Below are 60,272 nucleotides of genomic sequence, written 5' to 3' on the forward strand. Positions count from 1 at the left end.
CTTTATCTCTTCCTAATCAATACAAGGATAACTATAATTATAAAAAAAAGAAAAAGGACACCCTCCTCTACTTCTGATTCTACATCCATAAGGCAGGATATTGAGCAATGCATTCAGCCTCATAAATATGACTTGATGGCCAGGCAGAGATATTCAGCAACACTGCACTACTATTACAGCTCTCACTATGCCATACAGATTCCTGGAGTACAATACAAGTCTAAATGCAAAGGCCGTCCTGACAGACTTACTGATTATTTTCAATACATTGGACAATTCTCAACAGGGGTCTTCATCTGAGGCCCCCTCTCCCTCTCACAGTGTTGTCAGAGACTCCCTCATCCCTGCACCCTCTAATAACTGAGGAGTCCATAAAGCGTTTTAGGCCATAAATGGAGGATGTCATATCCCACAAGGAACAATCCTTGCTGCCTCTTCCTCTGACCAAAGACGAATCTAAATTGCCAATATTGATGTAACGTCTCTTAAAGGACCCATGTCTGTAGACTGCTGTCCACCTGGTCCTATCCCTGGGAATGCTACTGGACTTAAAGAGGACTCTGGTAACTGACTCTACTGTGGACCTTAGCAAAGAACTCCATGAAGCCTTTATTAAAGGCCCAACAAAAAGATGCAATATTTCTGAGGAAACCATCCTTGCGGCCTCTTCATCTGTTCAGGATCTAAATTGCCTTTATTATTGTCTCATAAAGGGTCCATGTTCATCCCTCGGGCCGCTTGCTCTGGTAACTGACTCTACCCGGGGCCTTACATTCCCCTTGATTTCCTAATAAGTACTAGGATAACAATATAAGAAAAAACAGGAAAAAAGTAAGACAGCCTTTCTCTCTCACAGTATTCCAGCCGATGGAGAAGACTTCTTCATTCCTTCTCAGGAGTTCATGAAGTATCTACTCACAGCCCAACCTGGAGGATGATAAAGAAATTGTTGACTTTCAAAATGAGGAATTGCTTCAGTTAGGAGACCTTGACCAAATCACATAATGAACTGATTAATAAAAATAAGAGAATGGAGTAAAACATGGATAAAACGTCCATAACAATTATCGACATGAGAGATCAATCCCTACAACCACATTTGACTTTACGGAATTGGTCTCTAAGTCACTGATTTCTGCTTCCAGATGTGTCCACCATTCAGAAGACACTGGCCCCAAATCTTCTCCATCAGATGTGGACTTCTTTGTGACTAATCTCTTCAAGATCATTGTATTTTCTACAAATGGGCCATTCCCATGAAACTACTAAAGTGAAAAATGGCCATCATTGTGTTTAGACAACCCCTTCTGCATCTCTGAAAGCCTTGAAGAAATGGGGGCTCCTGTCCCATCACCACTGAGAAAAAAAAGGCACGACCTCGGAAACTCAATAAGGAATAGACGACAGTTGGATTGTGATGGTAAGTGTAAATACTGACTGATTTCCCTAATGATAATTTAGTATGTGCTTATACTCTTTACATAATGTGTATTAAAATTCTTCACAAACACGAGTAACGTCGGCACAAATCATAGATCACCGGTGGCAAATAGCTACGTTCTGGGATCAGTGGTTCCACATGACGTTTCCTCCGGTGGTGCTCTGTGTATAAAGTCCATACTAGGAATCATTCAATATAGAAGAGAGTCCACGGCACTCACCATTTGGTATCAAGCATATATCTTTTCTTTGCTTTAAAGTAGGTAAAATATAAGGAGCGGACACATATAATTTGGACGAATTATATGTTTCTTCTCCTCGTATTTTACCTGCTTTGATGCAAAGAAAATCTCTGATACTCTGTTTATTATTTATCCCACCTGTACAGTAAATTGCTGCACCGTGACATTTTAGGCTGTGTTCACACTTTGCAGCCATATTACGTTTATTTGCCACAAAAATGCTGTTTCTGGAAAACCCACTATTTTTACCCTGTAAGCAGCTATTCTAGTAAGGCTACAGCTACTAACCACTGACTGCACTGGGCATATCCGTCACACTGAGCAGACACATGAGAAATATCTGCTTAGTATCAGGTTTTTTTTGTTTTTTTAAATCAGCTGTTTGATGAGGGAGTGGTGCCCTGGTGAGCGCGGCGCCCCTCCGTACTCTTAGTAGTGGCTGTGCCTGGTATTACAATTTGCTATGGTTTTATCCCATTTAAGTGAATAGGACTGAGCTGTAATACCAGACACCGCGGCCTCTATCTCTATAAGAACAGACCTGAGCTGTACAGAGCAGTGTAAACAACAAAGTCGACCAGCGCTGCGGCCCCTTCAAACAGCTCATTAGTGGGGGTGCTGAGAGTCGGACCCCCACCAATCTAATATTAATGTCTTATCCTAAGAATAGACCATCGCTTTAAAGGAAATAGAAAAACCCTTTAAATATAAACCCCTGGTAAAGCTGCACATGTTCTGCACAACACACAAATCTAACTCATATGAATCGTCTGGTAAATTTGCCTGTTTGATCTGATAAACGTCTCATATAATTCATTTGCAGCTTCTTATCATCCGTGTAAATAACATCCGTCAGTGCAGTGTAGTCATTCTGCATGTAGCCTGTGCAGATCTTGTACATTGGACTCACGTGACTACAAATAATAGGCAGAAGATAACCCTCCCCGCACTGTACTATATATATATATAATTCCTACATTCCTGCTGTCAGTGTGCAGAGAAGATTGAGCTGGGAGTAACAGGGACCATCCTCCTGATATTTGATGAGAAAAAACGTACACCCTGGTCCTCCCCCGCTTCCCGTACTGGGCACTGTTCTGCATGTGAGCGCTACTGAAATACCCCGGTCTTTCATGAAGGTGAGTAGCGATGAGCTCCATCATAAAGTATCTGCTGCACTATAATCCTCATCATTCATGGTATTCAGTGAGACGGGTATCACTTAACCTATCTTCTGCCTCCTGGGATGACGCTGCAGTCCATATGACTGCTTCAGTCTTTGGCTGGATTGACACGAGGTCATTACGTCCGTAATTGACGGAAGTATTTCGGCCGCAAGTCCCGGACCGAACACAGTGCAGGGAGCCGGGCTCCTAGCATCATACTTATGTACGATGCTAGGAGTCCCTGCCTCGCTGCCGGACAACTGTCCCGTACTGAAATCATGATTACAGTACAGGACAGTTGTCCGGCAGTTGTCCGTCAATTACGGACGTAATGACCTTGTGTGAATCCAGCCTTTCATTGGCTGCAGCAGTCACATGGGATGAAACGTCATCCCAGGAGGCCGGGCTGCACTCAAAGAAGAGGGATGTATCGCTATGACAACGGAGATCGGGCACAGTGAGGCTGAAGAACATACACACCAAACAGTTGCAGTCCATAACAATACGACGGGTCATGAAATAGTCGCATGTACATGTACCTTTGCCATGGACATTTGAGGAGTGTTTCCAATGACCAAATAACAGGAACATTTGCTCCATCGCAGCTTAATTGGCTGACACACTTAGTTTTTAGAGAGTTACTTCCAGAAACTCAATGTAAAGTTTTACATTTGTGGCTTGAGGTACGGCTTAACTAGTAATGTTTTGTGTCCATCGATCCTTTGTATGTCATAATCTACAGGAGAAGGACAACCCGGACACTGAATTCCACTTGGAGAACTTGTTTGGTACAGTGATGGATCTCTTCTCTGCTGGAATTGAAACCACCAGTACAACTATGAAAAATGCCCTCCTCATCCTCCTCAAATACCCGAATGTAGCACGTAAGTAACGTCTTGTGATCGGTTACATTATATGAGGTTGGATTTGTAGGCCGGATCCGATCAGCAGTTCCAGGAGTTTGGCCTCTTTGGCGCCTCCATCCGGTGTATTAGGCCAGGTGACACTCGAGGGGGTGACGTCGATTTGGCCACCTCCTGTAATATTGTGAGGGAGCGCGGGCTCCACGTCCGAGCGGGAGTTCCTCCCGTCCCCGGGAGTAGACTCCATCAAATACAACTTATAAACATTTCCTAATATTAGGAAGTGAATGACATATTGGCCTCTTTTCACATTTAGAGCAAAAAACATGTTTGGGGGGAATACAACTTAACCTGGTGATCAAGGAATATAAATGAATGAGAACAATAATAACACTAAATCTCCTACATGCTCAACCTACATTATTTATACATCTGTGGTACAAAAATTTTATGTTTGTGTGCAGGGAAAATCCAAAAAGAGATTGACAATGTGATTGGACAGAATCGATGTCCTGCCCTGGAGGATCGCACTTTCATGTCATATACAGATGCAGCGATTCACGAGATCCAGGGATTTGCTGACATAGTCCCTCTGGGAGTTCCACATGTGGCCAGCGAGGATACAGTATTCAGAGGATACAGCATCCCAAAGGTCAGAATCGTAAAGGATCCTTACAAGAAATTCATGGAATTTACTACTTAGAGAGCAATTCCATCCAGTAAATATTCATAAACGGAATCAGTCATTATATATTCATTATATATACACATTAGATCGTTGACTGATAATACTACAATTGACGGGTCTGACTGACTTTAATCTACGGTTTATGACCAGATTTAGAATTAGATGGACGTTCAACAGATGTCGTCTTATTGCATTATTAGGATCCAGTTCTCTTGTTCATGTTGATTGGAGATCCTGCTTAAAGTATTTGGTAGCTTGGATAAAATGAAGATGCTGTGTTAGGCTCGGTTCACATCTGCGTTAAAGGAACAGTGTCATCACAAATAAATTTTTTATATGTTAAAGATGTTAGTGCTTTAATAAAAACGTTTATATTCATTTGTGTGTTTGTGTTTTACTGTTTCTTATTTTTACACTTTTTCTTCCCTATGGGGGCTGCCATTTTTTGTTCCATTTCTGTGTGTGTCGATTAACGACACACACAGACATGGAGTACGGCAGCCACAGTCCCATAGGGACTGTGAACGGCTCCCGTCCCATTCACGTCCGTGTACGGCGTCTGTGTGGGAACTGCGCATGCGCCGCTCCCACACAGTCCTATTCGAAATTGGCGCCGTCCGGCGCCATTTTCCTGTGGACCGGAAGTCGCGGCCGGACTGTAATATTACTACTTCCGGTCGCGGCTTCCGGACTTGTGCACATGGAACAGCGGCAGCAAAGGGAGCGGACGGGCCGGAGGGAGCCGCGGCGGCAGGAGCAGGTAAGAGATTTCAATGTATGTTAGTGTTTGTGTGTGTTTACTACTGTATGTAAACCTACTACACTGTGGGTTACCTCAAAAAATGGCGACACACAGTGTAGGAGGTTAAACCTTTCAAACCCCTCGTTTATCCCGGCACTAGCCAGGATAAAGGAGGGGGGGATGCTGAGAGCTCACTAGAGCGAGGGCTTTTAACCCAATGTTGCAATGCTGCAATTTTGGGAACTAGCTCCATCTAGTGACCAAAAATGGGTAGTATTATAAATTAGAAAAAATTTATAATATTTCCTGTCTCTTGAAAAAAATAAAAAAAATTTGAACAATGTTTAATCACCCACACACTAAATGTTTAATTTTTAAAAAAAAAACATGTTTTTCTGGCAACACATTCCCTTTAAGACCTCCATTATATGACAGATACCAATGGTGGCCGACAGAACGCATTAAGCTAAATCGGGGTCCATCGTGGTTCTTCATTTCACTGCATGAATAGCGCTACAATTCTTGTGCCGTCAAGTGTTATGGAACTTGTTTATTTCTGTTGCTTATATAGCACCAATATATTCCACAGGGCTGTATAGAGATTGTCATCACTCACAAGTATTTTAAGTGACCAGAAGATTTTGACCCAAGACATTTCCTGGATGAAAATGGAGCTTCAAGAATAATGAGGCTTTTCTTCCCTTCTCCACTGGTAATATGACATGAATATATGAGCAAGAGCTTTTTTTATACAATTCATAGGGGTAGAAACTTCTAGCAGCTGCTCCACACCCACACGCCACGCTGTATTGTGTCAGGGATAATGGCCTGTTCCTTTGGTTTGTACGATCCATTATATGAGGGACATGTGGCCACAAAACAGCAGCTTCCTCGTGATTCCCCGCTGGGTTGAGGTGAGCTGCTTACAATGTTGGGGTACAATGCAGTTTATAGATACAAAATGGCGACAGTCATTGACCAAACATAGCAATGGGTCTATCTCATCAACTCTAGTACATGGTAAACTGATGATATGAAATAGTGATATGCTGAATGTATATATCCCAGTGATGTAAGATAACACTGACTTGTAGCAAAGATACCAGACATCTGAAGACAATCCAACACCTTCCAGATGTGTAATATAATAATCCCCTTATGTCCCATCACTACAGTCCAGACTGAGGAGCTCTAACATTTCCCATATTATTATCCACAGGAAAGAGGAGCTGTCTAGGAGAGGGGTTAGCACGCATGGAGATCTTCCTCATATTGACCACCATACTGCAGAAGTTGAACCTGAAATCCAACAAAGCTCCAGAAGATCTTGAAATTACCCCCGAACCTGGGAAAAATTGAGTTGTAGCCAGAACATATCAGCTTTACGTGGAACCGAGATGATCATAAAAAAATAAATTCCATGCTAATAAATAATGAACCAGTCTACACAGAACACGTCCTTTACTATATTACAGTAGTTTATTACTTTGGTTTATTATACCAGTGGGCATGGGTGCAGATGATTTTTACTTGTGGAAACAACTTCCATTCTGCTATGAAGGTGTCAGTCTCACTTTGTAGTGACTGTCTCTAATGTAGAGCAGCAATTTTTTTTATGGGTTTATAGGGGCCATTCCTTTTGCATGACCCAGTTGGCCCAGGATCCGTAAACTATTCCAGCAGAGAGAATTCTAGTCAAGTCAAGGTCTTCAGCTTTCCGGGTCCAGAAGTCCAGAAGATGGTATTATGGCTCCTGGCATAGTGATGTGTAGCCTGGTTATATGGTTAGTAAGGTTAACATAGTCATATGTCCATCTAGTTCCACCTATTCACCTGCATTGTTGGTCCATAAGAAGCCAAAAAAATGGCACAAGGAAGGAGCCAATTTTCTTCATTTTAGGGAAAAAAAATTCCTTCCCGACTCCAAAATGGAGAATAAATCCTTGGATCCATGAACCATCTTCAGTAATCTGTACATAGAACTTGTAATATCATCTAAGCATCCCGGGTGGTCTTCTATTTTACGGATTTGTAACACCACATGTAGCCACATCTACTTTCAATTCCACAATTTACCTAATTTAGAAGTTAGGACCCGCACAGACACCTGCTTTAGTGTAGACTCCCCGACAAGCTCCATCTCCATCATCATCACTCTATATACACTATATATGAGAGCATTGTATCAGCATACTGCTTTTTCTGTTCATTGTAGAATGATATACAGGTAATAAGTCAAAACAAAAAGAAAACTCAACTGGATGAGTGTAAGTAAACAGCAGAGGTTTTGACATTGGATTTTCAGGGCTTAAGTACATGACAGTATGGAGCTGCACATCCTCCTTGTGCTGTCTTACAGGCTCCATCGAATGCCGCTGAGATATTCTTCCCTAGTAGCGATGCTTATGTTAGGTTTATACTGAATCTGACAGAAAATCCTTCATGTGCCTCCATAGGAAATCAGAGGTGTACAGAGGTTCAGTAAAGACCCTATATACCTCTATAGCAGCCCTATTAATATGGCCGTGTGGATGAGCCCTTATTGATATACCATCAGTATAAAAACACAACATTTACAAGCAGTTATATTTCTCATATAGACATGTTCCCATGGACAATATTGTTCCTAATGTAGCAGAAACATCTGCGCTATTGATTTAGTCAAAAACAACGGAACCCTGTCACAACGGTGACAAGCCAAAACCATTAGCGACATTTCCGTCACCATTGAGATCAATGGTGATGCAAACGGAAGCTAAGGTTTCCGTTTGTCTTTCCGTTGAGGGGTTAACCCATCGGACACCTCCGACTGTGCTATAACCTTGCAGTGAGAGGGTCTAGAAGTAACAACAGCTCACCCACGAAGTGATAGACCACGCAAGATTACAGAGTGAGGCCGCCAAGTGCTGAGGCGTGTAGCACATAAAAATCGCCAATCCTCTGTTATATCACTCATTACAGAGATCCAGGCTGCCTCTGGAAGTAAAATCAGCGCAAGAACCGAAATGGGCTTTTATGGTCCAGCAGCTGCAGACAAATGTAAGATCACCATGGAGTGGTGTAAAGCGTCCGCCACTGACTCTGGAGCAGCGGAAACGTGTTCTCTGGAGTGATGAATCACATCTCACTATCTGACCGGCTGATGGAGGATCGGGGTTTGGCGGGTGCCGGGAGAATGCTATCTACCGGAGTGCATAGTGCCTACTATATAGTTTGGAGGAGGAGGGATAATGGTCTGTGCTGTTTTTCATGGTTTGGTCCCTTATTTCCTTTAAAGAGTTAATGCTACATATACAAAGCCATTTTGGACAATTGTAACTTTCAACTTTGTGGGAACAGTTTGGGGTTCAGTCCTTTCTTGTTCCAACTTGACTGTTCGACTGTGAACAAAGCGAGGTTCATAAAGACACGGGTTGGCGAGTTTGGTGTGGAGGAACTCGAGTGGCTGCTCAGAGCCCTGACCCCAGCCCCAGCCAACACCTTTGGGATGAATTGGAACGGCGATTGCGAACCCAACTAAATGTTGTTTGGCTGAATGGGCAAAACGCTCACAGGAATGGGATGTCAAAAAGTATATATATATACACACACACACGCTGTATATACCATACTATCTGGAATACATACAGATCATATTTGTATTTTTGTGTGTTTTTATTATTGCTTCGTTCTTCATATTTCCTCACACTTCGCTATACTGCGTTGGCGCATACCATGCAGCATTATACAACATAATTTTGCCTTTGAGTGTGGTGCTTAAAACATTTCTCCTAAAAGTCTCTGTGCAGCTGTGAATCTGAGAAAGAAAAATAACGGCGCCTCATTGTGCAAGGATCTCAAAGGGAAAGGTTGGCAAAGTGTCATTGAGGGGCGAGGGGCATTAGGCTCACCTTTTAGGGCTGTGCTAGTACAACCCTGGTAGACGCGTAGTGGTGGGTTATGGTGGTCTTCAGCTGCTGCTCCTTCCTTGTTCAAGTTGTAATAAAATAAGTAAAAAGCAATGATTTCTGGCACGGCTGCAAAGAACCAAGGACGCCTATAAGTATTGCTAATAAAGTTGTTTTTTTCAATTGGTAAAGTGGCAAATCCTTGTTTTTTATTTCTTTTTTATTTCTTTTCTCTGTGCAGCAGTGATCATGATTAAAATGTTCAGATAGTAAAAATATGCAACTAATAAATGTATTGTAATTATATTACACAATTGGCAGACACATAATCTAAGGAACTAAATTAGAGGAATATAACATAATTATCAAACAAGAATTACACAGCGCTCCGGACGGAACAATACAATAGGATAAGAGATTATGTAATGCAAACAGGAACGAAGACAAATGAACAAGTAGAGTAATAAAGTAACATCCCTGATCACATGTAATTGTAGAACTGAGCAATCATGGGTTAACAAAGGGTGTGACGACTTATAGGAAATGCTGGTTTGAACCCTGCAGATTCTTATGTCCTGGCTCTTGTGTACACAGTTCTCCTCATACTGCCTGCCATTCTCCTTTACTGCAGCTCACAGACATGGAGTTGCTCCTTACGTCTTTTCTTCTTGCCCTACTCCTGCTTCTCATGGTTAAAAAGTTGTTTAGAAACAGAGGAAACCTTCCCCCAGGTCCCAGACCTCTACCTATCGTAGGAAACTTACTGCAACTGACGAGTCGAGAGATACACAAACCCATCCTGGAGGTGAGTCTCTGCAGGCAGATGTATGTATTGGGTCAGGGCCCGATGACGACCAGTGATGGTCAGTAGAACAAGACTTGACCGCGGAGGCTGACCAAACATTAGTCCACATTTATCAAGCAGTGAACGGCGGGTTTTGGCGTACAAATTTGGCAAGCAACGGGAATAGTAGTCATAGTCTAGAAAGGAGGCGTACTTCACACCACATTTATTGTGTGGAATTGGAGAAAATAGCTGTAATTTGCTGCAAAAAAATTATATGACGTTCCTGACTGTCAGGCGGTTAAAAATGCGCCAAATATATTAAGAGGATTGTTTCTTTTAATAAATTTGGTGAAAATCATTCCAACCGCCTCCTTTATTCAGACTGGCCACTCTTTGTAAATGTGGGTTATACTTTCCTCCGGTCTGATAAAGAAGAGGGGTATGAATACCTCAACCAGTAACCTCGGAAGATGCTGTTTGCTGCTTATTTCCTCTGCAGTGACCACTACAGGTAGCTACAGCCCCCATTAGACTTTCTAAGAGCTAACACACCAGCAAGGCAATTACCCTGCCACTGGCACCGCTTGAGAAATGGCCCGGATTGACTCACGGGATCCCCTTCTCCATGGTCCGCCTCTCTCCATACTAGACTACGACTAGTCTGACAGCTCACTGTCTGCTCGTGACTGCCTCCTACTGTGCATTACACAACAGCATTCCCTGTCTCTACTTTACACATCCTCCTGCATCCACCTCTATTCACAGCCTTCTACTGATTGATGTTCATGCAGCAATACAGGCCACCCTGACCTGCCAGATCCTACAACACAGCGCTCTCTTCATGTCACATGCTGTTCTTCCTCTCCCTTGGGTAGCAAATCTCCATTATTCCTTCTCCTTCAGCCCACTGACTAGTTTCTCAGCAGCTGGATCCAGGCCTAGTCTTCTTTCTCCCAGTGCAGCATTTGCCTCTGCACTCCATGTGGTTCATTCACCCACTGAAGCGCTTCCTGCAGGAACTCCCTTTTATAACACAATACAACAGAGCCACCTAGGGGCAACACCACAAACTGCAACATAACTTCTATAAATACATTTTCGGTGTCCAGCATCAGCAGCTTGGCAGCCATGGCAGCGCTGCAGGGCATTACTACCTGCCGTCCAGATAACCTGCAAAGCAAAAGGGAGGAAGACAATATATATCTACAGGGCAACTTATTTGCAAAGGATATATGGCAGTCCATAGGCTTCAAATGGAGGATTTGTAGATTTGCAGTTCACCCTCCTTACACATCCACTAGCCTGACAGACAGGGATAAATTAGGAAAGGACAATGAGGGGAGAAAGAATAATGTCTTCCTGGAATCCTCGGTCCATACTGTACCACTGTATGGCTACAACTTTTTGATACCGCACAGTGAAGGGTTCAACAAGGGGATATTAAGGAGGCCCAACCATGTGGCCTCACCACAAATGTAGTGCCACTGCTAAGTAGGCTGGGCCTCTTTGGATGCTCAGAATTTTAGTTGCCTGTCCGCTCTCACCTAATTATGTATTTTTTTGTACTAGTTTTGTTCTTTTCCATTTGAATATTCATAAAAATAAAAAAGTTGCACACGACCGTAAAAATCTTCCATAATTGCAGACCATATTTACGGTCCGCAATTACAGACATATTCACTTCTATTGACCTCGGACACCTTCCCGTATATTTTCATATTATAAAATGGTTTTTTTTTTGTTTTTTTTTACAGTTTGTTTTCTTGTTTTTGTTTTTTTGTTTTGCTTTTTTACACATATATATTATATGTTATTACATATTTTTTTTATTTAAAAAAAAAAATACACAAATAACAGTCAATAGGGAGGGAGGGACGGAGGGTGGGACAAGTGACGGCCAAAGAGGAAGATGCCCTCCCACCCTTGCCTTATAAATCCAGGCAAGGGGAGGAGGGAAAAACCGCCCCTATTCCCCCTAAAGTCACCCTGTAGGAGGGACCTTAAATCCCTATAGGCTGCCCTGTCATTTACATAGAGTAAAGAAAAGTGGGGAGGGAGAATCTAACTTCCCCTAGCCCTGCTGTACCCATATTAACCCCTACATTGCCCACAGTCATAGTCCATACGGCCAATAAGCCTGAGGGCCAGTACATTTCTGTACATCCAGCATGTCTACAGATGAGGTACGGTATCCATACGTAACATTGTGATTTCTCACTGGACGACCAGCGCTTGTGAGCATATCCTATGTTAACTTTTCAGTGTTGGGAACCAGTTGCCAACTTCCCTGGAGAAATGCCATGGTGGTGGGGAGGGGGCGGGGCAGAAGTTCAGATGTGGCATCATCAATAAGCACCACCAGCTCTTCTCCTGGTCTCCGCAGCAGCATGGACATCCAGCGTAGTCACCTGTTCACGTAATACGTGTTGCTAGGCAATAGTCTAATTTACTTGCGTGCAGTAATTGATACGTTTTAGTTCATTTTTCAGCGGGTCTGATGAATATTGTTTCACGGTAGATGTCTGCGGTGTGTTGGCCAGTACATGCACCAGTCACATGTGATTGCCAATACAAGTCCAATATTCAGTCAATTGGAGCTCTGTTTTTCGGTAGCTTTACAAGATCACAGTGCACATCACTCCTACAACCTATGTCCAGTATATATCAGTGAGAAGCAGCGGTTGGCAGCGCTATCACGTCTCTCCCATGTCCCTCACAAGAATAAATCCAACTGATTTTTTTTTATTCAGTTGCACCTGTTTACAGCACAGGTAATGTGCACTACAGATCCCAGCATGCTCCTCTATAGTCAGAAGGGAATGAGCTAGATTTAAAATTTTAGACTTTTATAACCAGAACATCTCTGCCGGCTCCTCAATGAACCCAGACGATAGAAGAAACACACATTGGATTCATTACTATTGTCCATGACAATCCATCCAAAGTTATATTTTCTGGCCTCCACTTGTACAGTGAGCGCTAGGATCTGTTTTGTTGCCGTGGGTAACACTAGTTAGAACCCTGGTGCTGTGTACAGCTTTATTACATGACAGAAGCGTTGCCCTGGAGACACGGAATACTCAGCAAGGACGGCCAGTACGAAGCAAGCATCGAGAGAGAGAGGAGCGCTGAGTACTTTCTGCAGAGCAGGCATTTGCCCGGCTGGGCTCTTATTTGTTTATTTGTTTATTGTTTGTTTTGTTACTGTTTTCTTCTCTCCACAAACACTTTATCTGAGGGTGTTGTGGAAGAGGCAGCCAAATGGCTGCAACTGGGGGAAAACTCCAGCCCCGGAGACATCTCCAACGTCTCCGGAGGTCCCCATACAGCCAAAAGCCTGAAAAACATCAAGGGCAAACTGGCTGTATTGGATTTATTACATCCGCATTAAGAGGTATCGTGCAGTGTATAAAAAACCTGCTGCCTAAAGAGGAATCTGGCCGATACCTAAGGCTGCAATCACCACCACCGAGACCTGTAGCCACCTGTGCAGCAACAAAAGAAAAACCCAAGGTCTGGACCACTGCCCCATGGGTGAGGAAACAATCTCCCATGGAGATGTATCTGGCAAGACAGTCATCAGTCTTGCCAACTCAGAGAGGGTCATCAGCAGTAACATCAAGGGTCCGCAGTGCACCTTATGTCCTACCACCACGCATTAAGGTGACTGCGAAACAGCTAAATGGGCCCCGACCAATGGTCAGTTTGAGCAATGCAGCACGTAACAACTTGAGAGCTATGCTGACCGAACCTGTGGTAGATCAGAGATTGTCCAGCTCAGAGATGTCATCTATTCTGAGCAAGATCCCCAGGGAGAGATATCCTCATATTGCTGCTGAATAATGTAGTGGTTGTGTCAACTGCAGCGTGCGAATAACATCATATTGCACTAGCTGCTCTACTGAATGATTGATTTTCCGGTTTTGACCTTGGCTTGATTATTGGACTATGCTTATTGACTGCCGCCTGCCCTGACCTTTGCCTGTTTCTGAACTATGCTTGTTTGCCGCCTGCCCTGACCTCGGTACGTTTATCGCCTTTGATTGTTTGCCGCCTGCCCTGACCTCGGCCTGTTTATCGCCTATGACTGTTTGCTGCCTGCCCTGACCTCGGCCTGCTTATCGTCTATGATTGTTTGCTGCTGACCCTGACCTTTGCTTTGATATTGACTATTCTTCTGCCTGCCGATTTGGTACCTAAAGCTGGAATCCAGCCCAATTAGCATTTCAGCATTCAATCACCCTTAAGAAAACCTTCCTTTAATGCTCCAGAGGGTCCTTAGATCAATTTGAAGGTCCTACAGAATTAATTACCCCATGACAGGATACATACCATGGCCAGTGTCAGACCGGCCCACCAAAGGACTGGGTAATCCTCCTGTGGCTTGCCCCCTGTGCACTTACTACAATGCTCCTACTGTAGAGCCGGCTGGCAGCTTTTAAGTATAGTCAGGGCTCTGTCATATGATAAAGTGTACAAAAATTGCATGAAAATCAAGACATTGCTCAGTGGATTGCTGGTAGTAACACCTACTGGGGAAAAAATGGATGCATTGGTACGGCGACACCAAAGATGAGAAAGACGGTGGCCGCTGATTAGATTCTTCAGGCTGCCTGCATGTCAGAGGTCCAAACATCAGCGATCTGCAGAAAAGGTAAATGTCTATGTAATGTGTGTATAACCACTGTATATATGTGTGTAATGTGTGTATAACTAATGTATATGTGTGTGTAATGTGTGTGTAATGTGTATATAACTACTGTATATATGTGTGTAATGTGTGTATAACTAATGTATATGTGTGTGTAATGTGTATATGTGTGTGTAATGTGTGTGTAATGTGTGTATAACTACTGTATATATGTGTGTAATGTGTCTATAACTAATGTATATGTGTGTGTAATGTGTATATGTGCATATAATGTGTGTGTAATGTGTGTATAACTACTGTATATATGTGTGTAATGTGTGTATAACTAATGTATATGTGTGTAATGTGTGTATAACTACTGTATATATGTGTGTAATGTGTGTATAACTAATATATATGTGTGTGTAATGTGTATATGTGCATATAATGTGTGTGTAATGTGTATATGTCTAATTTGTATAAATGTAATGTTTTATGCGTGTAGTGTGTAATATGTATATACATGTGTATAATGTGTATATTTGTGTGTAATGTTGAATTTGTATATATGTGTATGTTTGTGTATAATATATATATATATATATATATATATATATATATATATATATATATATATATATAATATGTGTGTGTGTATACAAATGTATGTGTATCATTATTTAGAGATACTATTTATGTGTATGGTTAGTTGTACTATTTATCTGTACATGTCAGCTGTAACTCCTTACTTGTATAGTATAGTGGCACTATTTGTTTGGTATAGTGGTGCTATTTACATTGTGTATAGTTATTGGTAATATTTATGTGTTTGATTAGTGGCACAATTTATGTGTATGGTAAGTGATACTATTTATGTGTATAGTGTAGCGGCGCTATTTATGTGTATAGTGTAGCGGCACTATTTATGTGTATAGTGTAGCGGCACTATTTATGTGTATAAAAAGGTGGCACTATTTATGTGTATAAAAAGGTGGCACTATTTATGTGTATAGTGTAGCGGCACTATTTATGTGTATAAAAAGGTGGCACTATTTATGTGTATAAAAAGGTGGCACTATTTATGTGTATAGTGTAGTGGCACTATTTATGTGTATAGTGTAGCGGCGCTTTTTATGTGTATAGTGTAGCGGCACTATTTATGTGTATAGTGTAGCGGCACTATTTATGTGTATAGTGTAGCGGCACTATTTATGTGTATAGTGTAGCGGCACTATTTATGTGTATAGTGTAGCTGCACTATTTGTGTATAGTGTAGCGGCAATATTTATGTGTATAGTGTAGTGGCACTATTTATGTGTATAGTGTAGCAGCACTATTTATGTGTATAGTGTAGCGGCACTATTTATGTGTATAGTGTAGCGGCACTATTTATGTGTATAGTGTAGCAGCGCTATTTATGTGTATAGCGTAGCGGCACTATTTATGGGTATAGTGTAGTGGCACTATTTATGTTTATAGTGTAGCTGCACTATTTATGTGTATAGTGTAACGGCACTATTTATGTGTATAGTGTAGCGGCACTATTTGTGTGTAGTGTAGCGGCACTATATATGTGTATAGTGTAACAGCACTATTTATGTGTATAGTGTAGCGGCACTATTTATGTGTATAGTGTAGCGGCACTATTTATGTGTATAGTGTAATGGCACTATTTGTGTGTATAGTGTAGCGGCACTATTTATGTATATAGTGTAGCGGCACTATTTATATGTATAGTGTAGCGGCACTATTTATGTGTATAGTGTAGCGGCACTATTTATGTGTATAGTGTAATGGCACTATTTATGTGTATAGTGTAGCGGCACTATTTATGTGTATAGTGTAAGGGCACTATTTGTGTGTATAGTGTAGCGGCCCTATTTGTGTATAGTGTAGCGGCACTATTTATGTGTATAGTGTAGCGGCACTATTTATGTGTATAGTGTAGCGGCACTATTTATGTGTATAGTGTAGCGGCGCTATTTATGTGTATAGTGTAAGGGCACTATTTGTGTGTATAGTGTAGCGGCACTATTTATGGGTATAGTGTAGCGGCGCTATTTATGTGTATAGTGTAATGGCACTCTTTATGTGTATAGTGTAGCGGCACTATTTATGAGTATAGTGTAGCGGCACTATTTATGTGTATAGTGTAGCGGCGCTATTTATGTGTATAGTGTAAGGGCACTATTTATGTGTATAGTGTAACGGCACTATTTATGTGTATAGTGTAGCGGCACTATTTATGTGTATAGTGTAGCGCCACTATTTATGTGTGTAGTGTAGCGGCACTATTTATGTGTATAGTGTAGCGGCACTATTTATGTGTATAGTGTAGCGGCACTATTTATGTGTATAGTGTAGCGGCACTATTTATGTGTATAGTGTAAGGGCACTATTTATGTGTATAGTGTAGCGGCACTATTTATGTGTATAGTGTAGCGGCACTATTTATGTGTATAGTGTAGCGGCACTATTTATGAGTATAGTGTAGCGGCACTATTTATGTGTATAGTGTAGCGGCACTATTTATGTGTATAGTGTAGCGGCACTATTTGTGTGTATAGTGTAGCGGCACTATTTATGTGTATAGTGTAGCGGCACTATTTATGTGTATAGTGTAATGGCACTATTTATGTGTATAGTGTAGCGGCACTATTTATGTGTATAGTGTAGCGGCACTATTTGTGTGTATAGTGTAGCGGCACTATTTATGTGTATAGTGTAGCGGCACTATTTATGTGTGTAGTGTAGCGGCACTATTTGTGTATAGTGTAACGGCACTATTTATGTATATAATGTAGCGGCACTATTTATGTGTATAGTGTAGCGGCACTATTTATGTGTATAGTGTAGCGGCACTATTTATGTGTATAGTGTAGCGGCACTATTTATGTGTATAGTGTAGCGGCACTATTTGTGTATAGTGTAGCGGCACTATTTGTGTATAGTGTAGCGCCACTATTTATGTGTATAGTGTAGCGGCACTATTTATGTGTATAGTGTAGCGGCACTATTTATGTATATAGTGTAACGGCACTATTTATGTGTATAAATGGTGGCATTGTCCATTTGTATTGCATGTCAGCATGTTTTATGTGCTTCATTATGAGCGCACTATTGTCTCATCTTCAGCAGGTTCGCATTCTCTTTCTGCGCTGCACATATATTTCAAAACCGGTAATCGGACTGTTCCTGTATAAGAGACATAACCGGTGTTTACATTCTGACTTACATTCTGCTCTCATTTATCAATTCTATAACATTTTCTGATTATTAAATATCTGAGCAACGCAGAAGGAAAGCGGCACTTCAGGTCGCATCAAGAACATTGATAATTGTAAACTTAACATGCATTGTTTTTATTTAGATAGACGGTGGGCGCTCAGAATCAAGGAACCTCAGTCCCACACTGGCCGTGCCCTATACAATCCAGTGTCCCCGTCATGATCATGAACTCATCATAATCATCGACACTAAGGCATCCCATAAGGAATATACCAGAAGCCTCTAGGTCCACAATCCAAATCCAAGGCACATACCTTCATTTTTGTAATACTGTGAGACGGAAGGCACCAGAGATTTTCTATTTCCACTGGACAATTCTCAACAGAGGTTTTCATCAGAGGCCTCCTCTCCCTCTACCAGTATGTTAGCTGATGTCTGAGACTCCCTCATCCCTGCACCCTCCCATAACTGAGGAGTCCATGAAGCATTTATGGAAGGCCAAACAAGGAACATGTCATATCTCACAGGGAACCATTCTTGCTGCCTCTTCATAGGACCAGAGACATGTAATTTGCCTATATTGATGTACCGTCTCTTAAAGAGCCCACACCTGCAAGCTGCTGTCCACCATGTCCTATCCCTGGGAAAGCTGCTGGACTTTAAGGGGGCTCTGGAACTGACTCTAATCAGTCCCCCTTTATCTCTTCCTAATCAATACAAGGATAACTATAATTATAAAAAAAAGAAAAAGGACACCCTCCTCTACTTCTGATTCTACATCCATAAGGCAGGATATTGAGCAATGCATTCAGCCTCATAAATATGACTTGATGGCCAGGCAGAGATATTCAGCAACACTGCACTACTATTACAGCTCTCACTATGCCATACAGATTCCTGGAGTACAATACAAATCTAAATGCAAAGGCCGTCCTGACAGACATACTGATTATTTTCAATACATTGGACAATTCTCAACAGGGGTCTTCATCTGAGGCCCCCTCTCCCTCTCACAGTGTTGTCAGAGACTCCCTCATCACTGCACCCTCTAATAACTGAGGAGTCCATAAAGCGTTTTAGGCCAAAAATGGAGGATGTCATATCCCACAAGGAACAATCCTTGCTGCCTCTTCCTCTGACCAAAGACGAATCTAAATTGCCAATATTGATGTAACGTCTCTTAAAGGACCCATGTCTGTAGACTGCTGTCCACCTGGTCCTATCCCTGGGAATGCTACTGGACTTAAAGAGGACTCTGGTAACTGACACTACTGTGGACCTTAGCAAAGAACTCCATGAAGCCTTTATTAAAGGCCCAACAAAAAGATGCAATATTTCTGAGGAAACCATCCTTGCGGCCCCTTCATCTGTTCAGGATCTAAATTGCCTTTATTATTGTCTCATAAAGGGTCCATGTTCATCCCTCGGGCCGCTTGCTCTGGTAACTGACTCTACCCGGGGCCTTACATTCCCCTTGATTTCCTAATAAGTACTAGGATAACAATATAAGAAAAAACAGGAAAAAAGTAGGACAGCCTTTCTCTCTCACAGTATTCCAGCCAATAGAGAAGACTTCTTCATTCCTGCTCAGGAGTTCATGAAGTATCTACTCACAGCCCAACCTGGAGGATGATAAAGAAATTGTTGACTTTCAAAATGAGGAATTGCTTCAGTTAGGAGACCTTGACCAAATCACATAATGAACTGATTAATAAAAATAAGAGAATGGAGTAAAACATGGATAAAACGTCCATAACAATTATCGACATGAGAGATCAATCCCTACAACCACATTTGACTTTACGGAATTGGTCTCTAAGTCACTGATTTCTGCTTCCAGATGTGTCCACCATTCAGAAGACACTGGCCCCAAATCTTCTCCATCAGATGTGGACTTCTTTGTGACTAATCTCGTCAAGATCATTGTATTTCCTACAAATGGGCCATTCCCATGAAACTACTAAAATGAAAAATGGCCATCATTATGTTTAGACAACCCCTTCTGCATCTCTGAAAGCCTTGAAGAAATGGGGGCTCCTGTCCCATCATCACTGAGAAAAAAAAGGCACGACCTCGGAAACTCAATAAGGAATAGACGACAGTTGGATTGTGATGGTAAGTGTAAATACTGACTGATTTTCCTAATGATAATTTAGTATGTGCTTATACTCTTTACATAATGTGTATTAAAATTCTTCACAAACACGAATAACGTCGGCACAAATCATAGATCGCCGGTGGCAAATAGCGACGTTCTGGGATCAGTGGTTCCACATGACGTTTCCTCCGGTGGTGTCTGCGTATAAAGTCCATACTAGGAATCATTCAATATAGAAGAGAGTCCATGGCACTCACCATTTGGTATAAAGCATATATCTTTTCTTTGCTTTAAAGTAGGTAAAATATAAGGAGCGGACACATATAATTTGGACGAATTATGTGTCTGCTCCTCGTATTTTACCTGCTTTGATGCAAAGAAAATCTCTGATACTCTGTTTATTATTTATCCCACCTGTACAGTAAATTGCTGCACTGTGACATTTTAGGCTGTGTTCACACTTTGCAGCCATATTACGTTTATTTGCCACAAAAATACTTTTTCTGGAAAACCCACTATTTTTACCCTGTAAGCAGCTATTCTAGTAAGGCTACAGCTACTAACCACTGACTGCACTGTGCATATCCGTCACACTGAGCAGACACATGAGAAATATCTGCTTAGTATCAGGTTTTTTTTGTTTTTTTAAATCAGCTGTTTGATGAGGGAGTGGTGCCCTGGTGAGCGCGGCGCCCCCTTCATTGTTTACACTGCTCTGTACAGCACAGCGCCGTACTCTTAGTAGTGGCTGTGCCTGGTATTACAATTTGCTATGGTTTTATCCCATTTAAGTGAATAGGACTGAGCTGTAATACCAGACACCGCGGCCTCTATAAGAACAGACCTGAGCTGTACAGAGCAGTGTAAACAACAAAGTCGACCAGCGCTGCGGCCCCTTCAAACAGCTCATCAGTGGGGGTGCTGAGAGTCGGACCCCCACCAATCTAATATTAATGTCTTATCCTAAGAATAGACCATCACTTTAAAGGAACCAGAAAAACCCTTTAAATATAAACCCCTGGTAAAGCTGCACATGTTCTGCACAACACCCAAATCTAACTCCTTATATGAATCGTCTGGTAAATTTGCCTCTTTGATCTGATAAACGTCTCATATAATTCATTTGCAGCTTCTTATCATCCGTGTAAATAACATCCGTCAGTGCAGTGTAGTCATTCTGCATGTAGCCTGTGCAGATCTTGTACATTGGACTCACGCGACTACAAATAATAGGCAGTAGATAACCCTCCCCGCACTGTACTGTATAGATATAATATTTCCTACATTCCTGCTGTCAGTGTGCAGAGAAGATGGAGATGGGAGTAACAGGGACCATCCTCCTGATATTTGATGAGAAAAAACGTACACCCTGGTCCTCCCCCGCTTCCCGTACTGGGCACTGTTCTACATGTGAGCGCTACTGAAATGCCCCGGCCTTTCATGAAGGTGAGTAGCGATGAGCTCCATCATAAAGTATCTGCTGCACTATAATCCTCATCATTCATAGTATTCAGCGAGACGGGTATCACTTAACCTATCTTCTGCCTCCTGGGATGACGCTGCAGTCCATGTGACTGCTTCAGTCTTTGGCTGGATTGACACGAGGTCATTACGTCCGTAGTTGACGGAAGTATTTCGGCCGCAAATCCCGGACCGAACACAGTGCAGGGAGCCGGGCTCCTAGCATCATACTTATGTACGACGCTAGGAGTCCCTGCCTCGCTGCCGGACAACTGTCCCGTACTGAAATCATGATTACAGTACAGGACAGTTGTCCGGCAGCGAGGCAGGGACTCCTAGCGTCGTACATAAGTACGATTCTAGGAGCCCGGCTCCCTGCACTGTGTTCGGTCCGGGACTTGCGGCCGAAATACGTCCGTCAATTACGGACGTAATGACCTCGTGTGAATCCAGCCTTTCATTGGCTACAGCAGTCACATGGGATGAAACGTCATCCCAGGAGGCCGGGCTGCACTCAGAGAAGAGGAATGTATTGCTATGACAACGGAGATCGGGCACATTTCTGCACAGTGAGGCTGAAGAACATACACACCAAACAGTTGCAGTCCATAACAATACGACGGGTCATGAAATAGTCGCATGTACATGTAACTTTGCCATGGACATTTGAGGAGTGTTTCCAATGACCAAATAACAGGAACATTTGCTCCATCGCAGCTTAATTGGCTGACACACTTAGTTTTTAGAGAGTTACTTCCAGAAACTAAATGTAAAGTTTTACATTTTTGGATGAGGTACGGCTTAACTAGTAATGTTTTGTGTCCATCGATCCTTTGATGTGTCATAATCTACAGGAGAAGGACAACCCGGACACTGAATTCCACTTGGAGAACTTGTTTGGTACAGTGATGGATCTCTTCTCTGCTGGAATTGAAACCACCAGTACAACTATGAAAAATGCCCTCCTCATCCTCCTCAAATACCCGAATGTAGCACGTAAGTAAAGTCTTGAGATCGGTTACATTATATGAGGTTGGATTTGTAGGCCGGATCCGATCAGCAGTTCCAGGAGTTTGGCCTCTTTGGCGCCTCCATCCGGTGTATTAGGCCAGGTGACACTCGAGGGGGTGACGTCGATTTGGCCACCTCCTGTAAAATTGTGAGGGAGCGCGGGCTCCACGTCCGAGCGGGAGTTCCTCCCGTCCCCGGGAGTAGACTCCATCAAATACAACTTATAAACATTTCCTAATATTAGGAAGTGAATGACATATTGGCCTCTTTTCATATTCAGAGCAAAAACATGTTTGGGGGGGAATACAACTTAACCTGGTGATCAAGGAACATAAATGAATGAGAACAATAATAACACTAAATCTCCTACATGCTCAACCTACATTATTTATACATCTGTGGTACAAAAATGTTATGTTTGTCTGCAGGGAAAATCCAAGAAGAGATTGACAATGTGATTGGACAGAATCGATGTCCTGCCCTGGAGGGTCGCACTTTCATGTCATATACAGATGCAGCGATTCACGAGATCCAGGGATTTGCTGACATAGTCCCTCTGGGAGTTCCACATGTGGCCAGCGAGGATACAGTATTCAGAGGATACAGCATCCCAAAGGTCAGAATCGTAAAGGATCCTTACAAGAAATTCATGGAGTTTACTACTTAGAGAGCAATTCCATCCTGTAAATATTCATAAACGGAATCAGTCATTATATATTCATTATATATACACATTAGATCGTTGACTGATAATACTACAATTGACGGGTCTGACTGACTTTTATCTACGGTGTATGACCAGATTTAGAATTAGATGGACGTTCAACAAATATCGTCTTGTGCATTATTAGGATCCAGTTCTCTAGTTCATGTTGATTGGAGATCCTGCTTAAAGTGTTTGGTAGCTTGGATAAAATGAAGATGCTGTGCTAGGCTCGGTTCACATCTGTGTTGTGAACTCCATTATATGACAGATACCAATGGTGGCCGACAGAACGCATTGAACTAAATCGGGGTCCATCGTGTTTCTTCATTTCACTGCATGAATAGCGCTACAATTCTTGTGCCGTCAAGTGTTATGGAACTTGTTTATTTCTGTTGCTTATATAGCACCAATATATTCCACAGGGCTGTATAGAGATTGTCATCACTCATATAAGTCCCTGTCCCCAATGGGGCTCACAGCCTAATTTCCCAAACTCAGACACATATTAGGGCTAATTTCCTAGGATGCCAGTTAACCTATTAGTAAATTTTGCTTGGAGTGTGTGAGGAAACCCACGCAAATACAGGGAGAGCATACAACATCCATGCAGATGTTCCCCCACTGGATATGGACAACTTAGGACAAGACAACATTGCTAACCACTGAGTGAATGGGGCGTCCAACGCAGATGTGGACAGAGGCTTAATAACTTATTACATACGGAGCTTCATACTTATTAATCACCGGGTATTATGTTTCAGAATACGATTGTTTCCCCATTGTTGACATCAGTTCTAAAAGATCCAAAGTATTTTGAGCGACCAGAAGATTTTGACCCAAGACATTTCCTGGATGAAAATGGACGCTTCAAGAATAATGAGGCTTTTCTTCCCTTCTCCACTGGTAATATGACATGAATATATGAGCAAGAACTTCTTTTATACAATTCATAGGGGTTGAAACTTCTAGCAGCTGCTCCACATCCACACGCCACGCTGTATTGTGTCAGGGATAATGGCCTGTTCCTTTGGTTTGTACGATCCATTATATGAGGGACAGGTGGCCACAAAACAGCAGCTTCATCGTGATTCCACGCTGGGTTGAGGTGAGCTGCTTACAATGTTGGGGTACAATGCAGTTTATAGATACATAATGGCTACAGTCATTGACCCAACTTAGCAATGGGTCTATATCATCAACTCTAGTACATGGTAAACTGATGATATGAAATAGTGATATGCTGAATGTATATATCCCAGTGATGTAAGATAACACTGACTTGTAGCATAGATACCAGACATCTGAAGACAATCCAACACCTTCCAGATGTGTAATATAATAATCCCCTTATGTCCCATCACTACAGTCCAGACTGAGGAGCTCTAACATTTCCCATATTATTATCCACAGGAAAGAGGAGCTGTCTAGGAGAGGGGTTAGCACGCATGGAGATCTTCCTCATATTGACCACCATACTGCAGAAGTTGAACCTGAAATCCAACAAAGCTCCAGAAGAACTTGAAATTACTCCCGAACCTGGGAAAAATGGAGTTGTAGCCAGAACATATCAGCTTTACGTGGAACCGAGATGATCATAAAAAAATCGAATCCATGCTAATAAATAATGAACCAGTCTACACAGAACACGTCCTTTACTATATTACAGTAGTTTATTACTTTGGTTTATTATACCAGTGGGCATGGGTGCACATGATTTTTACTTGTGGAAACAACTTCCATTCTGCTATGAAGGTGTCAGTCTCACTTTGTAGTGACTGTCTCTAATGTACTGCAGCAATTTTTTTAATGGGTTTATAGGGGCCGTTCCTTTTGCATGACCCAGTTGGCCCAGGATCCGTAAACTATTCCAGCAGAGAGAATTCTAGTCAAGTCAAGGTCTTCCGTTTTTCGGGGACAGAAGTCCAGAAGATGGTATTATGGCTCCTGGCATAGTGATGTGTAGCCTGGTTATATGGTTAGTAAGGTTAACATCGTCATATGTCCATCTAGTTCCACCTATTCACCTGCATTGTTGGTCCATAAGAAGCCAAAAAAATGCCACAAGGAAGGAGCCAATTTTCTTCATTTTAGGGAAAAAAAATTCCTTCCCGACTCCAAAATGGAGAATAAATCCTTGGATCCATGAACCATCTTCAGTAATCTGTACATAGAACTTGTAATATCATCTAAGCATCCTGGGTGGTCTTCTATTTGACGGATTTGTAACACCACATGTAGCCACATCTACTTTCAATTTCACAATTTACCTAATTTAGAAGTTAGGACCTGCACAGGCACCTGCTTTAGTGTAGACTCCCCGACAAGCTCCATCTCCATCATCATCATCACTCTATATACACTATATATGAGAGCATTGTATCAGCATACTGCTTTTTCTGTTCATTGTAGAATGATATACATGTAATAAGTCAAAACAAAAAGAAAACTCAACTGGATGAGTGTAAGTAAATAGCAGAGGTTTTGACATTGGATTTTTAGGGCTTAAAGAGGCTCTGTCACCAGATTTTGCAGCCCCTATCTGCTATTGCAGCAGATAGGCGCTGCAATGTAGATTACAGTAACGTTTTTATTTTTAAAAAACGAGCATTTTTGGCTAAGTTATGACCATTTTCGTATTTATGCAAATGAGGCTTGCAAAAGTACAACTGGGCGTGTTGAAAAGTAAAAGTACAACTGGGCGTGTATTATGTGCGTACATCGGGGCGTGTTTACTACTATTACTAGCTGGGCGTTGTGTATAGAAGTGTCATCCACTTCTCTTCACAACGCCCAGCTTCTGGCAGTGCAGCACTGTGACGTCACTCACAGGTCCTGCATCGTGTCGGCACCAGAGGCTACACTTGATTCTGCAGCAGCATCAGCATTTGCAGGTAAGTAGCTACATCGACTTACCTGCAAACGCCGATGCTGCTGCAGAATCATCTGTAGCCTCTGGTGCCGACACGATGCAGGACCTGTGAGTGACGTCACAGATCTGCACTGCCAGAAGCTGGGCGTTGTGAAGAGAAGTGGATGACACTTCTATACACAACGCCCAGCTAGTAAAAGTAGTAAACACGCCCCGATGTACGCACATAATACACGCCCAGTTGTACTTTTACTTTTCAACACGCCCAGTTGTACTTTTGCAAGCCTCATTTGCATAAATACGAAAATGGTCATAACTTGGCCAAAAATGCTCGTTTTTTAAAAATAAAAACGTTACTGTAATCTACATTGCAGCGCCTATCTGCTGCAATAGCAGATAGGGGTTGCAAAATCTGGTGACAGAGCCTCTTTAAGTACATGGCAGTATGGAGCTGCACATCCTCCTTGTGCTGTCTTACAGGCTCCATCGAATGCCGATGAGATATTCTTCCCTAGTAGCAATGCTTATGTTAGGTTTATACTGAATCCGACAGAAAATCCTTCATGTGCCTCCATAGGAAATCAGAGGTGTAGAGAGGTTCAGTAAAGGCCCTATGTACCTCTATAGCAGCCCTATTAATATGGCCGTGTGGATGAGCCCTTATTGATATATCATCAGTATAAAAACACAACATTTACAAGCAGTTATATTTCTCATATAGACATGTTCCCATGGACAATATTGTTCCTAATGTAGCAGAAACATCTGCGCTATTGATTTAGTCAAAAACAACGGAACCCTGTCACAACGGTGACAAGCCAAAACCATTAGCGACATTTCCGTCACCATTGAGATCAATGGTGATGCAAACGGAAGCTAAGGTTTCCGTTTGCCTTTCCGTTGAAGGGTTAGCCCATCGGACACCTCCGACTGTGCTATAACCTTGCAGTGAGAGGGTCTAGAAGTAACAACAGCTCATCCACGAAGTGATAGACCACGCAAGCTTACAGAGTGAGGCCACCAAGTGCTGAGGCGTGTAGCACATAAAAAACACCAATCCTCTGTTATATCACTCATTACAGAGATCCAGGCTGCCTCTGGAAGTAAAATCAGCGCAAGAACTGAAATGGGATTTCATGGTCCAGCAGCTGCAGACAAATGTAAGATCACCATGGAGTGGTGTAAAGCGTCCGCCACTGACTCTGGAGCAGCGGAAACGTGTTCTCTGGAGTGATGAATCACATCTCACTATCTGACCGACTGATGGAGGATCAGGATTTGGCGGGTGCCGGGAGAATGCTATCTACCGGAGTGCATAGTGCCTGCTATATAATTTGGTGGAGGAGGGATAATGGTCTGTGCTGTTTTTCATGGTTTGGTCCCTTATTTCCAGTAAAGAGTTAATGCTACATATACAAAGCCATTTTGGACAATTGTAACTTTCAACTTTGTGGGAACAGTTTGGGGTTCAGTCCTTTCTTGTTCCAACTTGACTGTTCGACTGTGAACAAAGCGAGGTTCATAAAGACACGGGTTGGCGAGTTTGGTGTGGAGGAACTCGAGTGGCTGCTCAGAGCCCTGACCCCAGCCCCAGCCAACACCTTTGGGATGAATTGGAACGGCGATTGCGAACCCAACTAAATGTTGTTTGGCTGAATGGGCACAAACGCTCACAGGAATGGGATGTCAAAAAGTATAAATATATATATATATATATATATATATATATATATATATATATATATATACACACACGCTGTATATACCATACTATCTGGAATACATACAGATCATATTTGTATTTTTGTGTGTTTTTATTATTGCTTCGTTCTTAATATTTCCTCACACTTCGCTATACTGCGTTGCCGCATACCATGCAGCATTATACAACATCATTTCCCATTTGAGTGTGGTGCTTAAAACATTTCTCCTAAAAGTCTCTGTGCAGCTGTGAATCTGAGAAAGAAAAATAACGGCGCCTCATTGTGCAAGTATCTCAAAGGGAAAGGTTGGCAAAGTGTCATTGAGGGGCGAGGGGCATTAGGCTCACCTTTTAGGGCTGTGCTAGTACAACCCTGGTAGACGCGTAGTGGTGGGTTATGGTGGTCCTCAGCTGCTGCTCCTTCCTTGTTAAAGGGAATGTGTTGCCAGAAAAACATGTTTTTTTTTTAAAAATTAAACATTTAGTGTGTGGGTGATTAAACATGGTTCAAATTTTTTTTATTTTTTTCACGAGTCAGGAAATAGTCAGGAAATATTATAAATTAATTCTAATTTATAATACTACCCATTTTTGGTCACTAGATGGAGCTAGTTCCCAAAATTGCAGCATTGCAACATTGGGTTAAAAGCCCTCGCTCTAGTGAGCTCTCAGCATCCCCCCCTCCTTTATCCTGGCTAGTGCCGGGATAAACGAGGGGTTTGAAAGGTTTAACCTCCTACACTGTGTGTCGCCATTTTTTGAGGTAACCCACAGTGTAGTAGGTTTACATACAGTAGTAAACACACACAAACACTAACATACATTGAAATCTCTTACCTGCTCCTGCCGCCGCGGCTCCCTCCGGCCCGTCCGCTCCCTTTGCTGCCGCTGTTCCATGTGCACAAGTCCGGAAGCCGCGACCGGAAGTAGTAATATTACTGTCCGGCCGCGACTTCCGGTCCACAGGAAAATGGCGCCGGACGGCGCCAATTTCGAATAGGACTGTGTGGGAGCGGCGCATGCGCAGTTCCCACACAGACGCCGTACACGGCAGTCAATGGGACGGGAGCCGTTCGCAGTCCCTATGGGACTGTGGCTGCCGTACTCCATGTCTGTGTGTGTCGTTAATCGACACACACAGAAATGGAACAAAAAATGGCAGCCCCCATAGGGAAGAAAAAGTGTAAAAATAAGAAAAAGTAAAACACAAACACACAAATGAATAAAAACGTTTTTATTAAAGCACTAACATCTTTAACATATAAAAAAAATTATTTGCCATGACACTGTTCCTTTAAAGTTGTAATAAAATAAATAAAAAACAATGATTTCTGGCACGGCTGCAAAGAACCAAGGACGCCTATAAGTATTGCTAATAAAGTTGTTTTTTTCAATTGGTAAATTGGCAAATCCTTGTTTTTTATTTCTTTTTTTATTTCTTTTCTCTGTGCAGCAGTGATCATGATTAAAATGTTCAGATAGTAAAAATATGCAACTAATAAATGTATTGTAATTATATTACACAATTGGCAGACACATAATCTAAAGAACTAAATTAGAGGAATATAACATAATTATCAAACAAGAATTACACAGCGCTCCGGACGGAACAATACAATAGGATAAGAGATTATGTAATGCAAACAGGAACGAAGACAAATGAACAAGTAGAGTAATAAAGTAACATCCCTGATCACATGTAATTGTAGAACTGAGCAATCATGGGTTAACAAAGGGTGTGACGACTTATAGGAAATGCTGGTTTGAACCCTGCAGATTCTTATGTCCTGGCTCTTGTGTACACAGTTCTCCTCATACTGCCTGCCATTCTCCTTTACTGCAGCTCACAGACATGGAGTTGCTCCTTACGTCTTTTCTTCTTGCCCTACTCCTGCTTCTCATGGTTAAAAAGTTGTTTAGAAACAGAGGAAACCTTCCCCCAGGTCCCAGACCTCTACCTATCGTAGGAAACTTACTGCAACTGACGAGTCGAGAGATACACAAACCCATCCTGGAGGTGAGTCTCTGCAGGCAGATGTATGTATTGGGTCAGGGCCCGATGACGACCAGTGATGGTCAGTAGAACAAGACTTGACCGCGGAGGCTGACCAAACATTAGTCCACATTTATCAAGCAGTGTACGGCGGGTTTTGGCGTACAAATTTGGCAAGCAACGGGAATAGTAGTCATAGTCTAGAAAGGAGGCGTACTTCACACCACATTTATTGTGTGGAATTGGAGAAAATAGCTGTAATTTGCCGCAAAAAAATTATATGACGTTCCTGACTGTCAGGCGGTTAAAAATGCGCCAAATATATTAAGAGGATTGAATCTTTTAATAAATTTGGTGTAAATCATTCCAACCGCCTCCTTTATTCAGACTGGCCACTCTTTGTAAATGTGGGTTATACTTTCCTCTGGTCTGATAAAGAAGAGGGGTATGAATACCTCAACCAGTAACCCCGGAAGATGCTGTTTGCTGCTTATTTCCTCTGCAGTGACCACTACAGGTAGCTACAGCCCCCATTAGACTTTCTAAGAGCTAACACACCAGCAAGGCAATTACCCTGCCACTGGCACCGCTTGAGAAATGGCCCGCATTGACTCACGGGATCCCCTTTCTCCATGGTCCGCCTCTCTCCATACTAGACTACGACTAGTCTGACAGCTCACTGTCTGCTCGTGACTGCCTCCTACTGTGCATTACACAACAGCATTCCCCGTCTCTAATTTACACATCCTCCTGCATCCTCCTCTATTCACAGCCTTCTACTGATTGATGTTCATGCAGCAATACAGGCCACCCTGACCCGCCACATCCTACAACACAGCGCTCTCTTCATGTCACATGCTGTTCTTCCTCTCCCTTGGGTACCAAATCTCCATTATTCCTTCTCCTTCAGCCCACTGACTGGTTTCTCAGCAGCTGGATCCAGGCCTGGTCCTCTTTCTCCCAGTGCAGCATTTGCCTCTGCACTCCATGTGGTTCATTCACCCACTGAAGCGCTTCCTGCAGGAACTCCCTTTTATAACACAATACAACAGAGCCACCTAGGGGCAACACCACAAACTGCAACATAACTTCTATAAATACATTTTCGGTGTCCAGCATCAGCAGCTTGGCAGCCATGGCAGCGCTGCAGGGCATTACTACCTGCCGTCCAGATATCCTGCAAAGCAAAAAGGAGGAAGACAATATATATCTACAGGGCAACTTATTTGCAAAGGATACATGGCAGTCCATAGGCTTCAAATGGAGGATTTGTAGATTTGTAGTTCACCCTCCTTACACATCCACTAGGCTGACAGACTGGGATAAATTAGAAAAGGACAATGAGGGGAGAAAGAATAATGTCTTCTTGGTATCCTAGGTCCATACTATACCACTGTATGGCTACAACTTTTTGACACCGCACAGTGAAGGGTTCAACAAGGGGATATTAAGGAGGCCCAACCATGTGGCCTCACCACAAATGTAGTGCCACTGCTAAGTAGGCTGGGCCTCTTTGGATGCTCAGAATTTTAGTTGCCTGTCCGCTCTCACCTAATTGTGTATTTTTTTGTACTAGTTTTGTTCTTTTCCATTTGAATATTCATAAAAAGAAAAAAGTTGCACACGACCGTAAAAATCTTCCATAATTGCAGACCATATTTACGGTCCGCAATTACAGACATATTCACTTCTATTGACCTCGGACACCTTCCCGTATATTTTCATATTATAAAATGTTTTTTTTACGGTTTGTTTTCTTGTTTTTGTTTTTTTGGTTTGTTTTTTACACATATATATTATATGTTATTACATATTTTTTTTATTTAAAAAAAAAAAATACACAGATAACAGTCAATAGGGAGGGAGGGTGGGACAAGTGACGGCCAAAGAGGAAGATGCCCTCCCACCCTTGCCTTATAAACCCAGGCAAGGGGAGGAGGGCAAAACCGCCCCTATTCCCCCTAAAGCCACCCTGTAGGAGGGACCTTAAATCCCTATAGGCTGCCCTGCCATTTACATAGAGTAAAGAAAAGTGGGGAGGGAGAATCTAACTTCCCCTAGCCCTGCTGTACCCATATTAACCCCTACATTGCCCACAGTCATAGTCCCTACGGCCGATAAGCCTGAGGGCCTGTACATTTCTGTACATCCAGCATGTCTACAGATGAGGTACGGTATCCATACGTAACATTGTGATTTCTCACTGGACGACCAGCGCTTGTGAGCATATCCTATGTTAACTTTTCAGTGTTGGGAACCAGTTGCCAACTTCCCTGGAGAAATGCCATGGTGGTGGGGAGGGGGCGGGGCAGAAGTTCAGATGTGTCATCATCAATAAGCACCACCTGGTCTCCGCAGCAGCATGGACATCCAGCGTAGTCACCTGTTCACGTAATACGTGTTGCTAGGCAATAGTCTAATTTACTTGCGTGCAGTAATTGATACGTTTTTGTAAAGGATCTGCCAGGCACTGCGGGGTTAACTCCCAGAACTAATCAGTCAGCACCTGAGAATACATCCCTGAGACTGACTCCTGCTTCCACCATTCAGGCTGGCAGGCTTAGGAGTGGGAGAGCCTATCGTAACCTGGCCAGACTCAGCTAGCTCCCGCCCTCGGTCTATTTAAGCCTGCACTTCCTGTCCCTCGGTGCTTGTTATTGCTTTGGTTTCCTTCCTTGTGGTTCCTGGCCCAGCTACAGCTCCTGCTATTTTTTGATCCTGCTCCATACCGACCCTGGCTTACCGACTACTCTTCTGCTTTTCGTTTTGTACCTCGCACACTCCTGGCTTGACTCGGCTCGTTCACCACTCTGGTTGCTCACGGTGTTGCCGTGGGCAACGGCCCCTTTTTCCTTGCTTGTGTTCCTTGTATGTTTGTCGTGTTTGTCGTGCACTTACTGAGCGCAGGGACCGCCGCCCAGTTGTACCCCGTCGCCTAGGGCGGGTCGTTGCAAGTAGGCAGGGACAGAGTGGCGGGTAGATTAGGGCTCACTTGTCCGTCTCCCTACCCCCTGCCGTTACATAATAACAAGCCCATACCTAGTCTACCCCTGGTCCCTGACACCACTATGGATCCCCGTGAGACCCTGGCTCAGCAAATGCAGGGTCTCTCCCTACAGGTCCAGGCCCTGGCTCAGAGGGTCAACCAGCCTGATGCTACCCTGGTAGTTCCCCGCACCGCACCTCTTGAACCCCACCTCAAGTTGCCCGACCGGTTCTCAGGGGACCGGAGGACTTTTCTCTCCTTTCGGGAGAGTTGTAGGCTTTACTTTCGTTTAAAGCCTCATTCCTCAGGTTCTGAGAGCCAGCGGGTGGGTATAATTATGTCCCGGCTCCAGGAAGGGCCCCAAGAGTGGGCCTTCTCCTTGGCTCCTGACGCCCCTGAACTTTCCTCCGTTGATTGTTTCTTTTCTGCTCTCGGACTTATTTATGACGAGACTGACAGGACTGCCTTTGCCGAGAGTCAGCTGGTGACCTTAAGTCAGGGTAAGAGACCTGTTGAGGAGTATTGCTCTGACTTTCGGAAGTGGTGCGTAGCTTCTCGGTGGAATGACCCTGCCTTAAGGTGCCAGTTTAGGTTGGGTCTGTCGAATGCCCTGAAAGACCTGCTAGTTAGCTATCCCTCTTGTGACTCCCTAGACCAGGTTATGGCTTTAGCGATACGACTTGACCGACGTCTCAGGGAACGACAACGTGAACGTTTATGTGTTTTCTCCTCCGACTCCCCCATGATGCCTCCCGAAGCTCCGTTGCTTCGTTCCTCCCCGAAAGATTCAGAGATACCTATGCAACTCGGGGCCTCCGTGTCCCCCCAACAACGTAGAGAATTCCGCAGGAAGAATGGTCTCTGCTTCTACTGTGGGGACGACAAGCATCAAGTGAACAACTGTCCTAAGCGTAAGGTTGCAGCCAGAGAACTTCCGCGTCTAAGTGATCATCGGGGAGGTCACTTGGGCGCACAGGTATTTCCCGTAAATATGAAACGTACTAAGATCTTGCTTCCCTTTCAGGTCTCTTTTGGTGGTAGGTCTGCTACCGGCAGTGCTTTCGTGGATTCAGGGTCCTCTACTAATATCATGTCTGTGGAATTTGCTATGTCCCTTGCTATGCCTCTTATTGATTTGCCTAAACCTGTCCCGGTAGTGGGTATCGACGCCACTCCTCTTGCTAATGGTTATTTTACACAGCATACCCCTGTTTTTGAACTCCTTGTTGGCTCCATGCATTTGGAGCAATGCTCTGTACTGTTGATGCAGGGATTATCGTACGATTTGGTGCTAGGTCTTCCCTGGTTGCAGTTGCATAATCCTACGTTTGACTGGAATACTGGGGAGCTAACCAAATGGGGTAATGAATGTTGTACGTCATGTTTTTCTGTTAATTCTATTTCTCCCCCTAAGGAGGCGAATACGCTACCCGAGTTTGTTCAGGACTTCGCTGATGTTTTCTCTAGGGAGGCCTCCGAAGTGTTACCTCCTCATAGAGAATACGATTGCGCTATCGAATTGGTACCAGGAGCTAAGCTTCCTAAGGGTAGGATATTTAATCTTTCTTGTCCCGAACGTGAAGCTATGAGAGTGTATATCCAGGAATCCCTGGCCAAGGGTTACATTCGTCCCTCTTCTTCTCCGGTAGGTGCTGGCTTCTTCTTCGTGGGGAAGAAGGATGGTGGTCTTAGGCCATGCATTGACTACCGTAGCCTGAATAAGGTCACGGTAAGGAACCAGTATCCCCTTCCTTTGATTCCTGATCTCTTTAATCATGTTCAGGGGGCCCAATGGTTTTCTAAATTGGATCTACGGGGGGCGTATAACCTTATTCGCATCAAAGAGGGGGATGAGTGGAAGACTGCGTTTAACACGCCCGAAGGCCATTTCGAATACCTCGTCATGCCCTTTGGGTTGTGTAATGCCCCTGCGGTCTTCCAGAATTTCATAAATGAGATTTTGAGAAATTACCTGAGGATTTTTCTGGTAGTGTACCTTGATGACATACTGGTGTTTTCCAAGGACTGGTCCTCCCACGTGGAGCATGTCAGGAAGGTGCTCCAGGTCCTTCGGGAAAATAAACTGTTTGCCAAAACCGAAAAATGTGTGTTTGGGGTACAGGAGATTCCATTTTTGGGTCAAATCCTCACTCCTCATGAATTCCGCATGGACCCCGCCAAGGTTCAGGCTGTGGCGGAATGGGTCCAACCTGCCTCCCTGAAGGCGTTACAGTGTTTTTTGGGATTTGCTAATTATTACAGGAGATTTATTGCTAACTTCTCGGTCATCGCTAAGCCCCTTACGGACCTCACTCGCAAAGGTGCTGATCTCCTCCACTGGCCTCCTGAGGCTGTCCAGGCTTTTGAGGTCCTTAAGAAGTGCTTTGTCTCGGCCCCGGTGCTGGTTCAGCCCAACCAAATGGAGCCATTTATCGTGGAAGTTGACGCATCTGAGGTGGGAGTGGGGGCTGTCTTGTCCCAGGGTACCAGGTCCCTCACCCATCTCCGCCCCTGTGCCTACTTCTCCAGGAAGTTTTCGCCAACTGAAAGTAACTATGATATTGGCAACCGCGAACTCTTAGCCATTAAATGGGCATTTGAAGAGTGGCGCCACTTCCTGGAGGGGGCTAGGCACCAGGTAACGGTCCTTACCGACCACAAGAATCTGGTGTTCCTAGAATCTGCCCGGAGGCTAAACCCGAGACAAGCTCGATGGGCGTTATTTTTTACCAGATTCAATTTTTTGGTTACCTATAGGGCTGGGTCTAAAAATATTAAGGCTGATGCACTGTCGCGTAGCTTCATGGCCAGCCCTCCTTCGGAGGAAGATCCTGCTTGTATTTTGCCTCCAGGTATAATCATTTCCTCGATCGATTCTGATTTAGTCTCTGAAATTGCTGCTGATCAAGGTGCAGCTCCCGGGAACCTTCCTGAGAACAAGCTGTTTGTTCCCCTGCAATTCCGGCTAAGGGTACTTAGGGAAAATCATGACTCCGCACTATCTGGCCATCCAGGCATCCTGGGTACCAAACACCTCATTACCAGAAATTATTGGTGGCCTGGGTTGCCTAAAGACGTTAAGGCCTACGTCGCCGCTTGTGAGGTTTGTGCTAGGTCCAAGACTCCCAGGTCCCGACCAGCGGGCTTACTGCGTTCGTTGCCCATTCCCCAGAGACCTTGGACACATATCTCCAAGGATTTTATCACCGATTTGCCTCCATCCCAAGGCAAGTCGGTGGTGTGGGTGGTGGTGGACCGCTTCAGTAAGATGTGCCACTTTGTGCCCCTCAAGAAACTACCCAACGCCAAAAATTTGGCTACCTTGTTTGTCAAACACATCCTGCGTCTCCATGGGGTCCCTGTCAATATTGTTTCGGACAGAGGGGTACAATTTGTTTCATTGTTTTGGAGAGCCTTCTGTATGAAGTTGGGGATTGATCTGTCCTTCTCCTCTGCCTTCCATCCTGAAACCAATGGCCAAACGGAGAGGACTAATCAGTCCCTAGAACAATACTTAAGGTGTTTTGTCTCTGACTGTCAATTTGATTGGGTCTCTTTCATTCCCCTCGCCGAATTTTCCCTTAATAACCGGGTCAGTAACTCGTCTGGGGTCTCTCCTTTTTTTTGTAATTTTGGGTTTAATCCACGGTTCTCCTCCGTTTCACCTGGTAGTTCCAACAATCCTGAGGTAGAGGTCGTTCATCGGGAACTGTGCACAGTCTGGGCCCAGGTTCAGAAAAACCTAGAGGTGTCCCAGAGCGTACAAAAAACTCAGGCTGATAAAAAACGTTCTGCTAACCCCCTGTTTATGGTCGGGGATCTGGTGTGGTTGTCGTCTAGGAACTTGCGTCTCAAGGTTCCGTCCAAGAAGTTTGCTCCCCGGTTTATTGGGCCGTATAAGGTCATTGAGGTCCTCAATCCTGTCTCCTTCCGGCTGGAGTTACCCCCGTCTTTTCGGATACACGACGTGTTTCATGCCTCCCTCCTCAAACGCTGCTCCCCGTCCTTGGCTCCCTCGAGGAGACCTCCTGTTCCCATCCTCACCCCGGAGGGGGTGGAATTCGAGGTGGCCAGGATTGTGGACAGCAAGATGGTCCAAGGCTCCCTCCAGTACCTGGTCCATTGGAGAGGATACGGGCCCGAGGAGAGGACTTGGGTACCCGCCCGGGATGTTCACGCTGGGGTATTGGTCAGGAGGTTCCACCTGCGTTTCCCCAGTAAGCCAGGTCCACTTAGAAAGGGTCCGGTGGCCCCTCATAAAAGGGGGGGTACTGTAAAGGATCTGCCAGGCACTGCGGGGTTAACTCCCAGAACTAATCAGTCAGCACCTGAGAATACATCCCTGAGACTGACTCCTGCTTCCACCATTCAGGCTGGCAGGCTTAGGAGTGGGAGAGCCTATCGTAACCTGGCCAGACTCAGCTAGCTCCCGCCCTCGGTCTATTTAAGCCTGCACTTCCTGTCCCTCGGTGCTTGTTATTGCTTTGGTTTCCTTCCTTGTGGTTCCTGGCCCAGCTACAGCTCCTGCTATTTTTTGATCCTGCTCCATACCGACCCTGGCTTACCGACTACTCTTCTGCTTTTCGTTTTGTACCTCGCACACTCCTGGCTTGACTCGGCTCGTTCACCACTCTGGTTGCTCACGGTGTTGCCGTGGGCAACGGCCCCTTTTTCCTTGCTTGTGTTCCTTGTATGTTTGTCGTGTTTGTCGTGCACTTACTGAGCGCAGGGACCGCCGCCCAGTTGTACCCCGTCGCCTAGGGCGGGTCGTTGCAAGTAGGCAGGGACAGAGTGGCGGGTAGATTAGGGCTCACTTGTCCGTCTCCCTACCCCCTGCCGTTACAGTTTTAGTTTATTTTTCAGCTGGTCTAATGAATATTGTTTCACGGTAGATGTCTGCGGTGTGTTGGCCAGTACATGCACCAGCCACATGTGATTGCCAATACAAGTCCAATATTCCGTCAATTGGAGCTCTGTTTTTCGGTAGCTTTACAAGATCACAGTGCACATCACTCCTACAACCTATGTCCAGTATATATCAGTGAGAAGCAGCGGTTGGCAGCGCTATCACGTCTCTCCCATGTCCCTCAACAGAGTAAATCCAACTGATTTTTTTTTATTCAGTTGCACCTGTTTACAGCACAGGTAATGTGCACTACAGATCCCAGCATGCTCCTCTACAGGCAGAAGGGAATGAACTAGATTTATAGATTTAGACTTTTATAACCAGAACATCTCTGCCGGCTCCTCAATGAACCCAGACGATAGAAGAAACACACATTGGATTCATTACTATTGTCCATGCCAATCCATCCAAAGTTATATTTTCTGGCCTCCACTTGTACAGTGAGCGCTAGGATCTGTTTTGTTGCCGTGGGTAACACTAGTTAGAACCCCGGTGCTGTGTACAGCTTTATTACATGACAGAAGCGTTGCCCTGGAGACACGGAATACTCAGCAAGGACGGTCAGTACGAAGCAAGCATCGAGAGAGAGAGGAGCGCTGAGTACTTTCTGCAGAGCAGGCATTTGCCCGGCTGGGCTCTTATTTGTTTATTTGTTTATTGTTTGTTTTGTTACTGTTTTCTACTCTCCACAAACACTTTATCTGAGGGTGTTGTGGAAGAGGCAGCCAAATGGCTGCAACTGGGGGAAAACTCCAGCCACGGAGACATCTCCAACGTCTCCGGAGGTCCCCATACAGCCAAAAGCCTAAAAAACATCAAGGGCAAACTGGCTGTATTGGATTTATTACATCAGCATTAAGAGGTATCGTGCAGTGTATCAAAAACCTGCTGCCTAAAGAGGAATCTGGCCGATACCTAAGGCTGCAATCACCACCACCAAGACCTGTAGCCACCTGCGCAGCAACAAAAGAAAAACCCGAGGTCTGGACCACTGCCCCGTGGGTGAGGAAACAATCTCCCATGGAGATGTATCTGGCAAGACAGTCAACAGTCTTGCCAACTCAGAGAGGGTCAGCAGCAGTAACATCAAGGGTCCGCAGTGCACCTTATGTCCTACCACCACGCATTAAGGTGACTGCAAAACAGCTAAATGGGCCCCGACCAATGGTCAGTTTGAGCAATGCAGCACGTAAGAACTTGAGAGCTATGCTGACCGGACCTGTGGTAGATCAGAGATTGTCCAGCTCAGAGATGTCATCTATTCTGAGCAAGATCCCCAGGGAGAGATATCCTCATATTGCTGCAGAATAATGTAGTGGTTGAGTCAACTGCAGCGTGCGAATAACATCATATTGCACTAGCTGCTCTACTGAATGATTGATTTTCCGGTTTTGACCTTGGCTTGATTATTGGACTATGCTTATTGACTGCCGCCTGCCCTGACCTTTGCCTGTTTCTGAACTATGCCTGTTTGCCGCCTGCCCTGACCTCGGTACGTTTATCGCCTTTGATTGTTTGCCGCCTGCCCTGACCTCGGCCTGTTTATCGCCTATGACTGTTTGCTGCCTGCCCTGACCTCGGCCTGCTTATCGTCTATGATTGTTTGCTGCCGACCCTGACCTTTGCTTTGATATGGACTATTCTTCTGCCTGCCGATTTGGTACCTAAAGCTGGAATCCAGCCCAATTAGCATTTCAGCATTCAATCACCCTTAAGAAAACCTTCCTTTAGGGGGGATTCACACGAGCGTGTATTCGGTCCGTGCGGGCCGCGTGGTTTTCTCGCGGCACGCATGGACCAATACAAGTCTATGGGGCAGTACAGACAGTCCGTGCTTTTTGCGCAGCGTTTGTCTGCTGCGCAAAAAGCGCGACAGGTTCAATAACTCTGCGTATTTCGCGCATCACGCACCCATTGAAGTCAATGGGTGCGTGAAAATCACGCGCACCACACGGAAGCACTTCCGTGGGACGAGCGTGATTCGCGCAACAGCAGTGAAAAGGATGAATGAAAACCGAAAAGCACCACGTGCTTTTCTGTTTCCGAACATCCAAACGGAGTGTCTTTGCGATGAGCGAAGCCGGACAAGCGTACCGAACTTCACCGGGTTCGGCCAAACTCGTTTTGGCCGATCCCGGCAAAAAAATTATCGGTACGCGACGTCAGGAGATAGTCACTGTCCATGGTGCTGAAAGAGTTAAACTGTTTCAGCACCATGGACAGTGACTTGCGATCCCAAAATACATTAACCTGTAAAAAAAAAACGAAGTTCTAACTTACCGATTACTCCTGTCTCCTTCCTGCAGTCCGACCTCCCGGGATGACACTTCAGTTCAAGTGACAGCTCCAGCCAATCACAGGCCAAGCACAGGCTGCAGCCAATCACAGGCTGCAGCGGTCACTTGGACTGCTGCGTCATCCAGGGAGGTGGGGCCCGATGTCAAGAGAGGCGCGTCACCAAGGACGCGTCACCAAGGACGCGTCACCAAGGCAACGGCCGGGAAGTTCTCGGTAAGTAGGAACTTTATCTTTTTTTTTTACAGGTTTTTCGCTGTTGTGTTCGGCATTCACTGTCGAGGGTGCTGAAAGATTTAGCTCTTTCAGCACCTTGGACAGTGACGGGCGTTGACAAGCCTCATCTCTATGATGCCGGCTGCGCGAAAATCACGCAGCCGCGCATCAGACACGCATGACACACGCAGCTGTCAAATGGTTTTTGCGCTCGCAAAACGCTGCGTTGTTTGCGCGCGCAAAAAAGCAACGTTCGTGTGAATCTACCCTTAATGCTCCAGAGGGTCCTTAGATCAATTTGAAGGTCCTACAGAATTAATTACCCCATGACAGGATACATACTATGGCCAGTGTCAGACCGGCCCACCAAAGGACTGGGGAATCCTCCTGTGGCTTGCCCCCTGTGCACTTACTACAATGCTCCTACTGTAGAGCCGGCTGGCAGCTTTTAAGTATAGTCAGGGCTCTGTCATATGATAAAGTGTACAAAAATTGCATGAAAATCAAGACATTGCTCAGTGGACTGCTGGTAGTAACACCTACTGGGGAAAAAATGGATGCATTGGTACGGCGACACCAAAGATGAGAAAGACGGTGGCCGCTGATTAGATTCTTCAGGCTGCCTGCATGTCAGAGGTCCAAACATCAGCGATCTGCAGAAAAGGTAAATGTCTATGTAATGTGTGTATAACCACTGTATATATGTGTGTAATGTGTGTATAACCACTGTATATGTGTGTAATGTGTGTATAACTACTGTATATATGTGTGTAATGTGTGTATAACCACTGTATATATGTGTGTAATGTGTGTATAACTACTGTATATATGTGTGTAATGTGTGTATAACTACTGTATATATGTGTGTAATGTGTGTATAACTACTGTATATGTGTGTGTAATGTGTGTATAACTAATGTATATGTGTGTGTAATGTGTGTATAACTACTGTATATATGTGTGTAATGTGTGTATAACTAATATATATGTGTGTGTAATGTGTATATGTGCATATAATGTGTGTGTAATGTGTATATGTCTAATTTGTATAAATGTAATGTTTTATGCGTGTAGTGTGTAATATGTATATACATGTGTATAATGTGTATATTTGTGTGTAATGTTGAATTTGTATATATGTGTATGTTTGTGTATAATATATATATATATATATATATATATATATATATATATATATAATATGTGTGTGTATACAAATGTATGTGTATCATTATTTAGAGATACTATTTATGTGTATGGTTAGTTGTACTATTTATCTGTACATGTCGGCTGTACTCCTTACTTGTATAGTATAGTGGCACTATTTGTTTGGTATAGTGGTGCTATTTACATTGTGTGTAGTTATTGGTAATATTTATGTGTTTGATTAGTGGCACAATTTATGTGTATGGTAAGTGATACTATTTATATGTATAGTGTAGCGGCACTAATTATGTGTATAAAAAGGTGGCACTATTTATGTGTATAGAGTAGCGGCACTATTTATGTGTATAGTGTAGTGGCGCTATTTATGTGTAGAGTGTAGCGGCACTATTTATGTGTATAGTGTAAGCGGCACTATTTATGTGTATAGTGTAGCGGCACTATTTATGTGTATAGTGTAACGGCACTATTTATGTGTATAGTATAGCGGCACTATTTATGTGTATAGTGTAGCGGCGCTATTTATGTGTATAGTATAGCGGCACTATTTATGTGTATAGTGTAGCGGCACTATTTATGTGTATAGTGTAACGGCACTATTTATGTGTATAGTGTAGCGGCACTATTTATGTGTATAGTGTAGCAGCACTATTTATGTGTATAGTGTAGCGGCACTATTTATGTGTATAGTGTAGCGGCGCTATTTATGTGTATAGTGTAAGGGCACTATTTGTGTGTATAGTGTAGCGGCACTATTTATGTGTATAGTGTAGCGGCACTATTTGTGTATAGTGCAGAGGCACTATTTGTGTGTATAGTGTAGCAGCACTATTTGTGTGTATAGTGTAGCGGCACTATTTATGTGTATAGTGTAGCGGCACTATTTATGTGTATAGTGTAGCGGCACTATTTATGTGTATAGTGTAGCGGCACTATTTATGTGTATAGTGTAGCGGCACTGTTTATGAGTATAGTGTAGCGGCACTATTTATGTGTATAGTGTAGCGGCACTATTTATGTGTATAGTGTAGCGGCACTATTTGTGTGTATAGTGTAGCGGCACTATTTATGTGTATAGTGTAGCGGCACTATTTATGAGTATAGTGTAGCGGCACTATTTATGTGTATAGTGTAGCGGCACTATTTATGTGTATAGTGTAACGGCACTATTTATGTGTATAGTGTAGCGGCACTATTTATGTGTATAGTGTAGCGGCACTATTTATGTGTATAGTGTAGCGGCACTATTTATGAGTATAGTGTAGCGGCACTATTTATGTGTATAGTGTAGCGGCACTATTTATGTGTATAGTGTAGAGGCACTATTTGTGTGTATAGTGTAACTGCACTATTTATGTATATAGTGTAACAGCACTATTTATGAGTATAAATGGTGGCATTGTCCATTTGTATTGCATGTCAGCATTTTTTATGTGCTTCATTATGAGCGCACAATTGTCTCATCTTCAGCAGGTTCGCATTCTCTTTCTGCGCTGCACATATATTTCAAAACCGGTAATCGGACTGTTCCTGTATAAGAGACATAACCAGTGTTTACATTCTGACTTACATTCTGCTCTCATTTATCAATTCTATAACATTTTCTGATTATTAAATATCTGAGCAACGCAGAAGGAAAGCGGCACTTCAGGTCGCATCAAGAACATTGATAATTGTAAACTTAACATTCATTGTTTTTATTTAGATGGACGGTGGGCGCTCAGAATCAAGGAACCTCAGTCCCACACTGGCCATGCCCTATACAATCCAGTGTCCCCGTCATGATCATGAACTCATAATCATCGACACTAAGGCATCCCCTAAGGAATATACCAGAAGCCTCTAGGTCCACAATCCAGATCCAAGGCACATACCTTCATTTTTGTAATACTGTGAGACAGAAGGCACCAGAGATTTTCTATTTCCACTGGACAATTCTCAACAGAGGTCTTCATCAGAGGCCTCCTCTCCCTCTCCCAGTATTTTAGCTGATGTCTGAGACTCCCTCATCCCTGCACCCTCCCATAACTGAGGAGTCCATGAAGCATTTATGGAAGGCCAAACAAGGAACATGTCATATCCCACAGGGAACCATTCTTGCTGCCTCTTCATAGGACCAGAGACATGTAATTTGCCTATATTGATGTACCGTCTCTTAAAGAGCCCACACCTGCAAGCTGCTGTCCACCATGTCCTATCCCTGGGAAAGCTGCTGGACTTTAAGGGGGCTCTGGTAACTGACTCTAATCAGTCCCCCTTTATCTCTTCCTAATCAATACAAAGATAACTATAATTATAAAAAAAAGAAAAAGGACACCCTCCTCTACTTCTGATTCTACATCCATAAGGCAGGAGCAATGCATTCAGCCTCATAAATATGACTTGATGGCCAGGCAGAGGTATTCAGCAACACTGCACTACTATTACAGCTCTCACTATGCCATACAGATTCCTGGAGTACAATACAAATATAAATGCAAAGGCCGTCCTGACAGACATACTGATTATTTTCAATACATTGGACAATTCTCAACAGGGGTCTTCATCTGAGGCCCCATCTCCCTCTCACAGTGTCGTCAGAGACTCCCTCATCCCTGCACCCTCTAATAACTGAGGAGTCCATAAAGCGTTTTAGGCCAAAAATGGAGGATGTCATATCCCACAAGGAACAATCCTTGCTGCCTCTTCCTCTGACCAAAGATAAATCTAAATTGCCAATATTGATGTAACGTCTCTTAAAGGACCCATGTCTGTAGACTGCTGTCCACCTGGTCCTATCCCTGGGAATGCTACTGGTCTTAAAGAGGACTCTACTGGTAACTGACTCTACTGTGGACCTTAGCAAAGAACTCCATGAAGTCTTTATTAAAGGCCCAAAAAAAAGATGCAATATTTCTGAGGAAACCATCCTTGCGGCCTCTTCATCTGTTCAGGATCTAAATTGCCTTTATTATTGTCTCATAAAGGGTCCATGTTCATCCCTCGGGCCGCTTGCTCTGGTAACTGACTCTACCCGGGGCCTTACATTCCCCTTGATTTCCTAGTAAGTACTAGGATAACAATATAAGGAAAAACAGGAAAAAAGTAGGACAGCCTTTCTCTCTCACAGTATTCCAGCCAATAGAGAAGACTTCTTCATTCCTGCTCAGGAGTTCATGAAGTATCTACTCACAGCCCAACCTGGAGGATGATAAAGAAATTGTTGACTTTCAAAATGAGGAATTGCTTCAGTTAGGAGACCTTGACCAAATCACATAATGAACTGATTAATAAAAATAAGAGAATGGAGTAAAACATGGATAAAACGTCCATAACAATTATCGACATGAGAGATCAATCCCTACAACCACATTTGACTTTACGGAATTGGTCTCTTAGTCACTGATTTCTGCTTCCAGATGTGTCCACCATTCAGAAGACACTGGCCCCAAATCTTCTCCATCAGATGTGGACTTCTTTGTGACTAATCTCGTCAAGATCATTGTATTTCCTACAAATGGACCATTCCCATGAAACTACTAAAGTGAAAAATGGCCATCATTGTGTTTAGACAACCCCTTCTGCATCTCTGAAAGCCTTGAAAAAATGGGGGCTCCTGTCCCATCACCACTGAGAAAAAAAAGGCACGGCCTCGGAAACTCAATAAGGAATAGACGACAGTTGGATTGTGATGGTAAGTGTAAATACTGACTGATTTCCCTAATGATAATTTAGTATGTGCTTATACTCTTTACATAATGTGTTCTAAAATTCTTCACAAACACGAGTAACGTCGGCACAAATCATAGATCGTCGGTGGCAAATAGCGACGTTCTGGGATCAGTGGTTCCACATGACGTTTCCTCCGGTGGTGTCTGCGTATAAAGTCCATGTTAGGAATCATTCAATATAGAAGAGAGTCCACGGCACTCACCATTTGGTATCAAGCATATATCTTTTCTTTGCTTTAAAGTAGGTAAAATATAAGGAGCGGACACATATAATTTGGGCGAATTATGTGTCTGCTCCTCGTATTTTGCCTGCTTTGATGCAAAGAAAATCTCTGATACTCTGTTTATTATTTATCCCACCTGTATAGTAAATTGCTGCACCGTGACATTTTAGGCTGTGTTCACACTTTGCAGCCATATTACGTTTATTTGCCACAAAAATACTGTTTCTGGAAAACCCACTATTTTTACCCTGTAAGCAGCTATTCTAGTAAGGCTACAGCTACTAACCACTGACTGCACTGTGCATATCCGTCACACTGAGCAGACACATGAGAAATATCTGCTTAGTATCAGGTTTTTTTTGTTTTTTTAAATCAGCTGTTTGATGAGGGAGTGGTGCCCTGGTGAGCGCGGCGCCCCCTTCATTGTTTACACTGCTCTGTACAGAACAGCGCCGTACTCTTAGTAGTGGCTGTGCCTGGTATTACAATTTGCTATGGTTTTATCCCATTTAAGTGAATAGGACTGAGCTGTAATACCAGACACCGCAGCCTCTATAAGAACAGACCTGAGCTGTACAGAGCAGTGTAAACAACAAAGTCGACCAGCGCTGCGGCCCCTTCAAACAGCTCATCAATGGGGGTGCTGAGAGTCGGACCCCCACCAATCTAATATTAATGTCTTATCCTAAGAATAGACCATCACTTTAAAGGAAATAGAAAAACCCTTTAAATATAAACCCCTGGTAAAGCTGCACATGTTCTGCACAACACACAAATCTAACTCCTTATATGAATCGTCTGGTAAATTTGCCTGTTTGATCTGATAAACGTCTCATATAATTCATTTGCAGCTTCTTATCATCCGTGTAAATAACATCCGTCAGTGCAGTGTAGTCATGGTAGCACAAACCCCACAATACTCAATCAAATGAAATAAAACATGACAACAGTTTCTTTGGATAAAAATGGCCACGGTGTTTATTAAGGGTAACCTAAGATAAAATAATTCGAAGAGAATAACCATAAATAATCGAATAAATAATAAAATATAAATATTTTGACCAATAAAAACCAAGTCCGCCCAGCATTAGCTGGGTGACAAACCCCTCTAACAAACAACGTGACGTGAAGGAATTTAAGAACAATAGGGCGGGAGGGTGGGCGACGGTCCAATCTTCAAAAACTGGCTGCTTGACCACGATGAACTGCTCCTTTTATGTCCAATTTTCCCGCCTTTAGGATTTTATCAATGACCAATCAGCTGGCCTTCCACAAAACTGCCTGGAGATAGAATCTGCCAGAACCTGCTCATGCAATTGCACAGCTGACCTAGGTCCAATCAGCTGGGACCAACTCCAAACTGCCCAGAGACAGAAACATCTGGAAACCGGCTCGTGCCACCAGCACAGCTTACCCGGGGGACACCACGATGGTAAGTACCATTCTAATATAAAATAACAAATGGAGAAAAGAGGGAAAGGGGGAGAGAAAAACATACCAAGCAAAAAAACATATTTTATTAACAACTTATGGGGGGCCGTGCGACCATGTGTCCCCCAGGCAATAGCCTGGGGGGCCCCTGACATGGTAGCACAAACCCCACAATACTCAATCAAATGAAATAAAACATGACAACAGTTTCTTTGGATAAAAATGGCCACGGTGTTTATTAAGGGTAACCTAAGATAAAATAATTCGAAGAGAATAACCATAAATAATCGAATAAATAATAAAATATAAATATTTTGACCAATAAAAACCAAGTCCGCCCAGCATTAGCTGGGTGACAAACCCCACAAGCCATGACATTACCAAGACATGGCCCCCCCAAAACACCGCAGCCATTCTTCAATTAAATTCTGCAGGCCCAAATTGAAAATGTCGATACCCACATCAGAAAGATGTATACAATCATTTCTGAACAGCCCGTCTGTGAGGTCTTCAAGGTCACTGTGTCTATAAGAAAGACCACCGAGGACCGACATGTATTTAGACATGGCTCTATTAATCCTTTTACGGATTCGATTCAAAAACTTATAATTTCCAGAGGACCATAGCAGTCTTGGAATAATCTCTGAAAAGGAAATAGTAGCGTCAGGGAAAAGACATTTTATCAAGGCTATATCCCTTCTCATTTCCCAAAGTAAGTCCAAAGTCTTTTCTTTACCTAGGTCATTGCCTCCAGCATGGATGATAATTAAATTCGGATCCGGCCAATAAGAACTCAGTGATTTAACTAAAGAAAACACGTTCTTCCATTGCAAACCCCTTACCCCATGCCAAAAAACCGAAAAAACTAGCGGATCCATAGACAAATTTTCTGTATAGGACCTTCTCGCGGCTCTCTTCTGTGCCCAAAATATAAAAGAGTGGCCAAGGATCCAAACAACCAAACGCTTACCTGTGGATATATAATTACACTACTAACAAGTCTGGTCGAACATAAAGTTTAAATCTATTAGACTCCCACCTTCCAATTCTTTTTATAATCCCTTCATCAATTCCTAACTGTGCAGCTTCCGTAGCTGCACCTATTCTAAACGAATGGGAGGATATTTTTAAATGCTCCAACTTCAGGGACTTCAAACATTTCTTCAAAACAGAGTTAAACTGAAATCTGGACAGCTGATCCCCATTCTGATGAATCAGGAAAGCAACCCCAAGACTCAGCCTGATTGACAACCAATGTTTAACATTAGAAACTGGGCAAAGAACAGAACCCGAAAACTGATTAATTCTAACCAAACGACCTTTTCCTAATTGATCTGTCTTAGATTTTTTTAACAATAACAAAACATGGTCAATTTTGCAACTAACATCCTGAAATGAAAGGCCCGGGACTGAAACTTTACTCTCTGCCACCAGTTCGCTTATTCTCAAGGCTGCAAAGAACATTAACACAAATGCTGTTCTAAACAAACACACTTCAAACTTACTAAAACAAACTAAATGTAACACATTGAATAATTTTAACAACAAATCTAATGAAATAGGCCTTCGTCTTTCCACAACCGGAGCTGACCTATGGTAACCTTTCAAAAGCTGCTTAACTGGGAAGAGCGAAGAAATAGCCGGACAACTGTTTAATTTAAGAAAGAAAGAGATGCCTGCCAGAGACTTAGAAATGGAGGCAAATGACAGCCTCCTACTAATCAGGCTACATACAAATTTTAAAACTAGACCTACCTCATTATGAAAGAAATTACAGTTCTCATTAACACAGAAATTAACCCACTCCTTCCAAGCAGCTGAATAATCAGCCCATGTTCTTGGAGCCAAGGATCTCTGAATATTAACATAGATTAGTCCCAACTCAGATTCCATAAATGAGGAGGACACGGAATTCCACAAAGCTCCGCTTCTGGTGCCATCGTTCTGAACCTCCGCCACTGACAACGAGATAATGAATCTGCTATATCATTCTTTTTTCCTTCTATATAGCTAGCTTTCAACCAGATGTTCAACTTCAGACAACATAAAGTTAAATGTCTTAATATCTTAACTACTAATTCACATTTTGAAGATAATGTGTTAATTGCAAAGACCACACCTTTGTTATCCGTAAACAACAAAATTCTCCTATTCTTAAAATAATGACCCCATACAACTATGGCTACCAAAACCGGAAATAATTCCAATAAGACAATATTTGAAGTAACTTTGCTTACACGCCAAGCACTGGGCCATAACTCAGCCGACCATTGACCATTAAAGAATGCCCCGTAGCCCATACTACCGGCTGCATCCGTAAATAAAGACAAAGAGTCAGAATCCTCAAAATTAAACTGCCAGCAACTGCGTCCATTAAATTTAGATAAAAATTCTAGCCATACAGCTAAATCTTCTTTTAGCTGAACCGTTAACCTAATATGGGACCTAGGTGACTTAAGACCCCTTGTTGAAAAATACAGCCGCTTTGAAAAAACTCTTCCCATAGGAATAACTCTAGAGGCAAAGCTCAACAACCCTAACAGTGACTGCATATCACGTAATGAACATTTCTTCCTAGCTAACATACTGACTCAAGAAACCCTTAACTTTAACAATTTTTCCTCTGGTAAACTAAATTCCATTCTCTCAGAATCTATTCTAATACCTAAAAATTCTAATGACCTACATGGAAACACAGTCTTCTCTTCAGCTAACGGAACACCAAAAAATTTCATAAACTCGACAAATTTTAACAATAAGGAATAACATAACTCAGAACTAGCATCACCTATAAACAAAAAATCATCAAGATAGTGCAGAACACCTCCATCCGGAATTTGCTTCTGCACTACCCAATGTAAAAAGGATGAAAATGCCTCAAAATGGAAACAAGATAAAGAAAAACCCATTGGTAAACATTTGTCATAAAAATAATCACCTTCAAATTGAAAACCTAGAGAGTTGAAACCTGCAGGGTTAACTGGTAGTAAACGGAAAGCTGATTTGATATCAGCTTTTGCTAAAAAAGCATTTTGACCAAACTGTCTCAATAAAGAGACAGCCTGATCAAACGAAGCATAGTGTACTGTCGCTTTAGACTTGTCAGCATCATCATTTAATGAAGCCTTAAACGGGTAAGAAAGGTGATGTATTAAACGGAATGAATTCAATTCCTTCTTAGGGACAATTCCTAAAGGTGAAAGTCTAAAGTTTGTAAACGGCGGATGTATAAAAGGACCAGCGATCCTGCCAGTTTCAAGCTCTTTCAGGATTTTCTGATGCACAATATCCTTATGCTGCTGGATGGATTTCAAATTATCCACCCAGCAACAACCAGATCCTTTGAAAGAAGGGATATCAAAACCAAACTTAAAACCGTTAAAAATTAAATTAGCTTTCTCCCTGTCTGGGAACATTTCTAGCCAAGGCGCCATTCTTATTAATTTCACTGGCGTCCATGCTTTTGGATAACTGTTCTTTGGAACTAGGGGGTTGAGACTGGTTTGCTCTTTTAAAACAGCGACACATTGGGTGCGAACCCCCACAAAAGGAACATTCATGTTTATACCGACAATTGTTCAACCATTTACACTGAGCTTCATTATAAGCAAAGCAAACTCCTTTCCTCAACGTATTCTGAGAACTAGGCTGCTGCTTGGGCACTGACCTTTGTGGAAGCATTAAACTAAGCCACAAACCAACATCCTTAGTGCCCCATTTTAATGAAGGGTACACTGCCATCTTCTGGCGAAACATTTCATCATAATTGTACCATGCTAAACCACCAAACTGGCGGTAAGCCTCAAGAATAATGTCTACATGCTGGAATAAATTACTAGAATTAATGAAAGACTTTTCCACTAAAACTGAAGCATAGATACAGAACGCCTGTAGCCAGTTAAAGAAAGACTTAGGAGGAGAACGTTTTTTATAACCTCATCTTTATCAGACTTACCATCCTGCTTGACAAGAGTCTCCTTCGCAGATGGTAATAAAGAAAATAATCTATAAACTCGTTCCTCCAAATACGCTCCTTAATTGCTGGCTGTAAATGAAAACCTAATGGCGAAATATCGCAAGACATCACTTCCTTACAACAAGTTTCCGAAACACCAATTCCTTTCTCTAAAACAGGAATATTACTAAAACCAGCATTCTGTAAATGCTGACTACTATGCTTCCCTACATCAGCGGGGGAACTAGCAGGAACAGCCGACTTACTGACCAAATCAGCTAATAATTTTAAAATATCAAACATTACATTAGAATTGAGGGGAGGGGGGATGGGGTGGGACAGATAAGGGGTAGCTGGCATCTCACCACTCTGTTCCACCTGTCCTGGGTCGTGCACCACTTCTGCTACCTCCTGCTGCGTGCCTGTAGATCCTGGGGAAACTTGCTGACAGGAAAGTTGACTCCTGGGACCTCTTCTTCTCCTTGATACTGGCGGGGGTGGGGAATAAGCCACCCTAGTCTTCCGGCTCCTCTTCCTCGGTTGCAGCTCTGAAGAAAAGTCCTGCGCCGCCTCTAAAACCAGTGAGGCCGGCGCTTCCGCTGTGTCCTCCACACCATCCTTGGAGCAGGAGGGGGTACCCGACCAACCTGTTGTCTCCCGTTCTCTGACTAAACTTCTGGCCAGCGGGTTAGCCAATTGCGCCGGCACTTGCTGCGCACTTCCGGCACTGTGCGCCACCTTCTTTGATGACACGGTCGGCCGCCTCCTCTCAAGCTCCGGCACCTGGAGCGAACGTCCGGAACTGCGCTCCACCCTCAGTGATGACTCTGCTGCAGACTTCATCCTCTTGGCTGCAGCTGATGACGGCACCTCGAGCGACGACCCAGCAGGAGACACTGCTTCCTCTATGTCGTCTTCCAGCCGAGTAAGTTCGCTTCTTCCCTCGACTTCCCTCGACGGCGCTGCTGCTAGGCATTGCCTCAGCCAGTTTTCTCCTCCTTCCGACTCCGCTCTTCTGATCAGCTCCATCAGCAGGACATCCATGGCGACGGTCCAATCTTCAAAAACTGTCTGCTTGACCACGATGAACTGCTCCTTTTATGTCCAATTTTCCCGCCTTTAGGATTTTATCAATGACCAATCAGCTGGCCTTCCACAAAACTGCCTGGAGATAGAATCTGCCAGAACCTGCTCATGCAATTGCACAGCTGACCTAGGTCCAATCAGCTGGGACCAACTCCAAACTGCCCAGAGACAGAAACATCTGGAAACCGGCTCGTGCCACCAGCACAGCTTACCCGGGGGACACCACGATGGTAAGTACCATTCTAATATAAAATAACAAATGGAGAAAAGAGGGAAAGGGGGAGAGAAAAACATACCAAGCAAAAAAACATATTTTATTAACAACTTATGGGGGGGCCGTGCGACCATGTGTCCCCCAGGCAATAGCCTGGGGGGCCCCTGACATTATATGAGGTTGGATTTGTAGGCCGGATCCGATCAGCAGTTCCAGGAGTTTGGCCTCTTTGGCGCCTCCATCCGGTGTATTAGGCCAGGTGACACTCGAGGGGGTGACGTCGATTTGGCCACCTCCTATAATATTGTGAGGGAGCGCGGGCTCCACGTCCGAGCGGGAGTTCCTCCCGTCCCCGGGAGTAGACTCCGTCACATACAACTTATGAACATTTCCTAATATTAGGAAGTGAATGACATATTGGCCTCTTCACATTTAGAGCAAAAAACATGTTTGGGGGGGAATACAACTTAACCTGCTGATCAAGGAATATAAATGAATGAGAACAATAATAACACTAAATCTCCTACATGCTCAACCTACATTATTTATACATCTGTGGTACAAAAATGTTATTTTTGTCTGCAGGGAAGGTCCAAGAAGAGATTGACAATGTGATTGGACAGAATCGATGTCCTGCCCTGGAGGGTCGCACTTTCATGTCATATACAGATGCAGCGATTCACGAGATCCAGAGATTTGCTGACATAGTCCCTCTGGGAGTTCCACATGTGGCCAGCGAGGATACAGTACTCAGAGGATACAGCATCCCAAAGGTCAGAATCGTAAAGGATCCTTACAAGAAATTCATGGAGTTTACTACTTAGAGAGCAATTCCATCCAGTAAATATTCATAAACGGAATCAGTCATTATATATTCATTATATATACACATTAGATCGTTGACTGATAATACTACAATTGACGGGTCTGACTGACTTTAATCTACGGTGTATGACCAGATTTAGAATTAGATGGACGTTCAACAAATATCGTCTTGTGCATTATTAGGATCCAGTTCTCTAGTTCATGTTGATTGGAGATCCTGCTTAAAGTATTTGGTAGCTTGGATAAAATGAAGATGCTGTGTTAGGCTCGGTTCACATCTGTGTTGTGAACTCCATTATATGACAGATACCAATGGTGGCCGACAGAACGCAATGAATTAAATCGGGGTCCATCGTGGTTCTTCATTTCACTGCTTGAGTAGCGCTACAATTCCTGTGCCGTCAAGTGTTATGGAACTTGTTTATTTCTGTTGCTTATATAGCACCAATATATTTCACAGTGCCGTATAGAGATTGTCATCACTCACATAAGTCCCTGTCCCCAATGGGGCTCACAGCCTAATTTCCCAAACTCAGACACATATTAGGGCTAATTTCCTAGGATGCCAGTTAACCTATTAGTAAATTTTGCTTGGAGTGTGTGAGGAAACCCACGCAAATACAGGGAGAGCATACAACATCCATGCAGATGTTCCCCCACTGGATATGGACAACTTAGGACAAGACAGCATTGCTAACCACTGAGTGAATGGGGCGTCCAACGCAAATGTGGACAGAGGCTTAATAACTTATTACATACAGAGCTTCATACTTATTAATCACCGGGTATTATGTTTCAGAATACGATTGTTTCCCCATTGTTGACATCCGTTCTAAAAGATCCAAAGTATTTTGAGCGACCAGAAGATTTTGACCCAAGACATTTCCTGGATGAAAATGGACGTTTCAAGAACAATGAGGCTTTTCTTCCCTTCTCCACTGGTAATATGACATGAATATATGAGCAAGAGCTTCTTTTATACAATTCATAGGGGTTGAAACTTCTAGCAGCTGCTCCACATCCACACGCCATGCTGTATTGTGTCAGGGATAATGGCCTGTTCCTTTGGTTTGTACGATCCATTATATGAGGGACATGTGGCCACAAAACACCAGCTTCATCGTGATTTCCCGCTGGGTTGAGGTGAGCTGCTTACAATGTTGGGGTACAATGCAGTTTATAGATACAAAATGGCGACAGTCATTGACCAAACTTAGCAATGGGTCTATATCATCAACTCTAGTACATGGTAAACTGATGATATGAAATAGTGATATGCTGAATGTATATATGCCAGTGATGTAAGATAATACTGACTTGTAGCATAGATACCAGACATCTGAAGACAATCCAACACCTTCCAGATGTGTAATATAATAATCCCCTTATGTCCCATCACTACAGTCCAGACTGAGGAGCTCTAACACTTCCCATATTATTATCCACAGGAAAGAGGAGCTGTCTAGGAGAGGGGTTAGCACGCATGGAGATCTTCCTCATATTGACCACCATATTGCAGAAGTTGAACCTGAAATCCTACAAAGCTCCAGAAGATCTTGAAATTACCCCCGAACCTGGGAATAATGGAGTTGTAGCCAGAACATATCAGCTCTACGTGGAACCGAGATGATCATAAAATAATCAAATCCATGCTAATAAATAATGAACCAGTCTACACAGAACACGTCCTTTACTATATTACAGTAGTTTATTACTTTGGTTTATTATACCAGTGGGCATGGGTGCAGATGATTTTTACTTGTGGAAACAACTTCCATTCTGTTATGAAGGTGTCAGTCTCACTTTGTAGTGACTGTCTCTAATGTAGAGCAGCAATTTTTTTTATGGGTTTATAGGGGCCGTTCCTTTTGCATGACCCAGTTGGCCCAGGATCCGTAAACTATTCCAGCAGAGAGAATTCTAGTCAAGTCAAGGTCTTCAGCTTTCCGGGTCCAGAAGTCCAGAAGATGGTATTATGGCTCCTGGCATAGTGAATGTGTAGCCTGGTTATATGGTTAGTAAGGTTAACATAGTCATATGTCCATCTAGTTCCACCTATTCACCTGCATTGTTGGTCCATAAGAAGCCAAAAAAATGCCACAAGGAAGGAGCCAATTTTCTTCATTTTAGGGAAAAAAAATTCCTTCCCGACTCCAAAATGGAGAATAAATCCTTGGATCCATGAACCATCTCCAGTAATCTGTACATAGAACTTGTAATATCATCTAAGCATCCTGGGTGATCTTCTATTTGACGGATTTGTAACACCACATGTAGCCACATCTACTTTCAATTCCACAATTTACCTAATTTAGAAGTTAGGACCCGCACAGACACCTGCTTTAGTGTAGACTCCCCCACAAGCTCCATCTCCATCATCATCACTCTATATACACTATATATGAGAGCATTGTATCAGCATACTGCTTTTTCTGTTCATTGTAGAATGATATACATGTAATAAGTCAAAACAAAAAGAAAACTCAACTGGATTATCGTCAGTAAATAGCAGAGGTTTTGACATTGGATTTTTAGGGCTTAAGTACATGGCAGTATGGAGCTGCACATCCTCCTTGTGCTGACTTACAGGCTCCATCAAATGCCGCTGAGATATTCTTCCCTAGTAGCGATGCTTATGTTAGGTTTATACTGAATCCGACAGAAAATCCTTCATGTGCCTCCATAGGAAATCAGAGGCGTACAGAGGTTCAGTAAAGGCCCTATGTACCTCTATAGCAGCTCTATTAATATGGCCGTGGGGATGAGCCCTTAGCCCTTATTGATATACCATCAGTATAAAAACACAACATTTACAAGCAGTTATATTTCTCATATAGACATGTTCCCATGGACAATATTGTTCCTAATGTAGCAGAAACATCTATTGATTTAGTCAAAAACAATGGAACCCTGTCACAACGGTGACAAGCCAAAACCATTAGCGACATTTCCGTCACCATTGAGATCAATGGTGATGCAAACGGAGGCTAAGGTTTCCGTTTGTCTTTCCGTTGAGGGGTTAACCCATCGGACACCTCCGACTGTGCTATAACCTTGCAGTGAGAGGGTCTAGAAGTAACAACAGCTCATCCACGAAGTGATAGACCACGCAAGATTACAGAGTGAGGCCGCCAAGTGCTGAGGCGTGTAGCACATAAAAATCACCAATACTCTGTTATATCACTCATTACAGAGATCCAGGCTGCCTCTGGAAGTAAAATCAGCACAAGAACTGAAATGGGCTTTTATGGTCCAGCAACTGCAGACAAATGTAAGATCACCATGGAGTGGTGTAAAGCGTCCGCCACTGACTCTGGAGCAGCGGAAACGTGTTCTCTGGAGTGATGAATCACATCTCACTATCTGACCGACTGATGGAGGATCGGGGTTTGGCGGGTGCCGGGAGAATGCTATTTACCGGAGTGCATAGTGCCTACTATTGGTGGAGGAGGGATAATGGTCTGTGCTGTTTTTCATGGTTTGGTCCCTTATTTCCAGTAAAGAGTTAATGCTACATGTACAAAGCCATTTTGGACAATTGTAACTTTCAACTTTGTGGGAACAGTTTGGGGTTCAGTCCTTTCTTGTTCCAACTTGACTGTTCGACTGTGAACAAAGCGAGGTTCATAAAGACACGGGTTGGCGAGTTTGGTGTGGAGGAACTCGAGTGGCTGCTCAGAGCCCTGACCCCAGCCCCAGCCAACACCTTTGGGATGAATTGGAACGGCGATTGCGAACCCAACTAAATGTTGTTTGGCTGAATGGGCACAAACGCTCACAGGAATGGGATGTCAAAAAGTATATATATATATATATACACACACACACGCTGTATATACCATATTATCTGGAATACATACAGATCATATTTGTATTTTTGTGTGTTTTTATTATTGATCTGTTCTTCATATTTCCTCACACTTCGCTATACTGCTTTGCCGCATTAAACAACATAATTTTGCCTTTGAGTGTGGTGCTTAAAACATTTCTCCTTAAAGTCTCTGTGCAGCTGTGAATCTGAGAAAGAAAAATAACGGCGCCTCATTGTGCAAGTATCTCAAAGGGAAAGGTTGGCAAAGTGTCATTGAGGGGCGAGGGGCATTAGGCTCACCTTTTAGGGCTGTGCTAGTACAACCCTGGTAGACGCGTAGTGGTGGGTTATGGTGGTCCTCAGCTGCTGCTCCTTCCTTGTTAAAGTTGTAATAAAATAAATAAAAAACAATGATTTCTGGCACGGCTGCAAAGAACCGAGGACGCCTATAAGTATTGCTAATAAAGTTGTTTTTTTCAATTGGTAAAGTGGCAAATCCTTGCTTTTTATTTCTTTTTTTATTTCTTTTCTCTGTGCAGCAGTGATCATGATTAAAATGTTCAGATAGTAAAAATATGCAACTAATAAATGTATTGTAATTATATTACACAATTGGCAGACACATAATCTAAGGAACTAAATGAGAGGAATATAACATAATTATCAAACAAGAATTACACAGCGCTCCGGACGGAACAATACAATAGGATAAGAGATTATGTAATGCAAACAGGAACGAAGACAAATGAACAAGTAGAGTAATAAAGTAACATCCCTGATCACATGTAATTGTAGAACTGAGCAATCATGGGTTAACAAAGGGTGTGACGACTTATAGGAAATGCTGGTTTGAACCCTGCAGATTCTTATGTCCTGGCTCTTGTGTACACAGTTCTCCTCATACTGCCTGCCATTCTCCTTTACTGCAGCTCACAGACATGGAGTTGCTCCTTACGTCTTTTCTTCTTGCCCTACTCCTGCTTCTCATGGTTAAAAAGTTGTTTAGAAACAGAGGAAACCTTCCCCCAGGTCCCAGACCTCTACCTATCGTAGGAAACTTACTGCAACTGACGAGTCGAGAGATACACAAACCCATCCTGGAGGTGAGTCTCTGCAGGCAGATGTATGTATTGGGTCAGGGCCCGATGACGACCAGTGATGGTCAGTAGAACAAGACTTGACCGCGGAGGCTGACCAAACATTAGTCCACATTTATCAAGCAGTGAACGGCGAGTTTTGGCGTACAAATTTGGCAAGCAACGGGAATAGTAGTCATAGTCTAGAAAGGAGGCGTACTTCACACCACATTTATTGTGTGGAATTGGAGAAAATAGCTGTAATTTACCGCAAAAAAAATTATATGACGTTCCTGACTGTCAGGCGGTTAAAAATGCGCCAAATATATTAAGAAGATTGAATCTTTTAATAAATTTGGTGTAAATCATTCCAACCGCCTCCTTTATTCAGACTGGCCACTCTTTGTAAATGTGGGTTATACTTTCCTCCGGTCTGATAAAGAAGAGGGGTATGAATACCTCAACCAGTAACCCCAGAAGATGCTGTTTGCTGCTTATTTCCTCTGCAGTGACCACTACAGGTAGCTACAGCCCCCATTAGACTTTCTAAGAGATAACACACCAGCAAGGCAATTACCCTGCCACTGGCACCGCTTGAGAAATGGCCCGCATTGACTCACGGGATCCCCTTCTCCATGGTCCGCATCTCTCCATACTAGACTACGAATAGTCTGACAGCTCACTGTCTGCTCGTGACTGCCTCCTACTGTGCATTACACAACAGCATTCCCCGTCTCTAATTTACACATCCTCCTGCATCCACCTCTATTCACAGCCTTCTACTGATTGATGTTCATGCAGCAATACAGGCCACCCTGACCTGCCAGATCCTACAACACAGCGCTCTCTTCATGTCACATGCTGTTCTCCCTCTCCCTTGGGTAGCAAATCTCCATTATTCCTTCTCCTTCAGCCCACTGACTAGTTTCTCAGCAGCTGGATCCAGGCCTAGTCCTCTTTCTCCCAGTGCAGCATTTGCCTCTACACTCCATGTGGTTCATTCACCCACTGAAGCGCTTCCTGCAGGAACTCCCTTTTATAACACAATACAACAGAGCCACCTAGGGGCAACATCACAAACTGCAACATAACTTTTATAAACACATTTTCGGTGTCCAGCATCAGCAGCTTGGCAGCCATGGCAGCGCTGCAGGACATTATTAGCTGCCGTCTAGATAACCTGCAAAGCAAAAGGGAGGAAGACAATATATATCTACAGGGCAACTTATTTGCAAAGGATACATGGCAGTCCATAGGCTTCAAATGGAGGATTTGTAGATTTGCAGTTCACCCTCCTTACACATCCACTAGGCTGACAGACTGGGATAAATTAGGAAAGGACAATGAGGGGAGAAAGAATAATGTCTTCCTGGAATCCTCGGTCCATACTATACCACTGTATGGCTACAACATTTTGATACCGCACAGTGAAGGGTTCAACAAGGGGATATTAAGGAGGCCCAACCATGTGGCCTCACCACAAATGTAGTGCCACTGCTAAGTAGGCTGGGCCTCTTTGGATGCTCAGAATTTTAGTTGCCTGTCCGCTCTCACCTAATTATGTATTTTTTTGTACTAGTTTTGTTCTTTTCCATTTGAATATTCATAAAAAGAAAAAAGTTGCACACGACCGTAAAAATCTTCCATAATTGCAGACCATATTTACGGTCCGCAATTACAGACATATTCACTTCTATTGACCTCGGACACCTTCCCGTATATTTTCATATTATAAAATGTTTTTTTTACGGTTTGTTTTCTTGTTTTTGTTTTTTTGGTTTGTTTTTTACACATATATATTATATGTTATTACATATTTTTTTTATTTAAAAAAAAAAAATACACAGATAACAGTCAATAGGGAGGGAGGGTGGGACAAGTGACGGCCAAAGAGGAAGATGCCCTCCCACCCTTGCCTTATAAACCCAGGCAAGGGGAGGAGGGCAAAACCGTCCCTATTCCCCCTAAAGCCACCCTGTAGGAGGGACCTTAAATCCCTATAGGCTGCCCTGCCATTTACATAGAGTAAAGAAAAGTGGGGAGGGAGAATCTAACTTCCCCTAGCCCTGCTGTACCCATATTAACCCCTACATTGCCCACAGTCATAGTCCCTACGGCCGATAAGCCTGAGGGCCTGTACATTTCTGTACATCCAGCATGTCTGCAGATGAGGTACGGTATCCATACGTAATATTGTGATTTCTCACTGGACGACCAGCGCTTGTGAGCATATCCTATGTTAACTTTTCAGTGTTGGGAACCAGTTGCCAACTTCCCTGGAGAAATGCCATGGTGGTGGGGAGGGGGCGGGGCAGAAGTTCAGATGTGGCATCATCAATAAGCACCACCAGCTCTTCTCCTGGTCTCCGCAGCAGCATGGACATCCAGCGTAGTCACCTGTTCACGTAATACGTGTTGCTAGGCAATAGTCTAATTTACTTGCGTGCAGTAATTGATACGTTTTAGTTCATTTTTCAGCGGGTCTGATGAATATTGTTTCACGGTAGATGTCTGCGGTGTGTTGGCCAGTACATGCACCAGCCACATGTGATTGCCAATACAAGTCCAATATTCAGTCAATTGGAGCTCTGTTTTTCGGTAGCTTTACAAGATCCACAGTGCACATCACTCCTACAACCTATGTCCAGTATATATCAGTGAGAAGCAGCGGTTGGCAGCGCTATCACGTCTCTCCCATGTCCCTCACAAGAATAAATCCAACAGATTTTTTTTTATTCAGTTGCACCTGTTTACAGCACAGGTAATGTGCTCTACAGATCCCAGCATGCTCCTCTACAGGCAGAAGGGAATGAACTAGATTTATAGATTTAGACTTTTATAACCAGAACATCTCTGCCGG

General features: G+C 43.3%; 3 protein-coding genes across 6 annotated transcripts in view; 2 read left to right on the forward strand and 1 right to left on the reverse strand.

Moving 5' to 3' along the window:
* The window catches only part of LOC142659752 (cytochrome P450 2B19-like), a 4,536-nt gene extending 64 nt beyond the window's left edge, over window positions 1–4,472 (forward strand). The window contains exons 1-3 of one of the 2 annotated variants that reach the window (XM_075836193.1): window positions 1–1,420; window positions 3,591–3,732; window positions 4,176–4,472. The exon at window positions 1–1,420 is cut by the window's left edge and continues 64 nt beyond it. In XM_075836193.1, the coding sequence (XP_075692308.1) occupies window positions 1,418–1,420; window positions 3,591–3,732; window positions 4,176–4,414 (384 nt within the window). In that variant the 5' untranslated portion in view covers window positions 1–1,417 and the 3' untranslated portion in view covers window positions 4,415–4,472. Of the gene's footprint in view, window positions 1,421–2,685; window positions 2,822–3,590; window positions 3,733–4,175 lie in introns of those variants that run through there. The other variant, XM_075836192.1, reaches the window with a different exon arrangement.
* Window positions 4,473–18,363: 13,891 nt separating this feature from the next.
* On the forward strand, window positions 18,364–24,541 carry LOC142660014 (cytochrome P450 2B1-like). The gene is made up of 5 exons (XM_075836664.1): window positions 18,364–19,788; window positions 22,087–22,228; window positions 22,672–22,859; window positions 23,711–23,852; window positions 24,360–24,541. Exons 1-5 carry the CDS (start codon window positions 19,786–19,788, stop codon window positions 24,539–24,541), a joined length of 657 nt encoding a protein of 218 aa, XP_075692779.1. The 5' UTR covers window positions 18,364–19,785.
* Window positions 24,542–45,994: 21,453 nt separating this feature from the next.
* Window positions 45,995–51,836, reverse strand: LOC142659722 (uncharacterized). Of its 3 annotated transcripts, none has more exons than XM_075836142.1 (2): window positions 50,766–51,836; window positions 45,995–48,403 (listed from the first exon to the last, which is right to left on the reverse strand). In XM_075836142.1, exons 1-2 carry the CDS (start codon window positions 51,442–51,444, stop codon window positions 47,430–47,432), a joined length of 1,653 nt encoding a protein of 550 aa, XP_075692257.1. In that variant the 5' UTR covers window positions 51,445–51,836; the 3' UTR covers window positions 45,995–47,429. The 3 variants fall into 3 exon arrangements, with proteins under 3 accessions (XP_075692257.1, XP_075692259.1, XP_075692258.1); XM_075836144.1 differs by having other exon boundaries at window positions 45,997–47,415; window positions 50,401–51,831; XM_075836143.1 differs by having other exon boundaries at window positions 45,999–47,415; window positions 50,766–51,826.
* Window positions 51,837–60,272: the final 8,436 nt, after the last annotated feature.

The sequence above is a fragment of the Rhinoderma darwinii genome, chromosome 8 (genome assembly GCF_050947455.1).
Source record: "Rhinoderma darwinii isolate aRhiDar2 chromosome 8, aRhiDar2.hap1, whole genome shotgun sequence".
NCBI classification, from domain to species: Eukaryota; Metazoa; Chordata; class Amphibia; order Anura; family Rhinodermatidae; genus Rhinoderma; species Rhinoderma darwinii.

Bases quoted from the DNA above. Each gene is read 5' to 3' on its own strand.
- LOC142660014 (XM_075836664.1), top strand. The intron at 22,860-23,710 runs GTCAGAATCGTA...ATTATGTTTCAG, and splicing joins GAGGATACAGCATCCCAAAG to AATACGATTGTTTCCCCATT. The intron at 23,853-24,359 runs GTAATATGACAT...TATTATCCACAG, and splicing joins TTTTCTTCCCTTCTCCACTG to GAAAGAGGAGCTGTCTAGGA.
- LOC142659722 (XM_075836142.1), bottom strand. From the start codon at position 51,444: ATGGATGTCCTGCTGATGGAGCTGATCAGAAGAGCGGAGTCGGAAGGA. The intron at 48,404-50,765 runs GTGAGATGCCAG...TCTCGTTGTCAG, and splicing joins AGGACAGGTGGAACAGAGTG to TGGCGGAGGTTCAGAACGAT.